At 41.3% G+C, this 56,327-nt stretch overlaps 1 protein-coding gene across 1 annotated transcript; it reads right to left on the bottom strand.

Moving 5' to 3' along the window:
• Window positions 1-10,516: 10,516 nt before the first annotated feature.
• On the bottom strand, window positions 10,517-38,622 carry LIFR (leukemia inhibitory factor receptor alpha). Its single transcript, XM_009894673.1, has 19 exons — window positions 38,541-38,622; window positions 37,709-37,829; window positions 35,584-35,735; window positions 33,723-33,886; window positions 32,710-32,884; window positions 32,163-32,432; window positions 29,965-30,094; window positions 27,010-27,173; window positions 25,419-25,564; window positions 22,515-22,680; window positions 22,283-22,353; window positions 21,641-21,854; window positions 18,626-18,805; window positions 16,918-17,019; window positions 15,144-15,311; window positions 14,336-14,497; window positions 13,196-13,289; window positions 12,560-12,638; window positions 10,517-11,885 (listed from the first exon to the last, which is right to left on the bottom strand). The coding sequence occupies exons 1-19, from the start codon at window positions 38,620-38,622 to the stop codon at window positions 11,247-11,249; spliced, it is 3,279 nt and encodes a 1,092-aa protein (XP_009892975.1). The 3' UTR covers window positions 10,517-11,246.
• Between the last annotated feature and the right edge of the window lie 17,705 nt (window positions 38,623-56,327).

Here is a 56,327-nt window from a genome sequence, read left to right as displayed (position 1 = left end):
AAAAAAAAAAAAAAAAAAAAAAGAAAGCCCTTTCTGCATCCTTTTAAACATAGTCTGAGAAACATCCGAAGGGAGGAGCAGCCTGCATCCACATCTCCATCCTTCCTAGTGAAGCTTGGTCCTGGTGAGAGGCAGGGGTTTCCACTTGAGGGGCTGAGCAGGAAATAGGTGCTGGAAACTCAGGAACATCTGACCAGATGTGGAGGCTCGGCCACCCCGCCACCCCCCTGATGCTGGGCCAGGGAAGGAGAGGGGAAAGGCGGACAGTGCATGGCAGAGTGCTTAGTCATTTTCCCAGGAACTGGCCTGGATGTGCTGCTCGATGTCCCTGAGGCCATTTATTAATCACATTATTTATTGCTCGGGCCGTGTCAGATGCTCAGCATGACCCAGGGGCTGCTGCAGGATGAGCTCTTGCCAGTTTACAGAACTGTGCCCTTTTTGCTGCAGGTACCTGTGCAAACCAGCAGTGAAGACAGCAGTTCCAGGCGCTGCTGACTCTCTTTGCAATTTAATTCCCTTCCTAAAATTGCAGTTCATAGCTTTCTTCCTATTTTTCCACATTAATACCTAAAGCACATCCACTTTCTAGGGCTAAACACCACCCCAGGGTGCCAGCCTTGGATGGGCCAGGGCAGGGTTTGTGCTGGCCACTGGCTGTTGGGCAGATCGGCTCCCTTCCTGCCCCTCGCCCAGCCCAGAGCACGGCGTACCTCGCTGCTCTCCACCGCTCCTCCACTGCCCTGGGAATCCACAGTTAGCTTTACTCAGGTCATCCTAAAGCAAGGTAAGGAAGGGGAGGGAGGGGGAAGAAACAGAAAAAAAAAGGCAAAAAAAAGCAAGTAGAAAGGGACGGCAAGGAGAACTAAAGCCAGACGAGACTTAGCAGTGGTCCTATGGTAGGCAAATTCTTGCTGCACTGGTGTGTCCTGGGTGGTGAAAGGTGAGGGTCTAGGAGCTCTTTTCTATCCCAGTCCTCCCAGGCTGGCCCCAGGGAGAAAAGAGGCAAAGAGAAAGAGGAGCTGCCAGGGTTGGGAAGCTGCCGATGCCTCACCAGTACGTTAGCCTGCCGTAGGTGCCTGTTAAAAGTTACTCTTTTGTGAGCCAGGCTTTGCTTGTGAGAAAATGTTTTCATTCTGTTGATAAAGCAAAATAAGCCAGGTGGGAAGTGCATTGTTCCAGCTCTGCACGTGCAGTTCCCTCCAAGGCTGCACGACCCCGCAAGGGGCAAATCTCCTCACTTTAAAGGGCTAGAGAAAAAGCAGCTGTGGCTTACTTGTGGAGAGCAGCAGCCACATCCTGTTAGCCAGATCTGTCTTTGTATCAGCATTTTATTTCTTGGGGTGGGGTGTGTGAGCACATGGTGGGTTTTTCCCTTCTCCAAAGCAACACCTTGCTCTGATGTCCAAGTCAGGGCACCACCTGCTCCAGCGAGCGCATCCCTCCCTCCCACTCCATTTTTCCGTGGTTTTGAGTGACCGCGGGTACCCCTGGTCGCCTCGTTGGGCGATGATGCGTCTCTGCCCCTGTGCTCAGGCATCTCATACATGAATAACAGCCCAGGGCTGGCACCTGCAGTCGCCACAGCTCTGCGAGGTCCTGGCTTTCTGCCCCCACGGACAGGACCCGACTCATGTGTGAGTGCCCTCTTCCCATCGCCCCGCGACGGAGACTGCCTGGCAGTGCTGTGACTGACTGCCCTTGCTGCTCTCAAATATCCGTTCACTGTCCGAGCATTTTTCTTTGTTTATTGTGCACAGGACAAAGACGATGTTGTTCCTCTCCCCCCACTATTTTTTTTTTAAGCTTCCCTCTGTCTTCCTTACTAGGAAAACAACAGTGCCGGTTCTTTCAACACCCGACCCCACAGACTGTGTTTTCCAGCACCATACGTTACCATGATGTATGGGGACAGCATGGAAGAAATGGGGCTGCTGAGCATGGACAACCCTTGTTCAGGTTCACAAACCAGTGGCTTTCAAACCTTTTTTTTGTTTGTTTTGCAGACCCTTAAATAGTTTCTAGTGGAAATAGCAGCAGCGTATGTGGTGACTTTTTGTGGACGTGGTGGAATTTTCCTGTCTTTTCCTGTCTTTTGAAGATGCCGGAGGGGCAATATTTAGTATTTTCTTTACAACTTCTCTTGCTTCCATTTTTTTTTCCTTGCTAAAGCTTTCTGTGTTGGTGTCAGCAAACCAGAATTAAAAAAACAAAATCACCAATTTATCATCATGTTTAGGCAGTCGTCATTTGAACTGATTGCTTTTACCAAAACACAGATTTTTTTTTTTTAAGAACTAACAAATGCCTTGTACACAGAGACTCACTAACCATTATTTATGTGTTGAGAATAACTTTTTGCAGTTGCAAAGGCGAGGAAGTGCTGGATGCTAATGCTACAGCTGGTGCCATGTTAGGAGCAGCCAGTGTTGACAGCACAGAGGGCCTCAAGCAGAAGGTAAGGATGTGTGCTGGAACAGGGCCAGGAAACACGCATGGTTCCATTCCCTCTCCCCACACTTGTCCTGACGGTGAAAAACGGGGTAGTCCACGTGCTCCATCATTACCCAACCTTTGAACTCAGTTGCTGTGATTTTGTAGCACAACTTGCTTTCTTTGAACAGCCATGACGCTACATGAAACTCAGACTCTGTGGTTTTAATTGCTTTGTAGAAGTGCCTGTAGCTGTAGTTCCCGGGTACCTCATAAATGCACCCAAAATTAACAGCTTCAGCTTACAGCTGGCTTGGGGTACTTCACCTACAGTGTCTCTGCGTTATAAATGCGACACAGCAGGGTAATTTCTGCAACTGATTTCTGTGCTGGCTTTGTGACCAGAATCCCCCACCACCACTGATTTGCCCCGGGGGTAAATCAGCACAAGCGCAGGGCTACTGCTGCAGCCCAGTGTCCTGCACCAGCGCAGGGATGGTGGTGTCCATGGAGGGGGCAGACCCACCTCGCCTCTCTCAGGGACAGAGCTCTCTGCTGCTCTCACACATTTGCTCTGCAGTGACAGAGCTCAGCCCAGGCTAACTGGTCTGTACCTGCTGTGGACGTGGCACAGCTTCGTCCCTGTGAAGAAACACACTATTTCCATGTTCCTCTGGTGCTGCCCTTGCATGCGCAACTCGGTGCTAACACACGGGGAGCCCCAGCTGTCCCTGAGGTGTGTTAAATACCAAACCCAACAGGATTAGTCTGGTTTTGGTTCTGGTTTGAAGGAGCTGTACCTAAACAACTGCTAAACTCTTCAGAAGATAGTGCAAAAACATCATGCTTCCACTCCTTCTAAACCTGAGGCCCAGACAACGGAGTGAGAGCTGTCTTGAGCCTCTCCCGGGTGTTCCTACACTGGCCAAAGCAGTTGCAGGGCTTGAGAGTGCAGCTGTCAAATTTCACTTTTGGAACAATTGAATCCATTCCTCTTTTCCACAGCTCTACCTGTTGCAGTCTTTGTACTGCTTAAAGGACTTGGTCCCTTTGATCCCACACCTCCCCAGAGCTCAGTGGAGCTCACACATCCTGGGTGTCACCCCAGTAAGCTGCACCAACCTGCTATTGTGAGACAAGGAATTGACTCTCCCATGTTCGAGATCACCTCCAAAGATACGAAGAGAGCACAGTGCCACCATGCAATGGTGGCTTTTCATGACATGCTGTGATACGGCACTTGTTTGTCTGCACACTGCTAAGCCCATGGGTCACTCCCTTGGTCAGATGCTGTGGTTAGCTGAGCCACAAAATCCCTTGGCTGTCACTGGGACAAGCACGTGCTGCAACTTAAATGGCCTTAAACATAAGGCCCATGCTACTGCCACCATAGAAGCTGATTGTCTCCATTCCACTAAAACACACTGAGAAAGTGTCCTACGTCTCCCAAACTAACCCCACAGTGCACAGCCTGGGCTCCTTGTTCCTGCCACTATGTCCTTCATCCTGGAATAGGGATGTCCACCACATAGACCTGTCCACCACGGAGACCCTCTGGCTGCTCATCTCTCTGCAAGCCTTCAGCCAAAGCCTGCAGGGAAATAACATCTCAAAACCCCAACTGTCTTTGATCAATAAGTTGGGGAGGACATGGGTAAGTCAACTGGCCTTCTTCTATCATCACATGGCATAGCAGGGACAGGACGGTCTCAGTGAACCATGTATGTACACGCTGTGGCATGCTGTGCTTAGGAGAAGCGGCTCAGAGGATATCTGCGTTACTACCCTCTCTGCCGATCAAGAAGCCAAGGCTGTGCTTGCCAGATCCTGTGGTTATTTACTCTGGCACAAAATTAAAATAACTCTGTTTGTACTGGAGCATGAGCAGAATTTAACTCTGACTTAAAAATAAACATGCAAGCAAGGAATATGAAAACATATAAGAGTGTAAGAAAATATATTTATTAAATTCCATGGCAATACTATGGTAAAATTGTTAAATACATGCGTATTTTCAGACACCCAAGCAATACAACAGGAGTTACAACAGCCAAGCAAACTAGGTTTAAAACGTATGCAAAGTTGGTATCTTAGTGTTAGGTTAGTCTTAAATGTCATCTGCCACACGGGAATATTACTTCCCCAACATGATCCCACGCTTCCTTTTTCAAGCATGCATTTGTTTAATGGCTTAGCTAATAAATTTTCATGTTGATACACTTTGTTGAATCAGTATTTTACTTAGTACGCTACAACTTCATTAAAGTGCCTTGTGATGATTTTGCTTAAATTGTGAAAGAAATACTTTTTCAATAGCTGATTTGGAAGCTGGAAAACTTCAGTATCATTTAGCAACAGAAATATGTTAAATGACTGATTAGATTTAGTGCGTTAGGAAGACTATTTTGTCAGCTTGATTTATTGATTTATTCTCAGAATTAATTTCTAAAGATGACTATTTCAAATTGGCAAACAATATTTTCACTAGTATTAAACAAAAGTCCATTAAAATCTTTGTAAAAACAGAACATAAAAACATCTCTAAACAAATTATTTACGCTGTAAAAAATATGGTATAAAAAGAGCTAAAAAAACATTGAACCTATTCACAGTACATATTTTAAAAGTTACAGCATTATAGTACAACATTTTTTTTTTTTTTCAGGTGGCCTGTATGACTCCACTAGCCAGTTTTGTGCGCCACAACAGGATCAAAGTTCAAATTACTGTGACCTTCGGGTAGTATTTCAGACATGAGTCGATTCACTTATCTTCTTTTTTTGCTATCCCCTGCTTCACATGCTATGAAGCATAAAATGTTGTTCACCCTAAGTCACTCCTGAATTACATTAAGGAAACATTGTCAAAGCGATGTTCAAGGACTCTTTTTTTTTTATTTATTTTATTACTAATAAAAAGTGGGAGCACTTGCCGGTTTCTATTTTACTTTGCCCTGCTTGAGCTATTTCTTTTTGTTCTTTTTTTTTTTTTTTTCACAGCCTGAATAAAATGAAAATGAGAACATTTCATTTTTGCTTTTCCCTGGTTAAGTTTTACTTACTATATTTTGCACAATATGAGGCCAAACGAATTGCAAAGGCAATTGCAAACTTCCACCTTTGTGTGGAAGTTGCGCATACCCTTCCACTGGAGCTTGTTTTCATGTAGCAACAGTCAGAAGGCAGATTTGGCACCATCCAAAAACCTACCTAGAGATTCTGTTGGGTATCACATTATAAAACAAGGATGCCATCTGCTCTGGTGCACCACAAAATCACCTGAGCAGTGCTGGCACAAGGAACAGGGTGAGACTGGACAGGGATTACCCCCATAGTGCCCTGCCACTATACCAGCTCACCTGCATGGGGATGCTGAGCCCCTGGCCTCTGGAACACAAAAGTTCTCTGGAATTTTTTTTGTTGCAGAAGCAGAGGAATTAATAGATGTTTTTGTGGGGAAAAAGTATTGTCATGCACTCTGGGACAACTTGTAAAGTTATAAAAACCCCTGCCAATATCATCTGAGGTTTGTTTGCATAACACACAAAAAAGGAAACAAACACTGGCGATCTTAGAAACACTGGGGAAAATCCAGAGTTATATAAAGGGGGGAGGAGAAGAAAGAAAATTTTTATGGAAGAAACTGTTTTCCAGCTTCTAAGGAGATATTTAAAAATTTAAGACAGGCCTAAGCATGAGGAAATTAGTTTTTAAACGCTCCAACATTTCTGAATCCATGTCTGGCATTTGGGGTCTGGGACTGTGTTTCCAGGCTTGCTAAAGAAAAGGCAAAGAAAAAGCCAACAACAAATCTTGCCAACTGCCTGTCCGAGCATCAGCCACACAGGGCACTGCTTAACGCATAGCAGCACAAACTCCGTGTAGTGTGTCGGGAGGAGCACAGACGGCAGCTGTTTCCTCTAGGTGAAACCGCATCTCAGAAGGCATCTATTCAAGTACAGGGCTCCAAAAAAAACCACTTTGGGAACTGCAGGCCCACTTCCTCTGCAATATGCACCTAGGTACATAATGATGTAAGCACATGAGCGCATAAAGGGTTAGGACTTTTCTTAGTGTTAAAAATATTAATGCCATTTGCACTGAAGTCTTCATCACAGTCTGTGGTGGAACAGAAGATTATATTTACACGGGAAGCGCTTGATAGATTTACGGTACATGGAGCCTTGTTAGCAATCTGATTCTTTAAATGTTACATTTTTCCTATGTGTTTCAAATTCTTTTACTACATTTCTATCTACTTGTAGGTATACAAACATTCTATTTACAAAGCGGTATTTGTCTAAAAATAGAGCACACGATTTCTCATTGCCTTTTCAGAGTGATGTCTGAACACCTTCCCCCTCCAACGCATCCAATTGCCTTCATTTTTGCTACTATTCACGTTCAGCTGAGTGTCCTGGAGGACAAGATCGCAGGAAATGCCACAGCCCTACGCTTCAGCCAGCTGAACGTATCAAAAAAACCAAAAGGCACCTTGAACATGCCTCTTCAGAGCAGCCTAAAACTCGAGGTCAGCAGGAGCTTGCTGCTGCCGTGTTCCCAGCAGAGGAAAGCTTTGGTCCCCCACATAAACCAAAGACGAAGAAACACGGCGCATTTGCCAATTGTGCCGTGACGGACAACACAGCTACTGGTTCCCTTTGGAAATGGTTTACCCATGAAAGCAGCAACTACAAATAATAAAGACAGCTACCACAGCAAATGTCAGTCATTGGGTCCTAAGTCTGCCTATGCAGCCACTGCATAGCAGGGGAGGTAATTCACTGCCTGCCTGTATTGTTAGCTTAATATTTTGTTGATAACTTACTATTTTGTTGATTAACTAGTAGTTCTGTGAGGTATATCACATGCAGATCTACCATCCCAAAATTTAACACACAAAACCAAGATCCCAGATCCCCATGGCATGTCAGAACAACAAAAATAATGAATGTGTCAAAAAGGAGAGTGCACAATGTTACATCAAACGTGATTGATGTTCCACGCATACAGTGAACAGTACAAAAATCCATTCCAAACCCCAAATTGTCACATATGACAGGCATGGCTCAAAAATAAAAAGCAGCAGCACCGATCATCTGCTTCGCAAAGAAATTGCTTGGCATTAACACCCAACATCTCTGAACACCGATCCAAGAGGAGGATTGAAGCACTGGGTTAGGAGTAACAGTGTTTTGGACACAATCTTTTCTGGTCATATCCATTCTGGAAATTGTTTTGGGGTTTTTTGTGTTTTGTTTTTTTCAAAAGCTGAACTTTCTATTCTTCTAGGAAAAAAAGCAAAAAGCCAAAACAACTGAAACAAAATAGATATTCAATAAAGGAATAAGATCTTTCAGAAAATGATGCTTAGGAAATGCAGTACTTTAAGTTTCCTAAGACATTTTTGAGAAACAATTTGACTGAAGAGGCTCACCAGGAAGCCCAAAGGCTGTACAAGGAGTCTGATCTGCTTTGAAGCCCAAAGTTTTAGTCTTACAATTGTTATCAATGCATTTAGAGGCTAAACAGCACCATGCTTTGAAAGTGATTTTGGTATGAACACATTCCTAAAGATGCTTCCCTGGTTTCACATGGCACTTGGGCTTAGAAAGCAAGTCCATTCCCTGACAATCCTCGTCACTCATTCTTACTGTTCCGTGCACCTAGGGGTGTCCTCACATAATCACTAAAGTAGCACACACCTTCCCACTACCCATTTTGTATTTGGATATGCTGCTGAAGTTTTAAGAGAGGCATTTGAAAGGAGTCCTCACAGGCAGCACTGAATGGGCTTAAAGGAAACCACAGAGGTGAAGCTGCTCAGCTTTCAAGTGCGGGAATGAAAACCGCTTATTGGTTCATAACCATTAAGCAACAGTAAATGATGCTACATATACTGCATAAGCCTGTGTCTCCCCCCCATTCGCCCCACTCTTCTGCTTCTGATACAAGATGATGTGCATGGTAAGCCATTGCTATTAACAGGACTCTTCTGCCCTACATCCTGGAAGTCAGAACACCAGTCAAATCAAATATATATAGTCAAAGTTTTTAAAAAAAGAAAAAGTGATGGATAATTAGATGAGATATACAGACCCTGTATTTGTGGACCTTTGCCCTACCTAGTCACTACGAAATGGGGCAATTTAAAATGCTGTTGCCTTTACTGAACAGGAAGAGCAGCACAAAGGAAAACCTGATGCTTGTGTTTAAGTGATTCACCATGGGAGCACTGTGAAGGGTGTGAGGCTGCTCCCTGCGAGCTCGGTGTGTTCTCTGCAGCTGCCCTGCCTTCCTGTCTGCCAAATTAAAAATTGCTAGTACTCTCAAACTTCAGTTTGGCTTTGTTTCTTGCAATACACAGCCATATGAAAGCACAGTTACTCTTCATCAGCAGCTATTCCACTACAGAGGGTTTTTTTTGTTTGGATCACCATACAATACTGATTGCTGCTCTGCACTGAGAAACTGCTCCATAAAAAACACAAACCACTACCCATACACTCTTGTCCGTGACATCTTCTGCTTTCAATTAAAAGCATACAGCTATTAATTCATCTTAGGAGATAAACGCATTAAGCCGAATCTGCACTAGTGAAAACAAATCTGCTCTAAAAGAGATACTGTGAGAAAGGCTTGTTACTATTAGGATTTAGCCACCTCCTAGCTATCAAGCACAAAGGGCAGAATTGCATCCTTTTATGTATTAGTTCAGTGGTCTGAGGCAGTAACAGAATAGGCATGAAACCTTTTCTTGCAATGACGGCTGGTGACAGATGGATATCAGCTCTTTGCACTGCCCATGTGTCTTCCCTCTGGCAGCTCTGCTAATTCCAAGATTCCACCTCAAAAGCAGAATCCTATCTGCACTTTCTGTTCTTTCAGACACACCTTGCACTCTGTCAGGTCTGCAGACAGATATATTTTTACTGTTGTCCCAGTTCACTCTTCCAGGAGGCACACACAGGCAGTTATTACTGATGATGATTTGGATGCTATTTAGTGTTTTGCCTTTTTGCCAGTTTTGAAATCCCTCTGTGTTTTTATTCTATGGAGATGGCAGAGACATACCAACATCTGATACTGCACCACCTGTTGCTGCAATTAGGTTTAACTGAATGCTTGGTTTTATTTTGATGGCCAGATCACGTGGTTTGGAGACCAAATGCCTGCCAAGCTAGCTATCCTCCTGGTCTGCTCTCACACCTTCACAACCAGCAGCTCAGCCAATTCAGCCTCCTTATCTGTTTTGGGATCTTGTTTAGAAAACCACTCCTTCGATTTATTTATTCAAAAACGCACAAAGTAGCTAAGGAAACTGAAATCTATATAAAAAAGATTCAGTTAGGACATTATGGAGACCCTTTTTGATCAAGCCCTTTAACATTTGACCTCTCAACACTGTTTTACAGTAAGGAAGAGGTGAGTTAGAAAGCACTTTCTCCTGTAAGCTAGTGAAGTTCATGTGTGCCACAGTGTGAAGTTTACACAGTGAAGTGTTACAATCACAGCTGCCCAGACATGCATACGTGAAAACAAGCATTTTCAAAGATGATTTTTCTGAACACTCCATTAAGCACACAAACAAGCATCATTTAAGCTTTCTTTGCATCACATGTCAGGTAAAGGAGAGGTAGAATAAGCGGCACTAAAACCTCCTTGGGTTTCTCCCTGGAACTAGAGAAATCCCACCTTGTACTCCCAGGTAGGATTTGTAGAGAAGGTCCTGTTGGGTAGATGCTGGAGAACAGCCAGCCAGCAGCTGGCAAAGCTAATGTAAAGACCATCCAGAAAGCAACTAGTATTACTACCTCTAATTTTGCGTGCCAAACTGCTTGGACAGCTAATGCTAGTAGACAGAGATTTCCCCATGGCTTACATTACTGTATAGTGCAAAGACTGCTGAACACTGGGAGCGAATGGAGTACTGTACCACTTTGAAGCTGGAGATCTGGAGCTGAAGCTCTGAATTACAAAATGCATTAGTGCAATACATTAGGAAAGATTAACTCCTTAACCAAAGAATAGAAAAAATATAGAGCATTCTAAGTTTAAAAAAAAAAAAACAGTTTTACACTTTATGCAGTTCTTGTTGAGGTTTAAATCAGTGTTACACTTTTGTCCCCAAGTTTGTACCCCTGAGTCAAACATTGAATAAACATTGTACAGTAGGTACAGAAACTAGTGTCTAGTTAAAAAGCAACAGATTTGAAAGGCCATTGCTTCAGAAGTGTTAAACAGTGACAATACCCTTCTGTATGGGGGAAGAAAAAAAATAGCACTTTCATTTGTTCTTAGTTTGTAACTAGTTAAAAGATTTCAAGGGTTTCCAACCACATCGTTTCCATGTGTTAGGGTGAGGTTTATGATAAATGAAACCTTCAGTAAGGAAACCGGTTGGGGCTGCATCATTTGAGTATGCACAGTTGAGAACAACTACAACAAAGCAAAGCGATCTTTCCAAGTTACAAGTTGCATGAGACCATATTAACCTTGGAGCACTATGTGAAGGTAGGCAGAGTTCTTTGACTATGAGTATCAGGAGCTCTTAACTCAATACCCCTTATATCCAACATATTTCACTAGAGTAATAACTAAATTACTATATCTTTGGCCTCTTGGCCTCTATTAAAATGGAACATTAACACTTTTGCTAAGTTAAACATGGTAACATTCAGCTCACTAGAACCTCTGCTGACTGTCTCCAAGAATAATTCATGCCTTTTGCACTTTTCTTCTTCCTTTTTTTTTACAACATCAGGAATAAGAGCTTATTTAGAAGGCAGGTTCAGGTGCAAAAAGGACTCACTGTTAATCATTTGGTTTGTTCTGAAAAAAGTGTGTAAAAGACCACCCTATGTTACTGGGTTTGGGAGAGTCTTCATCATCTTTTGGGGGAAGCAGAAACTGTCGGGAATTAATGGAGCATGGGCTCCCAAAAGATGCATTTTCATTGTTGCTTTCAACAGATCCAGGAGAGTCTGGAGTGTCCACGTTCCAGGCATTTGTGTTTGCTTGAGGTCTGTAACCTGCAGTTTTATCCAATTCTTCCTCTGCAGGTGATCGACTCTCTATTTTCAGAGCACTGATAGGCAGCTGCATTTGTGGCTTATAGCCTGCTGTAGTCACTAAGTCTATTTCTGGCTCCTCCTCTGGTTTAATTTGAGGCTGATACATTGACTGGATGTCAATGTAAACCACCTGAGATGACCCCACAGGTTCATCCATAGGGGGATTTGAGATCTCCTCTTCAATGATAGGGGGGCAGTAGGACACCACCACATGGTTCTCCGTTTCTGAGTCAGAGCCATCTTCAGGCACAGTGGTGTCTGCAGCTGGGGACATCATCTCTGTGTCTTCAATCTTGGGAGCTGCAGACCGTGTTTCCACCACTTCAACACTATTGGGGGTGCATGGGTTCATTTCCAGTGTTTTAAGTGTCTTATTCCCCTGAAGGAAGAAAAAGGAGAAGGGGGAGAGATTAAGCCAAATGACCTGGAAATCCTGAAAACAACAACTTGTCCAAATTAAACCAGTATGTTGGCTTGTGGCATGCCTTAACCCCACTGCAATTAGTTCAATATAAAAAAAAGTGGTTTAGTTCTCATTGTCTGGCTCATCACATATTCCTATTACTGTTAAAAGTATTTTAGCCAACTTAAAGAGAGTCCAGAAATCTTAAAGAGACTCCAGTGTTTGAGAACTCTTTCACCATATCACAACAACTTCCACAAGGCTGTTTAAATGTTGTGCTCAGTTCCAGCTACTACATCTACCAGGAGATTGGCGATATGGCACGTACACTTCTTCACACTTTCTACTTCTCCTAATGCTACGACAAAGATGGGTACATTACTCCCACATCGTTTTCATGTACTGACACTTCCATTAGTGCGTGAGGAGAGAAATGCAGCAGTTCTTTCCTAGTTCGAACATTGCAAGTAACTACATTAACAACAAGAAAGCTCTAGATAGCACCTGACAAAAGTTACTCAGTACCTTGTTCTGTTCTTCCCTGCCACAGAGTTTCTTCTACAACTGGAGCAGAAGACTCAAAGTTTAAAAACTCTTTACTCGCCATATCTTTCAGAAGTTTAAAATACTAGATTTAAAATGAGTATTACCTCACAGATGTTCTTCTGAAACTGCAGTGCCTTACTGTTCTCAGGATTCGGGATCTCTGGATAAAATGTTTCTTTAATCCTTTAAAGAGGAAAGAACAAACTTTTAAAAGTCACCAAGCCCTGAAACAGACTGCGAATACACAAAGGAATCAGGACATTTCCCTTTAATTTAGAATACTGAAGACATCTGGCACAAAGATTTAGTGTGTTACACTTTCACTGAGTATTTAATGGAAAAAACAGCAAAGCATTTTGTTGGTTGTTTTTTTTTTTAAACTTGGGAACTCAATATGCCACATTTATGAAAAGTTGAAGATGAGATGTCTACCTGAGTGTTTGTGGATGGCTCACAAATTATAGTATGTCGCCAGCTTATTTCCATTTGGGAACTATTTATAAACAGTGTTCACTGGGAGACAGACTCCTGCAAACACTTCTGCATTCCTCACTCTGACCTCTCTCCAAGTCAGTTTCTCCCTCACCTTCTACAATGTGTTTTTGCCACCCACCTTTAAACAAAGCCCACTGACATCTTTGGGTACTTAGAGAAAACAAAGAGTAACTAAAATCATGGAAAACTCCAGCACTGAAGCAAACACATCCAGGAAAAGATCAGAACTGAATGCAGGCATTTACCATTCCCTCTTTCGGTAGCAAAAGATGCTGGCCACCACTCCATACAGCACAACCACTGCCACGGGGATGAGAATTGCAATGATTAATCCTACAGCTGGGGGATGAAAAAAGAAAGGACAGTAAATATATATCCAAAGTTACCAGCAAGTTTTATGCCTTTTCTAACATTCCCACAGATTAGAGACTGTTTCATTAAACTCATCTAACAGTGGTCTGCAAACAGTGACCTATACCATACACTTCCCCTTTGCTGGAAGGGCAAAAGTCCATCCATAAACAGAGCTGATTCAGTGATAACTACAGGAATCAGCAGATACTTCTCTCTGATTGCTTAATTGCGAAAGGCCTCATGTGCAACACAAGACTGATTGCCACTGTAATTCTGTTCTCAATAAGGACTGGAATTGCACTTTCAGGTTACTTGAGCTTGCCAAATCTCTAGTAACAGCTCTTATAGGCCAACAACTCATTGCACAAACTGTCCTGTCTTTTATATGGTTTACAATGCTTCTGCTCCCCAGGGTTTAGCTCCGATACATTCCCGCTGCCTTCCTCCATTGATGTTAACTGCCTCAAGTTTGATCTTTTGTGTATTTTAGTTTCACCCCAGTGTTTAGTCTTTCATATGAAATACTTTCTTTTTTCTTTTTTTTCTCATTCCCTAAAGTCAATCTTTTTTTTTCTAACTGTCTTTCTAGGTTCGTTTCTGTCAGGGGATTGATAAAACTGAATTCAAAGCAGAGAGGCATCTGTTTATAATTCTGAAACTGGTAAATATTTCCAGTGTGTCTTCCTTCCCACCATGCTTTAACAGATACTCATCATGGGAAACCTGACAAAAACTAGCTGCTTGAGAAGACTAAGTTCAGACTCCACCAAATTTAGTAGTAGTTTAGAAGTTATTTTTCTTGCATACATTACCATGAACTACAAGGCAGCTGTAATAGGAAGGGATCTTTCCCTCACCCTGAACTGTACCAATTTTGTTATTTAAACATAACCAATTAAAAAAGTTAAAAATTAGAATGTGTAGGCCCAAACTGCCTAAAGGGGACCCGGAACAAAAAAAAAGCTCAGCTTTATATAAATTGTACAGCCCCTGTGCTGAAGACTATTAATGAAGAGAGATATTCAACTTACAGTCCTCCTTTGTCACCACATAGAGGCTGTTTGGAGGGCTCAACCCACCAGCAGTGTAGGCTTGTAGGTCCAGTTGGTAACTTGTTTTGCCTTGAAGATCAAGTATTTTCAAAGACTTCTTTGTTAAGTCAGTGATATTCTTAACTTTAAGTTCTGGATTCCCTGTTTGTTTGGAAGCAGTAAGTAAGAAAAGCATAACTTTGTAAGAAAGGATTCACAAAGACAGCCTCAGCTGATAGCAAGACTTTCTTGAAGTCAGCATAGGAAACCTGAAGAACAATCTGTGTAAAAGAAAACTGAAATAAAGCATCCTATCAATGCCGTTTGCTTAAGCAGCACCAAACAGCACAGGAGTGTGTTGTTGCTGCAAACTGCCTTCAGTTTCTCCTGCTTGTCCTCGTATGTTAATGTGAGTCAGGCTTCAGTTCTGTGCAGAGATATCCTTACAAGATGGGCACTGGAAGAATACACCTCATTAAATATAGCCATGTAACCTCCCCCATGTCTCATCTACCCAGGGTAACTGTACACAGGGCACTGTGTCACATTGCCACTTAGTCACTGCATAGCTTTATGGCCTCAGTGGGCCGGGGTTTTCTCCGACTTTTGCCTTATATTAAAAAACAACTGTGCTAACCACACAAGGAGCTGATTATTTCAAATACCTTTGTCACATATCAGGGGCCAATTATGCCAGTGAGCAATGCAACTGAATTATGATCAAAGCATCTTTCTTTTAAGTGAAATTAAATTATTTAAAAAAAAAGCAGCTTCAGCAAGGAAGTTGAAATCTATAGATTTCATTTACCTGATTCTGAAAGCCTAGGCTTTAAAGCATCTTTTTCACCTTTTGCAAAGGAAAGTCGATATCCCTCTAAAAAGCCTTGACAATCTTCAATAGGAATGTCTTCCCATTTTACCAATATAGAATCTGAGGAAGTTTCTTCTACAGTAAAATTTGGTGCACGTTTTGGAGCTGTAGAGAGAATTACAAAGGAAAAAGCTAGTAATAAACCACCTTATCATTAAATGCTGAATCCATGTGTTTCATCAGTTTTATTTCAGGGCTAGCATTTTCAACTTTTTCCTGAATACTTTTCCCTAACTGTCAAGAATATGTGAAAAGACTTAGTAGGTGATACTACAAAAATACAAGTATGTCGGTCTTGTTATTAATTGCTGCAGTATTAGGCTGACAGAGGCTGAAAGAAAAATCTCTACTTGGGCAGCCTTCTTACAGACCCATACATGTAAATACCCTTCTTCCTGCAACAAAAGATTGCATAAACATTCAGAGCACACAAATTACTTAGCTTTTAAAGGTTTTACTCTGTAACTTCATAGCTTGTCTTCAAGTTAAACACACTCCACATTCCTATCATGCAAATCTATCTCAGCTTAGAAGAACTACTCTTAGCAGGCATCACAAGTCATTATTCCAATACCTGTACCCCACTGAAAGTTTTACAGCAGACATCGTGTATGGTCACGTGCATCAGGACTTAGTCTGATATTTGGCATAGATCTACCAGTGCCGAACTCATGTTTAAGAATGCATTTTTGCCTTGATGGTTATCTGTCCAAAGATAAATCTGAAGTTTTAGAATGAATCTATGCTCTTGTGCAAAGTGAATAGGTTTCTCAGTTCCTAACAAGTTTCTTCTGCATATTCAATGCATTTTCAGTCCCCCAAAGTCTTAATCCTTTCGCCTTGAAAGCTTCCAATCTGTTGAGAACACATATGGAAAAACCTTCTGGGAAACTATTAAGGATTTTTGCAGAGATACAAATGGCTGAAAGTTGGGTTTCTGGTAAAATCGCCTTAATCTCACTTTCAACCATAGCAATGAAATAAACAACAGCATTTCCAAGGGCTCAGCTTATGTCAGCAGCTCAGTTTTCCAAGCAGACTATTTTAGCAGAAAACACATTAAACTTCAAAGCGAAATGGATGCTGTAGTTACAATACAATACAGTGTGAAGTTAAAGGGTAAAGCCACGTTCAGATACCTGGGAACAGAAAACATTCAGACACTAACGCATCTCCAGGCAAGCAAAGCTCAGCCCAGGATCAAACCACAGTTACCCAGACGGGGTTGATACCGCAGGCAATACAAGTGCAATTCTCAGAGTGGCTTGTACTCTAGGATCTAGTTCTGGTCTAAGAAGTATTTTTAAAGAGAAATGTTGTGGACACCTTGTATATTTGCTAAGCTGCACCAAATGCACTCAGAAGTTTACTTTGACTTGACAAATCAAAAAGTTGCCTCCTCTCCTGCAGAAGTGACCGCAGCCCTGTGATTCAAATTAAGCCTGTGCTTTCAACTCTGAAGACCACTGCCTTCAAAGCTAACTTCTGTGACAGCCTGTACCACCACACAAGCTGAAGAACATCAGGTTATTCCATGCTGGGAACTGGAAGTGGCTGGAGAAATGTATTACTATTATATACAGAGAACAAGCAGAAGTCAGTAGTACTGCATGAGGATTCTAGTCTCAATCTTCTTCTGCCAACACTGAGCTAAAAATAGACACAGTCGAAATTCACTTTGTAAAAATCCTGAACGATAAAGTGCACTTACGCAGCTCTTTCATATACCCAGCTATGTTTTTCAATAACTGATATCCACTGGATTTGCAGCCATACAGTGAAAAGTTGTATCTCACACCAGGTCTAAACAGAGCTGCAAAAGAAAATTGCTGTTAGAATATTTCAGTTACAAAGAGTGATGCTTTTAGCTTTTCCATGATGCAGACTTACATAAATACGTACTAAAAAATTATGAAGTCTTAGACCACAGTGTTAGGTATAAATACTATCCTTACTTGTACTTCCTATAAAAGGTATGCCATCAGATGCAGGTCAGAAGCAGCAAGCACATATAGCTCCTGGAGAAGATTTTGGTTCTAAACAAATAGGTTTCCAAACAAGCTACTCAAATTGCATAATTTGCTCTTTCCATGGGGAAAGACAAATTGAAGTTACCAGAAACAATCCCCTTCCTTTCCTCCCACAGCAGCCATGTAGGTCCTGCCTCCTCCTCAGAAATACAAATGCATTTTGGAATACCCAGGCTTATTACAGCAACAAGAAATTCAGATAATTCTCAAAAGTGATGGTGAAGCACTTCAGTGATGAACTCCAGGCCTGAACTGACTTTACAAAACACAGACAGTCGTCACATTCCCATTTCACATGTCTGTGGTACAGGCATAGGTGTTTGATACTACGTGTAAATAATTTACCACTTCCTAGTATTTTCTCAAGTCAGAGGTGTACACTATTTTCAAGATTTTTTTTCTAAAGAAGGTGCCACTGTGAAACTCTAGAGAAGTCAAGTGGGTTTTGCAAGAGTTCAGGTCCAGCCTGAGAGATTCTCCTGGCAGGACTACGCGCAGTGGTGGATTTGCCAGCTTGAGCCCAGCCCTAGCAGGCTGATAACCCCCACCACGTGCTGCAACAAGCATCCCAGGAAAGAGCTGAGGACTAGAGCTGTGCATTGTTGGACAGATATAGTACTGCCTGATTAGAAAAAGCAAGCTCTAGTCAGCACAAACAAAAACAGCATGGACACAGTGTTGTAATTATAGACAGCAAAACATTTTGCCCCCCCTCCCAGGTCCCACTCTCCTCCATCTTTCCTCTGTAAAAGCTGTTTTCTCTACCGGAGACTTAATATACTAAACTCTTCTGAAAAGCAAATGTATGTCCTTTTAGACAGCAGAGAAAAATCCTACATCTTTCTTGGGTCCTCTCTTTCCTCTTCTGCTCCTCCTAGTCCCACCACAGCTGAGTTTCATTTCCCCGATCTGCCCACCAGCTTCTAGAGACCTGGAATGTGCCCTGTTCCAGGAAATTTCAATTGCTGACAGCAAGCCAACACATGGAGGTCACACTTAAAAAAATCTGCCTCATGTAAAAACAACGGATTAGTCTTCCCCCATCCTGAGCAGCACTGTTTCTGTTTAGAATCCAAATAAAACCCCAAACCCTAGATTAACCATTATGCATTAGGCTGAGATAGGAAGTTGTTGGGTATAGCTAGAAGAGGTAATTTCAAAACAGTTAATAAACATAGGATGATAACAGTTAAGTCAAGACTGATACTTGTATTTGGCAAGGCTGTGTAAGGAATTAAAATAAACGCAGTACCAAGAAGAGGTCCATTTATATACACAAGCACACAGCAATGCAATAATCTTCAACCTATGGCATTGGCGCTACTCTCATTCCACTCGCTGCTCAGGTTCTCAACCATAAAGACTCACAAAAAATTACTTCTGACTTACCAGACTTTATCACTGCATCTGTTGTATTGGAAGGAAATTTCTGCCAGTCCACACTACAGGGTTCAGACCCAGATGAATGACACCATTTTACTATGTAGCCACAGGTCACGTTGGGGTAAGAATTCCAAGAAATATAAATTCCATTCCCCATTGCCACAGCCCGATCTGTTTTGACATTGTCTGCAACAAAGACGACACAAAAATCCATCAGAGAGCAGACACTTATCTGTAGTCCAAGCTGGAAGAAAGCCTTCCAGCCACAGCACAAAGGTTTTATAAACTGCAGTCATTTCTAAGAACCAGAGGCAGCGCTCCTGGTACTGTGAAATTCGAAGCAGTGCACTCATCTATGCTTTCTCAAGTGCTGGAAATCAGACGTAGCCTGCAGCAAATCCCTCAGCCAGCTTTAAGTATGATGACACGAAGTGCTGCAGCTCAGGACTGGCTTAAAAAGCACTTTTTCAAGGTAAGGATTTACAGCAGATGTCAGGTTCAAATCTGACTTGACACTAATTTGGCAGGAGCCTCCAGCTATAAATTCCTTCTGTCATTTCATCAAACAGTTTGCTTTTTGTTTCTTTCAGTGTCTTGCTGTCACTCGCCCGACCACAGACAACTGTTTTCCACTGGGAATCAACAGCAAAAGTCAAGTCCCTGGTGAACTTTATGGAGGCTCCAGTCTACCAAGGGTAAATTGAAAAAAAAAAAAAAAAGCTAAAAGCTTTGCCTTTGGCCTATTTTTCTTGTTTCTGATTATCAGAGGTTTAGTTTCCCTTGAAGTGATCAGATCTGGGAACGACTTCTGATTCCTGCAGCTTCCCTCCACGGCTGTCCATCAGATGGGACCCTGCTGAGCTAAGGGATGTCTTCCAAAGGCCCCACAAGAGATTTGCAAAAACAATCTCAGGGTTTCAGTTTTTCTTTTTTCAGTGTTCTCATTTATGCCCCCTATTGAGTCTATTATTTCATGTTATTAAAGCCATAAACTATGGAAGGCTGAGGGGCAAGGGCAGTTTTTAAGAACCAGTGCTGTAAAAACTTTACTCTCACAGACGTGCTGTGAATGTTGAAGGACTATTTCTAAATAATCTTAACACACAGCTAAGTGTACAATCCTTTTCTAGCTTGCTCACGGCAACAGAGACAGACATGATTAAAACAAGCAAGTCAACTCCAGAAAGCCCTCAGTACTTTTCCCTAAAAAACTACTACACATCCCGTGAAACTACACTTCTATGATGCTGGAAGACAGCATATTTCTAATTAGACTGCTTTAATTTTCCTATTTACAGGAAAGACTTTTTACTGACAGTGAGCACATACTCTCTAAAAAATGCTTAAATACACCACACTCAATTTTATTTCCTGAGCCAGATGACTAGAAATTCACCCAGGGCAGCACTGCTCATTTTGGTGTATTTTTAGCTGCAGCCTACTAGCACTTCAGTACTACTGTGGTAGGGGAGCCTATAACAGCCAGATTATATGCCCCGACTCCTTTGCAGAGCACTTTTCAGAGACAGTGACAAATTAATTATGGCAGAGTACCCTTTGTTTGTGTTTTCAGTTTTCACAAAACCTCAGCAGATCTCAAGCTTCAGAGCCACTGCTCTCTTACGGCCATTAAAAGCACTTACAGACTGTACACAGGAAGCAGCCAGAAAAGATGTTTGGGCAGAAATGTCATCCAGTTCAGTGAATGAGTCATCTTTCATGACTCCAGTCAGTGACTCAGATAATTCCTATACCAACTTGGGAGCAAATCTTCAACAAGTACAAGTTGGGTAACGCCAAAGGGAACCTCAGACATCCAAGAGAAAGCTATAAATGAACAAAAGCTCCAGCTGCCATCAGCTGTCCCATACCACAAACCTATTACAGAGACCTCCCCGACTCCCAGTCTTATTCCTTCACTACTGAAGGAGAGCTATAACAGCACTTTCATTCATTCAACTGTCCCATACAATTGCTTTTCCCTCCAAGGAGTTGAATAAGAATATACTTTTAGGTATTGCTGTTTCGGAGAAGCACATGAAACATGAAGAGCAATCATTTTCCTTCACATAGAAACAAACTTGTTTTTTTTCCCACTCAAAGCACATTTCTTCCTATGAGAGCTGTCACTGTCTTATCAGAACCCGAGTTGCAGGATGGGAAACTGTGATACCTGTTCTCTGGGTGGGGGAGGAGAAGCAGCACCATATACACTCCTGGCAAACAAGCAGAGAGGGGCCTCGCTGTGTAAATCTGTCCTGCCTGCATGCACTGGCCAGATTTGGAGCTAAAGGCTTGGGCTTTGGGAGATTGCACTCTTCCTGGCACGCAGGGCAGCATGGACTCTCAATAGCCTCATGCAATATTATCTTTTCCCCAGTCTCGCTGTTAGGAGTAGAAAATCATTATCTGGCTCAGCTATTTCCCTTCACAAAAGCCCGCAGCAAGAACGGCAGTGCTTTAATTGGGAAGTTAAAGTCCTACCTCCTTTTCAAACACTGGCTTGTAGCACAAGGATGCCAACACTTTACCAGCCAGCCCAATTAATATTCTCCTGCAGAGCTCACAGGCATTGAACTGACAATTCTCCCCTTAAAAAGCCACAAAACACCCCCAAAACTTTATTCTGATTCTCTTTATCATGTAGCACTTTTCAGCATCTCAACAAGAACACAGAGAAATAAACTGAGCTCCCAAAACATCAGAGATCGACACTAATGCTTTGAAGCCTCATCCTTGTTGTTCCTGAGAGGCCTCCAGAAAAGTGCAAAATAGCTGCAGAGACTGCACACTGTCACCCCCCTTTTATGCAGACAGCACAATTAATTGGCGAGATGCTAACCTAAAAGCAAAGCAGCCATTTTTTTCTTTCCCACCCACATCTACCAGGTGGGGAAATAAACCAGAAACCAAACACAAACAAAAAAAAAGCATGTTATCTTGCTTATTTTACAATAAACAAACTCACGGAGGTATTCCTCAAGCTTTTCAGGTGTTTAGCCCTCTGCTGGGAGCACTCACCGCTTGGAAGTTCCACACTTGTTATCCTTGAAGGAGGAGATGAGCCTGCGTGATTTTTGGCTACAACACTAATGACACAGTCATTTTTTCCAAGTTTTATCTCAGTACTGTTTGAGGGTTCAGTGACTTCTTTATACTCCAGTGGTGTCTCCAGCAGGTAACAGGACACTTCATGAGACACTATTTTTCCATTGGCTTCAGACAGGGACAAAGGCTATGAATGGACAAAGACCACATTAAAACCAAAATGAAATAAACAAAAGAAAACACAGAATAATGTGAATTTAATGTCCTGATCTAGTCTGATGACTGTATAGGACTATGAGGCAGAAAAGAAAGTTACTCAAGTGTGACTTCAAGAATTAACACATGAGTTTGTAAGATTTTAGTTCTCAGCTGGGATGTATTAAAAATTTAATTCTTCTTGTGAAATGTTTCTAAGTGCAATGTTAAAATTATAAAACTTTAATAGTATCCTCATTTGGGGAAAATTATTTGTCTCAATGGACAGTTCTATAAAAAGTTAAGAAAAGCAGTCCAATTTATTGACTATAAACTTCACTCACTTATGAATGTGTAAGGGAATACTTTTTCATAGATTTACATTACATAATATTTTAAAACTTTAAGTGTCCCATCTACCTTCCAGAAGATTTTTAGACTTTTTCCAGAAGGACTTATCTCTCTCCAGATATCTGGTCCTCTTGCAGGAGCTAAAAAAAAAAAAAAAGAAAAAAAGAGGTGGGTTTATTTTTCAAGTTGCACAGTAGACAATGTACCATCTACTAAAAAGTTAGGCTTTTAGATGGCTAATTTTAAAATATATGGCTTCACAAGTTCAACATTTTGTCATCAAAGAATTAAATAAACTCACGGGCTTCCAATGTTGTGTGCTCCTCTACCCTGCTCCACTCACTCCACCTCCAGAAGTGGTCAGCAGCCGAACAGCGCACCCTGAACTGGTATTTGGTATATGGGTGCAATGTGTTCAGCTGAGCTGTGTAAGTTGAGAATTTTCCACCAAGCATGGAGACGTTGTGCTGTTAAAAATTTACAGAAATTGACATGACACATACATATTTTTTGCTCCTAGATTATGCTGAAAGTCAACACCTAAAAAGGTGGTATTTTCCCCCAAGAATATTGACAGCATGAAAAAAAACTGCAGTCAAGCCCTACAAAGAAATTAATGAAAAAGAAAAATATTTTGTATGCAGTCATCCTAAACAGTCTGCCAAAATAAAGTCATATATAGCACAGAAGCGGAAATATGACAGTAGGTAGCGCCTTTGAGATGTAAAGCATGAAGAGGAGAGATAACACTGATGAGCCTTCAACAGGATGAGCTCTGCACACCACAGCAGACTGCTCCTTCCCACCTATCCCATCCAGTCCGCCTCTCTCCCACTGCAGCAAAACTTCTGCTCACATGAGGCAAGCCAGGACTTCACCTCTGGTTTTCAGAACCTGCACTTCCACTGTGCACGTGCACATCAGACTGGGTGGACAGAAGCCTCTTTCCTAAGACACATGCACAGAAGCACACTAACGACAGTCTGTCTGAGCAAGATGCTTATCATGCAGTCTTCATCCTAGGCAGTAATTTTTCCTTCAAAAGGTGGTATCCAATTCTTACCCAGGTGATCCCTGTTCACAGCTCTTATGACAGGACTAGTCTCTCCTATTATTCTTAAAATGGTGCGAGCCTAGGGAGTATTTCAGTTTCATTACTACTTAAAGAAACCCTAAGCCTGAGAATATTTTTTACTGAATCTAATTATAACACATGTGCATCACAGCTGCCAAAAACTGGACTCCAAGTGACTTTAAGATGCAACTAATTGTGCATTTCTAAAGCCAAATGACAACTTGAAAAATATAAAAAGAGCCAACAATCTCTCATACGGATGGAAAAGCTTCTGAAAACATCCTCAAAATGCCATGTAAAACCCCATAACAATTTCACAGCTACTTTTGCTTATTACAGAGAACTCTTGGAGGTTTTTTATTAAGCAACCAGAGACAACATAACAAGGCTGTAAATAGCTTCTACCAAGCTGTCTGCTGTGTTTCAAAGTATCTCTAGCTGCAGGCTCTGGTACAGGCGCAATGAACCAAACTGCAGTGGCAGTGTAAAACCATATCCCACTGCCGCATACGACTGACCTGGTAGCAGAGCTCACGAGCAAGTGTGTGCCCCAGGTTTTGAGCAGCATAACTCCGGCTAGACAGAACTGTGCAAACCTACTTTTTCAGCAGTTTAAACTAACTGAGCTGCGGCTGGCTGATACTCGGGTGCTTGTTCGTCCCACTGACTGCTCCAGAAGCAGTAGCTGTTGGGAGCAGAGAAATGCAGACAACTGTGGGTGATGGTATGTCAGACTACACACCAAAATCCAACACAGCTCATCTATCAGAGCTGTTATGTACATCTAAAAGCCCACTCCTTCTCCTGTTAATTCCAAAGATATTTATGATTTTCTTTGAAGTACCTAATTGATCTCTGGGTACTGCTTAACACATGTCATTACATAGAAAATATAATAGCTTAAGCGTTCCTCATTAAGTGCTTTAAAAGTATTTTAAAAATACTCCTACAGAGCATGCATTAACTACTACCCCATTATTTTAGAGGCAATGTATATAATGGTTATCTTCAGTCTTAGCTGCATCACTTCTGTGGCTGGAGTGGCTTTACTCAAGGCTGTGCCCAACAGGCAACTAAATGCAGCGGGCAAGGGAATACTGCTAAAAATCAAACAAGCATTGTAAAAAGCTCGTTAATGTGTTCAAATTATAAATTCAGGCTCTGTGCACCAAGACCTGGTAATTCAGCATGGGCCTACCCAAGCTGGTCAAACATATCTGCATGCCCAAACACATAATTCGGGGGTAAATCTCAGGCCAACTGAACATGCAGTTCTGCCATGAGGCTTCCTCAGTGACACAGATCACCCCACGCTAAGTTAGGCAATATGGAAGAAGAGGATATATTCCTACCACCTACACTCAGTATCTGATGCTAGTGTCTAAATTAGCATTCTAAGCTCCTCTGGCAGTCAGCAGAGTAAATACTCAGCTTCAGTCAGTGACGCAGAGCACCAAAGCTGTGCAGCAGCTGGAAGCCTGAACGCTGGAAAATCTGAACCCCACTCAGAAATACCACCTTCTCTCCAACTGCAGAAGCCTTCACTGGCGATCACCTACTGATACGCCCAGTGGGAGAATCCGTCTCTATCCTGTCTCTTCATCACTGACATACAAGCAGGTTTAGCAGCTCCCTCTTAGAGACACATGCATGTCAATTGCTGACAGCAAGCAAATGAACTGTTCTCTGAGGGGGAAAAAAAAAAGAAATTCAACTACAGACTGCAAGGGGCAGTGGAACCTCTGTGGAAGTCTGCAGGGCAGCAGCACATTCTGGAACAAGCATGGGTTAATACAATTCACACCAGGAAGGACAAAGCACAAGGAATGTTACCTAAAGAGTCAGCATAAAGCACTATGCACCTTCTCCAAGTACCAAATAACATGGTGTGTAATTTGACTTTCCTCTAAATTGTTTAAAAGCAACCAAAAAAAGAGAAAGCCAGCAACAATGGAAATGAGCAAAACTTTTTCTGATTTTAGTAGATGAACTTCTAGTCATCACTACATTAATCATTCAATAAGATGATCAGAATAAAGCTCTAAGAAAGAAAAGAATTTGAAATGTGATTAATTCAGTGAAAAAGATGAACATATGAGCCAAAAAAAATCCACTAAAAGCAACACTTACCATTTTGCGCTCAGAGTGACCACTGCTAACTTCAATTTGACACAGAAGCCTGATGTCAGCAAAGCTGCCATTTATAAACCAACGCAGACGGACACTTGTAGAGCTGTTCCCAGAAACAGTTAACTTTTCTGGAGTTTTTGGATGAACTTAAAAAACAAAGAAAAAACCCTCACTTCTAAGAAAAAACCCATTCATTTTAGTTCAGAAAAATCTGACTTTAAAAGATGAAAGAAAATCAGAAGGATAAATAAGTGATCCAATCAGCAACTAGGACAGCTGGTGCTGGGAAGGCACCCACAAGCAGTCTCATTCCTGACACTCTTAGCTATCAAACATGGAAACAGATTTACTTAAGGCTGAGCATACTGGCGTGTGTGATAACGAGTTAGAGACACAGAAAAACATTTCCCCTCCTACTGACTTTATCAAAAAAGCACAACATGAGCTATTTCAGAGGACCACAGGGACAGATGAAATTCACTCAACTTTGTTCACCTTCTGGGAACTTTTTAAGTTATAACTTAAAATCTGCAGACTACAACAGGGTAGGGCAGGACTCCTGAATGACCTCTCCCTCCTCAAAACTCCCTTCATGGAATTTTTCAGTAATATTCAGTACTACTATTCATAGCTATCAAAGAAAAAAAATCCTTACTGTTGGAATTGGTCCAGTTACCCTTAAGGAAATATGTACTCTATATTGGGAATTAAGTGGACAGTGAGGGAAAAAAAGGAAAGGAAACAAATAGGAAACAGCAGTCATATCAACTGGGTGCAAAACAGCCCAGTTTATAATTAACAGAAACAAATTATGCTTTTCTAGGACCTGCCAATTTATTCTGTCAGTTCTAATCTCAGGCTAGTTGAACTGGAACATGGGCAAAAAAAACGCACTGTGTTTAAATTAATTTTTTCAGAGAGAACGGCAGAATGCTGTAACCATGAGGAGCCCCGGAATCCTCAGCTGTGGTTGCAAAGGCAGATGGAAAAGGACAGGGAAGACAGCACTAGAAAGGCGTTCACCTCCCTTTCCTTCTTTAAACTGAAGGGCTAATTAAAGAAGTTATTTCTTTCTACAAACCACGACAGCAGATGATCATGGCTACTACCAATAGCAAGTAATACTCCTGCTATTACCTTTTACCTTTTAGTGCTACTTTTTTATGTGCTAAATCCTTCTGTTGTAAAACTGTGTAATATTTTGCCCTATAAGCAGACACTGAAATACAGGGTCATGTACAGTTCATAAAGTTACAACTAAATTTTAACTATTGAGGTGTAACATATAAGTAATATATAAACAGCAGGTGGCTAATTATTAAATCACAAGTAGTGTTTATCCACACAGCAGTGTATCCAATCTATTGGATTGGTGTCAAGAACTGGCATCTCCCTGTACACCTACCTACCTGTCGCCTCAGGACACGTCCTAAGCTATTTTCTTTTCAAGTTCAAATTATCAAACATCTCAAAATACTGGCGACAATAGAGCAAAATAGCGACAAGTATATCAGTTCTTAAAACCCAAACCAAAAAATTGGTTAGCATGCAATAAACATATCTTTTTGCCTTTGTAATTCTTAAATCTTACCTCTTTGAGTTAAATCAACCAAAAGCGATGACCCTGTTTGCCCAATAGGATTAGAGACACCTAATATGAAATCATAGGTTTTTTGATCAGCCAGTACTGGAAAGCCACAGACACGCTCTCTGTTCATTTCATTGACTTCGCATGAAACATTTTTACCAGATATTCTACAAAGTAAAAAAGGGGGGAACAACTTATTTTTTGAATGAGAAAATTTCTAGCAACAGTCAGAAGTCTAGACTGAAAACACAGCAAAAACGATGGGTTCACTGATACGTGGCTTACAGAATGATTTGATTGCAGAGGCATATCTAACACCACCATGCAGGTTAAAGTGGCATCAGTCATGACTTGCCCTGTTCTCCCGTGAAACTCTCCTCTTCCACTAGCATAACATTTCCATCCTCTCACTTCTCAAAAGCCTGGAAAACAGGTAGGTCCTGTAAAACCACCTCACAAGTCACAACTAGGATTCTGATTTAAAGTATCTTTGTTCAGATCAGCATACATTTGCATTTAAAGAATGTTCCTAATTGCTTTCTGAATTAGGGAGATGCACACACATTACGTCTTTCTATCAGCCCTGCCAAATCTAAAAGAAGGTTTGTTACCTGGGATACATCCACCACTCCTAGCTGTTTTTAAATCAAAAGTAGGAAAGGCAGTCTGGTAACAGCCAAGACCAGAGCTACATCTTCAGAGGTAAAATCTAAAGTGAGTATGTATGTACGTATATAGAAGTTCCTTTAATTACAATCTGCGTAAACCTCTCATTCAGTAGCACAAGTTTAATTTCTTCCTTCCAGAATTTTTATTGTGTTCTAGCTGAGCCCTGAACTCTCACCACGCTGTACTCTCTATTTCAATAGCTCAGTGTGGGCTGAGAACAAGGATAAGAATATTTACCCTGAAATGTATCACCTTAATCTCCTCACAGCTTTGGGCTGAGCGAAACAAGTCTGAACTACATCCTCGTTTATGAGCTACATATGGGCAGCCAGTGATTGGAGGTCCTTTATTTTGAATACCTGCTCTGTTTTGTCCACCTCTTTACACCCTACCCAATGACTTTTTTAGCACTAGCATCCTGGATGACAGCTGTGACTGTAGCTCAATCCTCATTGCCTCTGACTTGCTTTAAAGCCACCATGAGACTCCATTTCCCATCAGTTTGTGTGAATCAGGCCTCCTCTGGCTCCTTTCCCTGACTGCTCCTTTGGGATTATGGGGAGTCTCCTCACCACAGGGATTTTGTTAACTCCTCACTAACTTCTAATCACAACCACCACAGAATCCCATTTGCAAGTGCTATTTCAAAACAACAGTTCTTCATGTTTAAGGCTTTGTATAGCCTAAGATGTAAGACAAACTAGTAGGACACCAGTCTTCACTTTTCAGTCTTCACTTTTGACATTGTCCCCCATAACATCCTCACAGCTAAGCTTAGGAGGTGTATCTTCACACAAGTTTGCTGAAGACACAAAACTGGGAGGAGCGGCTGACACACCAGAAGGCTGTGCTGTCATCCAGTGAGACCTGGACAGGCTGGAGGGTTGGGCAGAGAGAAACCTAATGAAATTCAACCAGGGCAAGTGTAGGGCCCTGCATCTAGTGAGGAATAATCCCATGAACCAGTACAGGTTAGGGGTTGACCTGCTGGAAAGCATCTCTGCAGAGAAAGACCCAAGAGTCCTGGTGGCCAACAAGTTGACCATGAGCCAGCCATGTGCCCTTGTGGCCAAGAGGGCCAGTGGTATCCTGGGGTGCATTAAAAAGAGCATGGCCAGCAGATTCAGGGAGATTATCCTCCCCTTCTACTCTGCCCTGGGGAGGCCACATCTGGAATAATGTGTCCAGTTCTGGGCTCCCCAGTTGAAGAAAGACAAGGAATTATTGGAGACAGTCCATCGGAAGGCTATGATCAAGGGACTGGAGCATCTCTCTTATAAGGCAAGGCTCAGAGACCTGGGTCTGTTTAGCCTGGAGAAGAAAAGACTGAGAGGGGATCTAATCAATGGTTATCAATATCTAAAGAGCGGGCATCAAGAGGGTGGGGCCAGACTTCAGTGATGCCCAGTGACAGGAGAAGGGGCAACAGGCACAAACTGGAACACAGGAAATTCCATCTGAACATAAGGAAAAACTTTACTTTGAGGGTGGCAGAGCACTGGCACAGGCTGCCCAGAGAGGCTGTGGAGTCTCCTTCTCTGGAGATACTCAAAACCCGCCTGGATGCGTTCCTGTCCATCCGGCTCTAGGTGAACCTGCTTTGGCAGGGGGGTTGGACTAGATGATATCCAAAGGTCTCTTCCAACCCCATTCCAACCATTCTGTGGTTCTGCAATTCACTTCTTTCTATGGATGATGCCAGTGTTATTTGCCCCTTTCAATGTTTTCCAGTTAACATGCACTTTGCCTGCTCTACACTATCTAGTTCTCAATGCTGGAAGGAGAACCGGTTTAGGCTTATTGCTATATTACCTAGCAGCATTTGGGTGATGCCCCATGGCCTGACTTACAATTGTTCCCCAGTGAGTTTCTGTCATCCTGCATAGCAGAAGCTCAATAAATGTCTGACAGATGATCTGACACAGGTTGCATATTAAAAAAAAATTAAAATTAGTGAATGACTCTTACTATCTCCCTGTGTTTTTATATTGGTCTTATTCACATGTTTGCAGCAGCCTATTATACTAAGTGCTTTATTTTCTCATGAGTTCATAAATGCTTAAGTCTTTGGAGAAAGCCATCCTTAATTCCTATTGCAATTTTGCAGTGCTAGACAAGGGTTCTCCAAGTTTATTTTAGTTTCAACTTCCACAAAGTCTCGAAAAGTATTTTAGACTCTAAACAATGGAGATCATTTCATTTAAATAGGCATGGCGCAGTAAGTCACAGACAGCAATGGATATATTCCACTTCTACCTTTTTACTCCTTTTAGTGCTGATTTGTTTTACCTTTCAAATAGACTGTAATTTGTTCTTCGTTTTCCGTATAGTCCACTGGGTCTGCCTGGTTTCCAGGTGCATTTTATTATCAGGAAGTTAGACGTTTCACAGCTGAGGTTTTGGGGAATATCAGGGGCATCTGTAGCATGAAAGAAAACCAAAACAGTTAGCCAATGTTTTGCCATCCTAGTGTGGCAGTTGGGATGCTAGCTAGCTGAAAACATCACCATTCATTTTTGCTGGGTCTAGATTGCGTGCCTCACAAATACATGGTAATAGTTATGCTGCAACCATATAAATAATATGTTTAAAAAAACCCCAATAAAACAGATGGGTAATTATTATCAGCCCCATCTGACTAACACTTGACTCTAGGCTTCTAAGTGGGTGGGTAATCTGGTAAATCACATGCAAATATGTTCACAAGCTCCAGGCTCTGACCTGGAAGCATTTCACTGAAACTCTGCCAAGACTTTTCCAAAATTCTGAGCATAAGTTTAGTCGCTGAGCAATCTGTTGTCTGTGTGTCACATTTTCTTATATGCCAGCCCCACCACTGCTTTGAATTCTCCAAGCAAGTCATGTCAAGGAGATGTTCCCATTAGCATGAATTCCGCATTGAATTTGAAAGTTAAAGCAAGACCTGAATGGCTTGTCCTCTTCACCGTTGCTTTGGAAGCACCCATCTTTTTCTTTTAAACATTATTCTTTGTTCCCATACTAAAACAGTGTTGAATGCCTTCCTGGAGAAGATGGACAGTGCTCCCAACAGAGAGCTAATGTGAGATGAAGTAGAGCACTTATTTCAAGTCTCACGCACTTTTCTCCAAAAGGTAGCACTATAACATCCACATAGCTGCCCTAGAGAAGAGGCGCTAACACAAGAGGCAACAGTGGCAGGCTTAGTTCAGATTATCAGCAGTGGGCCAAAAAGAACCCTTATTTTGCCAGACCTAGGCTTAACCAAGGTGGTGTGCGTACACATTTACTTCCTCTACCTTTTATTCCCCAAATGTCTCTCATCAGCGAGAGCATCATGACAAGCCCTCTCCATTCCCACTAAGTAGGTACCACAAGAAGAAACCCTGGCAGGAAACAGACTTCGCCACATCCCAGCTCTTCAAAAACCACAGTATGGGAAAAATGTGTGGAGTTATCACAGCCTTCATTCACAAACCACTGACTTACTTACCTGGAAGATTCTCCCACAAAAGCAAATACTGCATAAAAACCCCAAAAATGGCAGCTCACTGGGAAGTCGTAGAAGGTTGGATTCTGTTTTGCATTTGCTATCACACACTTAATACACAGCATCAATGACAAGAGGCACAGGCTGGAGCTGGGAACACACTTTCAAAATGAGTCGTCTCACCTCTCCTTTCCCTCAACGCCAAGGACCATAAGTTCAAAGGCAGGCACTTCTAATGAGGAACAGCATTCTAATGGGCAGCTATCACAAGATGACAACTCTCATTACCCTTGTGGGGAAAACACACAGAGTTCTGAAGTGACCAATTATGGGAAAGAAGAAGCAGGTACGTTCAGTAGTTTGTTTTAAGAGGTATCTGTATCTGGAAGAGATTTGTGAGGCTGGCATGGTTACACAGAGAAGATAGACAGTGATTCAGTATCTTTAAAGAAAATACTAAAAGAATGTTTAGATTTTCCAGGAAAGAGAAACTGTCAGCTGGGTTGTTTTGCTGTAATTAGCTCCCAGGGAGCAACTGCCCTGGATGAGCATCTGTTGTTTTTGCAAGTCTGTTTTATTGTCTTCATTTGACCGGTTAGTAAATCAATGTTATCAGTTACAGTTCTTTCTCTTACTCTCGCCTTATCATGGACCACACTAGAACAGATGTAAACCTAAAGTGATAGAGACTGAGGATGAATCTTCATATAAGATAAACTGCTAAATGTTCCAGATCATGAAGAAGTGCCTTAGAAAAAGAGATCATGGAGAGAAGCAGTGGGCCAGGTTCTAAGAGAAGAGGGCTTACATGGTTACTTCCTCATTCTCCCAGCCTTGGTGTCTTCTCCATGGGCTGGAGTTTCCACAGTGAAATCAAACAAGCACAATCCCAGTTCATCCTCAGAAACCAAAGGCCAGGAGGAAAAAAAGACAGAATAGCATTTGTTTCCTAGCAGAACCCCAAGAGCGTGAAAACGAGTTTGATGTTCCTAAGGTTAGTAAACATAATGATACGTACATCCTACAAACAAGACAGTTCCATCCATCTCATCTTTGGACAGAATGCACACTACATTTGTCCCACTGGTATCTGAAGCACTGGCATTTAGCACTCTGATTGCACTGCTCTGACTGCTTAGATATATCATTGGGTATATTTCTGGTCCATAAGTAATCCATTGTATCTGCTGTCCTTCATCATGGACACAACAAATTGTCACATCTGAGCCTACTGCCACCACAGTGTCCTGAGGAAATACTCCACTCCCATTGGGCTCGGTATCTTTTCCTAGCAGAGAAGGAAGAATAGAAAACACAAACAAACAAAAATATGTCACATGAAAAATTTGCTATGAGCATGGTGCTGATCAGCTAAAATGTGGCTTAGGAGCACCCCAATGCAGACAAATCGATGTCTACTATGTTTCATTAACTAATGATTGCATTATTTCATTCATCAAAACACCCCCAAAAGCAGCAGCCTATCACTGCCTAACACTTTTCCTCTGATTCTGGCTTACTTTTCATAAAGCAAAGTCCATGTGGTGGCAAAAGAACAAACATACCAGGGACCTCTTCTACTGGGCTCCAGTCACTCCAATCCTTGGGGCCAACAAACTGTGTTACATTAATATAGCAACGAATCTTCACATAATGCGATGTACACTCCAAAGGCATATCTGATGTCCAGTTCCAAGAAAGAATGATGTCTTCATGAGTCATTTTTGAATAGTAAGTAACCTACAAATTTTTCCCCCCAAAAAAACAACCAAGAGAGAGTTTATGAACACCTGTTAGCAATGACCTCTAATCTCGCAGGAGTTGATAGAACTGCAAATTAAGTGAAATAAAACACAAAACCCTGATAGATGGTTGGAGTGTCCCACCTAACTTTCAGTTGTGCTGTGAATTTACTTGGACAAAAGCCTAAGATGCTAAACAGCCCACCAGCCAGGTAGACTGCCAGCCAGACATACCAGAGGGCAGACATTTGAGGGAGAGCGGGAAGCTCGCCAAGCATTTCAAAAGGTATCTATTGCATCCCAGTATCCTGGGCCTCTCCCAGGCGGGGAAATGTTCCAACTTTTCCAAAATGAAACTCTTCTAATATTAGTCCTAGGCTGCACATTTTATCTTTTCTCCATTCCTAAAAATTAGAGAACGAAGGTATAAATTGGCCTGGAATAACTGTGGTTGCCAAAAAAAAAAAAAAAAAAGGCAAACTGAACATTCAAAGACTACCAAGACTTGAGATAATTCTGGAGAAATGAAACAGAGGTAATGGTGTAAAATATCTTCCAAATTCCTAAGCAAGTTCTAATAAAAAAAAAACCCAAAACAAAACTATACTAGATTTAAAAAAAAAGAAAGGTGGGACTAAGTACCGACAGTATAGTAGCCAGTGCTTTCATAACTTTGAAACTTAACAAGAAATTACCTACCAGAAGCATTACTACACTCAGGTTCTGCAAAGATCTACAACCTTCATTATTCTCATCTTTCTTCAAACAACCTCCCAGAATATTACTGAGGCCAAAAATTGTATATATATTTTTCATAAAGGAAGTGAAGGACTTACTTGTGCAACTTGTTCCACTGCTTCTTTACGGAGTATCTGAATCTGCCAAAAGGCATCCAGTCCATATGGGAAGACTGATCCATTATCACTCCACTTCAGATTTAATGTGGAAGTTGAAAAGTCAGGTGTTAAACTAAGAATGCGTGGAGTGAGAGGAACAAATGCTTGAAAAAGAGAGAGGGAAAAAAGCCATATTCAAGTCATTACTCAGCAACACCAGCCCTACAGGTGTTTAACAGCCACATCTCTCTGCTCTCAACTGGCTAGTAGCCACACAAACATGTAACTACCTCTGTAATTAGAACAAGATGGGCTCTGTCATTACTTGAGCATGAAAGTTCCCGGGAAAGCACAGGTGCTGATGAATCACCAGGTAGCATTTTATTCTAATATCTCAACATGCAGCAGTATGAGTAACTGATCATGAATATGACTCTTCATAACGCATAGTAAGGAAGACATCGTGTCTTTCACAACCTTCACTCAATGCCGCAGAGATAAAGGAAATATGGCAACAGCCTTTGAAGTGTGCAAGAGAACACATCTAGGGAGAATGATGGAAAATCTCCTAAAGGAAGGAGTGGGTTTTGGAAACCAGCAAGGAAGAGGGGACTTGCAACAAAAGCTAGGGCAGGGAGAAAGGAAAGCAGAAGTACAGGGCGGAAGAAGCTCACATGGGGCTCTGAAGAGGATCATGGAGAATGCGGTTTTAAGCTACAAGAAACATTAAAGGTGTGACATGGTGATGGGGACAGGACAGGGAGATTAAACAGAAGCATCTCTTCTATGAATGGGTGGTGGTGAAGCAAGAAGCTGAGAAACAGGCAAGGGTTATGGCAGTTCATTGGGCCTGGTGCAAGATGAATCATGTTTTTAAAATGTGTGATTTATCCAACTTTGGTCCCGGCCAAGGCTCTGAGACACTGCAGTGTTCAGCACAGTAAACGCGCTACCCAGGATAACCGGTGACGAACCTGACAGACCCATCCTGCCTGGAGTCAGCAAAATGCTGGAGAACCCAGTGTGTTGCCCACACACTTTTGAGTTGTGTTTTGTTAAAGTTCTTGGCCGCTCTCAGCTGAAGAGAAAACTGAGCCATGGATAAGAAGCGCTACTGACTTTAGATTTTGACCACACTACAGGAATAAGCAGGCAAACCAAACCCAAAGACTAAATTATGAGCAAGTGTAGCAGATGGTGTCAATGCTACCTTCCACTTAAAACTTCCTCCTTTGGGAGGAATGAATTGGGAAAAAGTCTAATTTATCCATGACTCCAATATGATGCAGCCTACTTCCCAAGCATACAGGTATTGCTCAGTTTCATATATATTTGAACAGAATGGGTAAATTTGGCATATATTAAGAAAATATGATCCTGTCAGGAGTGACACATAACTGTCCTTAAAATGGTATGAAATTGCAGGAAGAAACTACTTAATTCCGCAGCAGTTCAGCATTTAAAATGGGAGAACAAGCACTAGGAAGTTTATTCTTCCTTTCCCAAGTCCAGTCTGAGCAAATGCACTTTATGCCCCATGCAGATACTTCAGTATGTAGGTTAGAAACTTGTTTACAAATCCTTCCTAATTTGCAATCAGGGAAAAAAAAAAAAAAGGCGGAGCATGATGAGAGGGATGTAACAGAGTTGTACTTCATTTTCCTCCTCACATTCTGTCCTTGATTTCTCTGCTATGATCTATTGATAACAGGGGTTTTCTTTCCCCTGAAGATAGATTCATATGGACTCAGCACGTCATCATTTTACATACGAAAACAGTGCCAAAGAAAATTGCAAGCATATACACTTCTGGAGCATTGTTATAAAGGCCTTATGTACACACATAAAACCCAATACTTACAGATGTCTTTCTTGTGAATTTCAAATGCTTTGGTAGCAAGCGCAGTTCCAGAAATGCTGTTTGTGGTTATTGTCACCGCGGTGGAGCTCTCTGGGACTGGAATCTCTACCCTTTTCTCCTTAGTTTTAAAACACACTGGAGAGGGGAGGTCACTGAAAAGACAGAGAGGATTAAGCAAGTATTTCAGCTGATAACACAAATTCTCTGTAATGTAACAGAAAGCTCTGTATCAAGTCTGTGAAGGAGTAAGACTTGCATGGGCTTTGGTTAGTATCAGATTAACAGGCATTCCCTGTTGTGTAATGCAGCTACCTAGCTGTTAAGAGAACACCTCCACGTGAAAAATTGGCTTTTTAACCAAGAAACATTTCTGAAACTTACAGGCACCATGAATCAGCATCTCAAAATAACAAAAATAAAATGCCCCCCAACCCAACAGTACCTCCCCCTCCTTTATGTTTCCTGACTCCCTCTGCCTCCATTTCTTCTCAAAGTGATGGCATATGGGTGCAAAGAGCAGGTTCACCCATCTGTGTCCCCATCTCAGAACAAATATTTTAGCTCCCTTCTGCTGCTCACCTTGTAAGGAAAGACCAGACGGCAGGGGAGAGAATGGATAAAATACCAGATAGAAAAACAGTCTGCACATAATGTTTGTGCAGTGCTCAGCACAATGTGATCTGGCCTTTGTCTGGAGGGCATAGATACATACAGGAAACAATAATGGATGGGTCAAGTCCCTTTGCTCATTATCATGGATATGCAACTATAAAGGCAACAAGTTTGGAAAAATCCAGACCTTCCTCTTGGGGGAATGATGGGAGGAAGGAAAGCAAAGAGAACAATGCCAGACTTCCTGCTGTTTTTTTCTCACTCATGAATTGGAACAGGACCCTGGAGCTCCCACTGGCTGGAGTCAAGAGCTTGGACTGAACTTTTAAGATTCGTACAAAAGACTGGGTTAGTGAAGGCCAGCTGAGACTTAAGTGCTCAGAAAGGCTATTCCTCTCCTATACTGCGATATTATTAGAGGATGTTTGGGCAAATGAAAAACAGAACCTCTTGCCCTCAGGGAGGTCTACTCAGCCCTCAGCCTCTCTGCTTCGGGGACCCAAGCCTGTTCTGCTTTGCTGAGAAGAAAGAGCAGCAGCTACATGACTGTTCTTGTTTAGAGGGCAGTACCTCATGAACTCTATGCTCCTGAACTCTGGCCGCAATGTCACATATATGTGTTGGGTTTTTTTTAATATAGAAATGATAGCTGGCAATGCAGGAGGAATAATTAGACACAGAAAATCAAACATGTAGGTGGAAGAAGTGCAGCCAAGCCCTGGGACCCCAAGGACAAGTCTGGGCTGCCTGCAGAATTTACAGGAAAAAAAGACAGTACAAATATCTGGATTGGGGGCAGGATCAAGATGCAAAAAGGATTTGAACTCATCCCTAGCACATGATAAATATTTGGCAGACCCACAGCATGGGGAATTGCACATGTAGTTCTCATTACTGAAAAACACACTGAAGATTTAAGTTTTTTTAAGGTTTCGAAAAATTTTCAACTCTCATTCACTTCAGAAAAGCTATTGTAATTGTGGAATAATTTTTACTTTTCCTCTAATGCAATGCTCTCCAGACACTTTAAAATTTATAAAAGTTATAAGAGAGCCACCAAGAGATTTTTCATTTTTTTCCACATGTGAATCTCAACACTTATGTCATATATTCTACCGCTTTGGCCCATAACATTAGGATTCGCTTCTTCCAACTATCATTTCCTTTTGGATTGAACCTGGTATGAAGATGTCCCTCATGAAAACTCTGAGCAAGGGCTAGGCAGACACACAGAGAAGTCTGAGCAAACAAGAGCATCTTCCAGTCCTTTGAAGAGAGTAAGCAGGAGATTTTGGCAGGAGAATTGTTAGCATGAAACATGACATTGCCAGAAACCCGGCCATTGCCTGAGTTAACAGTGCCTGGAGGGAGCACCACCCAAGGAAAACTGATGGGGAGATGCTGGGAAACAACAGCATCAGAAATTCCATGGGCAGTGACTGAGGAATAACTATACTTTCATCACAATTTGGTAGTTTTCAACCAGGTATACAGGAGACTTAAGGGGACTTACTTGTTAGTGTAGCAAAAGTCAGTTTGTCCATGTCTTCTTTTAGAAGAGACATCCCAAGTACAGGCCATTTTACGTAAATTGTGCGTTACACATTTCAAATTCTGGGGGTGCCCCAGAGAACCTGAAATCATATAAGAAGTACAGTCACAAACTGCAGGTCAAAAATGACCAACTGTAAAACGACTGCTATTGTTCACATCTATAGCCTTTCTTTTTAAATTTTTATTGCATGGATGTCTGGCCAGTATTTTCAAACTGTTGAATGATTTGTGTGCCTGATTACAGACAGCCACAGACTGCCAGATTTCTAGAACTACCTAAAATCTGAGTTTATACTTGTGTGCAATGACACAGGCAGCTGTTTCTTTCTACAATAGCCATTCCTAGCCTAGCCTAATAAGCAGGCTTTGGTCCAATGGTGAAACCGCAAGCTTTGATGATAAATTTAATGAGTATTTTGCTCTCCTCCATTGTCCCACATGGAGGGCAATTAATGACAGAAGGGCAATTAATGATGATGTGGGAAATTGTCGCAGACAGCCAACATATACTGAAAGAAGGTCTCAATGTGGACATTTACACTAATTGCATATGTAGCCTATCACACTTGCATTATAAAGATTTTAACACCCAATCTTGCACTGGTTTACAAGATGCCAGGGGTTGCTGGACAGCAGAGACCAGGCCTGGTGGTACATCCACCCCTAGCATGGTGAGGGACCACAGAGGAGATGGTTTCTGAATATAGGTGTAGTAGGAAAGCAATGTAATGAAAAGGTGTCAGTAACAGAAGCTACAAAGTAATTAGTGAATTACATTGCAATAAACTCACCTATCTCTTGGCTACATATTAAGCTTCTTATACATAAAATAGCTATTGCTAAAAGGCAGCGGAGGCTTGAATTTTTCCACATTCTTCTACTGTTTGTTTTCAGAACAGCAGCTTCAAGCAGAACGTCATCTTCCAACAAGTTGGTCAGTTCTAAAATTAAAACAAAACAAAACAAACAAACAAAAAACCCCTTTGAAATTCCAGAGCTGGTACTCCACAAATGCCACTTTTTGTTCCATCTACTTTTCTTCTTCAGTGCTGCTCCCAGGCCTAGCAACTCCATTCTCTTCATTGTCTGGCAAACAAACCTTTTCACTGTCCCAACCACCCCTTAATGCGTATGTTTTCAGCCTGAAGAATCACAGACAGTTTACACCCAACTGTCCACAGGCCTCTTTCAGGACTGTCTGAGGCCAGAACAGAAGAGATATGGCAGAGTATTCCCCTAGAAGAAGTCTCTTCAACTTAGATGAAATGTCACTTTCACAAAAGGTCTTGTATATCATGAATAGAAACGTGCCCTGCTTCGGCTATGGGTTTAGGGGGACAGGAGGACCCATTTGTTTTCCTCACCCCTCTGCTCACTTTTCATATTGCTGCTATTCAAAGTTATGGGATGCCCAAGACATCGCAGAAACAGATCTGATCACCCAGGATCACTGGTTCAATCCAGTGCTAATAATGTCTGGAGGAAAAAAAATGAGAGCCATTTCCCTACCAAAAGATACTTGTTGCTGTAAAAACTGACCTTCAGGCAAAAATTATCTAGAATATTACGTTTAATGTATTCTTTGAAGATTACTGGGCTGCATGTTTTCCAAAGAGAATTTCAACTGTTCAGCATTTTTTCAGGATCTGGGGAACACATTCAATTCCACCCACACATTCACCACTATCAGTTTTTGTTCTCAGAAAGAAAACTGCAGAAAAGCTTATCCTAAACCCACCCAGTCCCAGATGCATTGTTTCCCTGCCACCTGAAAGGTCTGAAGACTTGAGCACCCTCCCAGAGACCGTAACTCCCAGGCAGCAAGGGGCCTTCTCTCAGTGACCAACAGCAGGAACTGGGACATTTTCACATAAGAACATAGCTGAGCCAGCCTCTCCTACAGAGCAGTTTTCTAAAACTCGCATTTTGTCCAGGCTACTTCTTTTAAAAGTCTGAAGTGGAAAGGCTCCTGACATTGTCTTAGAAGTCTCTTCCAAATCTAGAGGTACACATCATTGTCAGAACGACAGACTTTGCCTAAAAGCCTCTGTAATTTTAAAAGAAACCTCTCTTCACTGAAGTCCGCTGTGCCAGCAGGAGTATGCTCCTTCATCTCTGAATACAACCATATATTTTTTAATACCTTTTTTTTAAAGAGTTCTCACTCAGGGGACAGCTGTGAATGCCTGAAATGCTCTTCTGTCCCTCACCAATCTGCACTGTGTGAGGAGAGACATATCAGCACTATGTCAAATAATCCAGAGCTGTTCACAAGGGGCCACTTCTCTTCTTCCTCTTGGTCTGCAATAATCAGACTGAGGGAAAGGCCCAGGCAGCACAGGAGCTGACAGAGATGCTGTGTTGAAGGCCCGTGTTACATCTGGAGGGAAGAAACACCCTTAAAACTTCACAAATAATTTATTTTCACCATGATCTCAAGCAACCTGAAGACCTTCTAAAAACATACTAATTTAAGTGATACTACCCCCAGACACATTCAGTTCTTCTTTTTATATATTCCTAAACTGTAATATCCACACCATGCAGCTTGTTAAAGGCCAAATCAAGAGTAAAGTTTGACAAATCCATGTTCAGGTAAAGATGAATCAAGAACCTGCCAGCACATAAAATACAATAATGTCTGTGCCAGAAGTCCCTCACTGCATTTTGGTGTCTCTTAGGGTCTTCATATTGTAGTTGCCCATGTTACTAATGAAAATATGGGATGCTACCTCCAGGTTTAAAGTTTGCTCACAAACCTCTCACTCCATCAAAAACAGACAGACCTGGGAGTTACATGAATGAAATGACTGATTTTTATTTGTGATGTACATGTAAATTATATCTGTTTGTTTATAAGTACTCCTTCAAAGGCTATTTCTGTTTTGCACAAAAGCCCCAAATCATAATTTCAAGTTTTGCATCAAAAGGAGTTGACAGTCCCCTATCAGCTAGCAGAAGTCAAGGGAAGAATGAAAAAAAAAAAAAGGGAAAGCACTGATGCAACTTGAAAGATAGTGTCCTGGTTTCAGCTGGGATAGAGTTAATTTTCTTCCTAGTAACTGGTATAGTGCTGTGTTTTGGATTTAGAATGAGAATAATGTTGATAACACACTGATGATTTAGTTGTTGCTGAGCAGTGCTTACACTAAGTCAAGGACTTGTCAGCTTCTCACACTGACCTGCCAGTGAGGAGGCTGGGGGTGCACAAGAAGCTGTGAGGGGACACAGCCTGGACAGCTGATCCAAACTGGCCAAAGGGATATTCCATACCATATGGCGCCATGCTGAACAATAAAACTGGGGAGAGTTGGCTGGGGATGGCAGCTGCTGCTCAGGCACTGGCTGGGCATTGGTTAGCAGGTGGTGAGCAATTGCATTGTGCATCACTTGTTTTGTATATTCTTTTATCATCAATATTATTTTACCTTCCTTTTCTGTCCTATTAAACTGTCTTCATCTCAATCCATGAGTTTTACCTTTTTCCCAGTTGTCTCCCCCATCCCACTAGGGGAGGGTGAGCAAATGGCTGTGTGGCGTTTAGCTGCCTGCCCGGTTAAACTAAAACAGAGAAAACTGCACTGTGAAATTAATTAAACTGCAAGTCTCTCACTTTCTAAACATATTAGCTGTACAGGATTGTGCAAAACCTGTTTGGTCATGCCAGGTTTACGAAGCAGATTCAGCAACTACATTTGTGTGTGTGGTTGAAGAAAATCCTGATCTTCTGCACTCTCTTTCAATACATAGCTTACTGAGTAGTCCCTCTACTGCAGAAGTTTTAAGAGTAACATCATAGCAGTGAATTACAAGAAATTTGAGTCATACCAAATTCTCCTAACTCAACCACAGTTCTAATTTCTGTTTCAGAGTCAGGCACCGAAGGGAACCTATGTACTTTCATGCAAAGCATGGTGAGTGTCTTGTAAACCACAGGCTTTCGTAAGAAGCGTAGACTCCCTGGCTCTTGTCTTCTCATACGCATTTTATAGCTTGCTGAAAAGTTGGCAATCCAAAGCCTCATGTCGCATAATTAAATGCCATTAGTCAGGAGAAAAGATCCCCATTTATAGGCTTGTTTTAATTATAAAGTTACAAAATAATTGAAGTAATTTACAAATAGGAAATTCACTTTCTTTGGATAAAGGCTGCCTTCCATCAGTTCAAGACTAATTCAAACAAGGCATGGAAGTTTTCCCTTACTCTGAAGAGATATGAAAAGCACGTTATCCTCTAGGCAGATGTACTCTTAAGATAGATAGGCCAATATAAGAGCCAGAGATATTTATTTAGGACACGATAACTCAGCTTTGTTAGAGGAAGGCAAAACCTTGACCAGGGCTGGCTGGATTGCAACAGGAGCAGTTGCTACTAAGTGTAAATGTCTTTACATTGTAAATCTTTATTTTTAAAAAACGAGGTGAAGGTGGTCAGCCCATTTTCTCCACCAGAAAGAGCATCTGCAACTAAAACGTTTTTAACAGACATCCATCTTAGAAAACATTACATCCCATAACAATCTCATTTCCTTGAGCAGACTATACATGTCACTTCACTGGCACTATCATTAGTGCTCCCAATGTGCTACACAACTATCTCTTCTCCATTTTAAGCACATTACTATGCCCTATCTCCAGCAGACAAAGAACAGTTTATCCTCTGCCTTGCAGCAACCTTTTACATAGAAGATGACTGATACCAGGTCTCTACTAGTTCCTCCCTTAAAAACTCCATATTTTTTTTCACCGTTTTCCAGTCTCAGTTTCTAGATTTTTGATTATTCCTGGAACAAATATTTCTCTGTGGACCAAATCTGTTGTATCCTCAGCTTTGAAATATTTCTGCCTCCTGAGGCCTGAGCATTATCAAGCACAATGAAGGAACTTTTCTAAGGCAAACCTATGCGTCGTATGTGTTTACACAGCCCATGCCATATTTGCTTTTCTCTCAACATTCAGACCTTGTTGACTCAATTTCAGCATGTGATCCAGCCCCGGATACTACTGTATAAAGCTGCCACGTAGCTGTTTATCTAGTACTTCAGACTCCAATCTCATCCTCAAATGGACTGCAAACCTCCTGACTTAGCGTGAGTATATTTGCACAGCAAATTCATCTCAAAGGCCTTGCCTGGAAAGGTCTTTCACTTTTGAAATTTTAAAATAAAGAAAAAGCCTCCCATAAACCTATGCTAAGGAGAACGTCATGTGCATATCCAAAAAGTATTCACATGGAAATTCATGCCATACCAACAGCAGAGGCATGGCAGGCTTCAGTATATAATTGCCCATCTTTAAGAGCAGCTGCTACAACCACGACTCCACAGTAATTGTTGGAAGCTACAGTACATGGAGATGTCGTGACTTCTGCGCACGGCTTTATGTTGTGCAGACGAACTGCCCCTTGCGCCTGTGGTCAGAAAGAAGTAATTTTAAATTGCTTTTTATGCAGATAAGCTCACAAATTTAAAATTAGATTCAGATTCTTAATCACTGAAGCCAACAGATGGTGGCCCTTACTTAAAACAGCTCGATACGAACTGTGGACTTTTAGATGACTTTTAAAGATGTTTTGATGCATACAGTGCACCTACTGGCGATCTCATAGATAAGAGAGGAAAAGTACTCCAAGTCAATAGTGTGCATCTGGGAAAATATCTATGGACAGCTTTTCTTCAAAACCTCGTCAGCTGTAAAGAAGGTGAAGGTTCTGTGACAAGCTGAGAAACAAGGGCAGCACCAGCTGTTTGACACTGACATGCTAAGACATTACCAGCCTCTTTAGACTTAACCTCTCAAAGGGAAAAACAGAAGATAATTGATATCTCTCCTAATGTCTGTGTTTTGTATTATGTATTTCTTGGCTTAACTAGTTCCGTGTATCTTTTTTAAAGCATAGCTGACCAAATGCTCAATTCTCTTTACGGAAAAAAAAAAAAAAAAAGTATTTTCTTAGTCACTTGAAACAGTTCAGTTCTCTAAGCATATAAGTTCTCCAAAGCTGTGTTCTACTTTTGAGTTTTCTGGTCTCCGAATGTATTTCATTGTCAAGTGCTTGGAAACCACTTTGAAAACAAACAAACAAAACCGATAAAAAAATCAAAAATCTTTCTGGCCTGCTTTCTGCTTGCAGTCCGATCTGCCAGTCACAACCCTCCAGATTTGGTTTAAAAAATAAATAAATCTATGAATTAAGGATCAGTGGCCAGACTTTTTACGATTATTTTTGTGCTCCACAAGCAGATACCTAAAAAGACATGGTTAAAAAGTCAGTTTATACAAAAGGTTTAGGGAAACTGTAAGCGGAGAATACCAGATGAAACCATGAAACCAGTAAAAAGATTATGTTTAACAGGTTTAAACATAATAAAAGAAGTCTGTTTCTCAATAAATTTTCTCAAGTTACAATTTGTTTGTTTTTTCTCCACAGTTAAAGTTACCATAATAATAATTTATCACCAACTGAAACATTAAAAGCTCTCACGGAAAATTATTATATAGCACACCACCAAAAAATTGTAGAGACTGACAGCAGGCTGCATTTTTGGCAATACTGAACAGCCAGCATCCCAAATACAGCCAGGCAGAAATGCAGGTGCTAAGTATGGACCTAGATCAAAACCTTATTGCTAGAAGAAAAATTAGTCCGCTTAGCAGGTGGAGAACACTCATTTTACTTGTCTGTGCCCAAATACACTAATTTAACTTTCAAAGTGAAAGAAAACACGCCTATATCCAGATAAAAAAATGCATATATCAAATTACACATCCTACTATTGCCAACAGAAAGCTTCCAAAAAAATTCCCCTATCTGAAAGACCATGCCAGAAGTACACATTTCTGGGAAACCAAGCAAATTGCCAATACAGCTGACAGTAAAGACAATGAACACAGAAACAGAAGATGAACTGGCTTTCTTTAGAACAGCTTTGCTGATCGCACAGCCTTCAGTCTTTGAATTTAAAGCTAGCTGAGTAATAAAAAAAATGCAAGTAGAATTAATAAGATTTATTTGAGGGGGTTTCACTGTTTTTCAATAGAGTACATTCTTCCACCTCCTTAAAAAAATTCCCTAAGTTGAGACAAAAATCTCTCTTTAGTAATCTAAATGCAGGCTTTCCCTCTCTGTTTTATAACATGGCAGCATTCCACGTTATAAAAGATTTGTGGGACATGAATCACTAAAACTCGTTTATAAATGAAGGCTGAATCCCATTTGGGAATCTGGCTTCCCCCAGTTCTGAGGAATTAATTTAAGAATCTGCTATTTCTCTTTCTGAAAGCTGATAAAATAATTCAAATTGCCTATCTGCACCAAATGAACTCTCCTAATCTGCAGCAGCGGAAAAGGAAACAAAAGACAGAGTGTTAAGATATTATACAGTAAATGTGCAGGAGTGCACAAGGCCAAATTTTCAGTCCTTTGAGACAAACTTTGTTTTGTTGTTTTTTTTCCTGTCAAGCACGAGGAGAAAAATTCCCTCCTTACTGCTTCCTCTAGCTCCCAAGCAGCAGCATCACTTCTGAGATGCTGGGACCACCACAGTTACCTTGCAGCCACCCCAGGCTGCTTCTGCTCTGAAAGTTGAAGTGAGATGTCAGGACACAACACACAAGCTCAACACAAGGATCAACGCTTTCACAAATTCATTTTCAAAGCTTCTGGTCATGAGCACCATCTACAAAGGCAAGCATTTTGGCAAGAAATGTTACCAACAAGACTATAGGTGCACCCCAGCTGGAGTAAATATTTCACCCTGCTCAGAGTCTAAGCCCAATGTGCAGCTGCACCTGCTTTCCAGCATTTTCAGTTCATTCTTTCTTCTAATCCCAGGACTGGTAAACACTATGGAAATACAAATAATCAAGCTGCAGACTGGGAGAGCTGGTGGCTACTTCCAGGTAGTGATTAGCATGAGAATCACCCTCACCTGACAAGGAGATGAGAGAAAACTCATGGGATTTCCTGACTTGGGGAGGGTGATGCATGAAGACTACATACAGGACAGGGATAAGAAATGTTTGAAGTCATTTGCTTAAGAAATCCATGAACAAGCACCACAATTCAAGGCTGATTTTATGAAAGCATTTAGTACCTGTTGGGCACCACAACACACATACACACACAGAAACTAAGACCCTTAGGACTTGCCTTTAGAAAGAGAGGAAAGTATACAGAAGGCGGCGATGTCAAATGATTTAATCACAGCAGTGGATACAATCTTGAGGATTTGGAAAGGACAATGGAATACTACTTCAGGTTACTCATGTCAACCAAAAAAACCCACCAAACAAGAACAAGCCAGGTGGCTTACAGAGAGAATTGGGAAGAATATCCCTGCTAGTACAGCTGGGCTGGAGAGAAAAAAGCAGCGCAGTGGTACTGAAGAGGCAGAGCTGTGGACTGAAAGGGCAGAACAAAGCAAAGAGACACTGTAGGAATCAACGATTTATTTTTACCACAATTAAAACTTAACTTATTAGATGAAATTTTTTTGTTTTTCAAGCCAAATATACATTTTGCATACTTTGCTTTTTGTTCTCACTGAATTATGCCTGTTTTCAATTAATCCGTACGCTAATTTGGAAACTGTTAGTCCTACTGGAGCCATTTGCCACGCATTGTCCAGCATACACCATGCAAGAGTGGTTCCCAAGCCAGATGTTGGATTTGATGTTCCTAGCGTGAGATTTTTAGAAGAACAAAGACACTTTCAAAAGAAAATTGGGTGTCTAATTCCTCAGTTTGGAAGTCCTTGCCCATATCAATCAGCCACCAAGCACATGGTTAAATATAAGCACATCCATCACTACTAGGAACACAGCACTGCTCTCCAGATGGTAACAACAGAAAACAAACTCTTCTGAGAAACACAGTGAATCCTAATACTACCAAAAATAGACTAAATATGTTTTGGGATATCTGGAAGCCTGTTCACAATTTATTGTTGTTACATATTAGGCAAATGTTATTATAGATTACACCCTAAGCCTTATTAGACATCAGAGAAGGCACACTAGAGAGGTCTGGACTGCAGTCCAGTGAAGGTTGACTTCACTCTGCAGCTATTTCCTCAGTAGGGTCTCTCCATCCAGCTGCAGAATTTCATCAAGCTTGTAAGGACACAGTAGGCTGAGACCTCACCTCCTAGTTCTGAGTGAACTGAACCTGGGCAGCTTGTTCAAAGGTTATTGCAGGGCTAAGAGGACAGACAAAGCATTATCAGATAAGCCTGACTTCCTTAGGAAGTCAGCTCAAATTAACAAGCACAGCTTCTTCTCCCATAGAGGTGCAGATGGAAAACACCTAATCATCTGAACAAAGAACAAAGCAAAGGGGTGAAGGTTAAGGGACACTACTGGCCAAAAGAGAAATTTTGATCTTCTAGGCTATTGTGCTGTGCAGGAGAAGGAAACGCCTCCGAGTCATTTACACACTTGTATTTTAACCCATTCAAAAATTTTCTTGATACTTACTACAACTGGAAAATTAATACGGCACTAAGGTGAAGGGCTCAACTAACGTATTTGCCTAAATCTGATACTGCTACACACGTTTCCTGATATGCTTGAATTTGATGACCTCATGGTCAACACACTTCCTTGAATTCTTGTGCTTCGCAGTGCAGCATGGAACAAGTACACTGAGCAAAGGCACACAAGTCAGATTACTTTGCATATACAAAAACCATCACGAATGCTATAGCTACCCGCTATGCCTTTTCAATACTCATTACAGGTACAAACCATAGAAATGAATGTACCCACATTTTCTGCAGTGAGAGAGAGCGGCTTTCCCACTTCTCCAGTGCTTGCTGCATTTTGCTCATACATAACTGAAATAAAATACAAACCAAATATTCCAAAGCACATTTCATTTTTTGGGGGTACTGTCAGTCTCTATGTAGTTCTCAAGACAGCATACCTTCAGAGGAAAACGTCATTTGCCCGCATTGTCAATTGTGCTTTACTCAATGTAAGGTTCAAGGGCCAGACCACCTCACTTAGATTTTACAAAGAGGGCTGCAGAAAAAATTGTTGTGCCTCAGAAGAGTCATGTTACCTACATAATTCTCTCCCTGACGGTTCTCTTCAGCTCGTACATCCTTATGAACTAATAAACATTAAAGAAGTTGACCTTATTAATGAAAGAGTTTATTTTCCTTAATCTGGCAACGTCCAAAAACTTATTTTGAACTATATGACCTTTAATCTTCTTTCCATCACAGGAAAAGCTTATTTAGTTTTATAAGAGAACACTGATAATTACTGAAGCGATTCCAAGTGTGTTTTTTTTTAAACCGGCAATGACCTGAAGGTTGGAATCCTTCATTGTTTACAATGAAACCCGTGGTATTTGAATTATTTTTGAGGTACAATGAACTGAATCCAAAGAAAGTCTGTCTTCATGTGTACAAACAGCATATAAATAGATCAAATGCTGAAATGCGGCTTTCACATTAAATAATATATTGAGAATAATGAGCAACAGTTACGCAATATCCTTTTAGAGTGAATGTAAGGAATGAGAGTCACTTACGAGAAATTAATTGATTTTTTAGTAATCGAGGGAATGGGCAATTCCTGAAACTACAGGTCTATATTTTCTGATAAATTCCCATTGTATTAATCTTTCTTGAGACTTTAAAAGCTCTCATGCACTGCTGCATTTCCACTCTTACCAAGTACCAGACGTGTCACATGAAGATGTACTGCAGCGTGTTACCATGCGTAGGCTATGCTTCCACTGGGGTGAGCAAATGCTTTCCTCTCTGCCCCACTCCCAAGTGGGCGCTCAAGTGCTGTCATTCCCCTTACAACCTCTCCAAAGAAGGAAGGTCTACAATATAGCAAGACATTATCAGAATAAGTCTGTCCATACATAACTACATAGCAGTTGGCTTCTATTTCTTTCACATACCGCTTTAGTTGTAACTTATTCCCCTCCAGCTTCTCTTTTATGCACATACATGCATATCCTCCTTTTAAGGCAGTAAAGTGTAGGAATTAATCTTAAGTACTCAGAAATACAAATATTGACTTCTACAGCTGATATGTATCAGAGCTGGTCTCTTTCCTAATTAACTTTCATAGACCCAAGAGAGAGAGCACTGCCAGGATATAAAGAATAAATATTAAAAGGAATAAATATTAACTCTTGCACTTGTGTGTGCATCTATATGGACTCAGCTACTGGAAACTGCGACTTTCTCTCTCTCCCACATGCACACCTGCTCATGGTACTAGTATCCTCTCATTCTCTTGCTGTTCACAGCCTTCATTGGAGCCATGGACCCAAAAGACACACGGGCACACCTCATCCTGCTGTCTGGACCGCTCTGCTCCTCTCACAAAGGTCTCCAGGTCCCTTAAAGGGACTTATAATTCACTAGTGGATCAGTTCTCATAGCAGCACAGCTAGCAAACCAATGCCTCAACATAAACTGATTCATTCATGTTATCCTTTCTACTCCTCTAATAGACTTTGACACCTCTGAAATACAGACAGCCTCAGCTCAGTTTTAGTGTACTCCTGCATGTTATCCCCAGCTCTACAAGTATGCGGCACTTCCTTAACTGTATTGCACTAACTGAAATAAATCACTCACTGCAATGCCGAAAGCACAAGATCTAGTTGTTTTACAATTAAATTAACACCTCGTTTTCCATTTCAAATAATTTAGACTAAATATTCAGTTTAGGCAGAACTTTAAGACAAAACATATAAAAAAGTTCAAATTTTGTTTTCAATTTCTGCTAAATGACTTAAAATCCAATTCAAACATAGACTGAGCTCTCTCAATCCACAAGAGTGATAAAGATGCTAAAAAAATCCTATGTTTATTCAGAATACTCCAAATGAGAGGTTTACATCTTGCCTGTTGGTAGGATTTATCTGTCTTAGCAAGTTTCTTGATTTGGCTTGATGTAAATAAACTCGTGGGTCTCAGAATGGAAAATACTGCTATAAAGTACTTTGCAGGGGATAAAACACTTGAGCAAACTGCCACCATTAAAATAATGCTCAGCAAAAGGAACAAAGCAATGAACAGCTGAACATTTTAAAATAATACGCTAGATGGCCAGATGGCTAGCTTGTTATGTATCATATGTATCATTTTTATTGCTGTAAAATAAAGCAATGCTTTTCTGTCATTCCTTTTAGAACTTAGCAAAAGCAGTGAATTGAGTTCTTGTACGTGACCCACCAGCAAGTGCTGAGACAGCAGTGTCTGTAGGGCTAATGATGCCACACTTCATTTAAAACTGAAAGCACCTCATAGAAAATTGAGACTGCTACTAATAGAACGTAGACAGAGTCAGTTCCACAAGTCTCCTGAGCTGATTCACACTTAGAATAAGAATACAAAACAAAAATTTTCAAAGCCACAACTGCACTTCATCTCACATCTTCACATCATTTTCACATGACCATCACTACATCATCTGTAACTTGCATCTGCCTCTCCTCCATCAATCCTCCCTTGAAAGCAAGATTCTTCTCCTGAGGATCTCTTTTTTTTCTTTTTTTCTTTTTTTTTTTTTCTTTTTGCTTTCTCCTCTCAAGGGTGACTATAAAAAAGGGCTGTGGAGAGAGAAAAACAACCTTGGATTTTACATACGCAAGTCATTCCAACTTTGCTATCTCTGTTTAACAGGGTTCTTCCTTCCTGCTATTATTAGTAAATCTCATGGTTTACTTCTCTCAGTATTGAGCTGGCAGATGATGTACAAAAGAAGAAGGATTTCTTACTTACTAGCTTCTGTCACCAATAAATCCTGCATACCTACACACTGGCATGGAAAAATCTCTTCCTGTGGAAGCCTGTTCATCACATTTTTCATGCACTGTTGCTGATATGTTTAACTTTTTTGTTTCGCGACTCAGCAATAAAGCAGCTATTGTTTCCAAACTGCTGAGCAAGTCCGACTGTGGGAACGAGAGACGTGCGACAATTCTCAATGGTCTCTCTGGTGGTTGCAGACTGAGGTGCCCAGGCATGGGGAGAGAAGGCGGGGGGAGAGGGGAAACCTAACTGCAGAGAAGAGAGAGTTAATTGGACGACTAACCTTTCGTGTAGTTATATGAATGACGTGTTCTGCTTCAGTTTATTTGTAGCTTCTATTCCAGCATTTTATTCCTTAGGAAAATTTCTGCTCTTTATGCATCTAATAAGGTCCATCCAGAGATGCAGAACATGACTCGCATGGCCAAGCACGTTCTTATAAGCTTACCTGTCTAAATCCAGAGACCTCTAATGCAAATTTCATGGTATGAAACACCAAGGTTTCACTTTTTCTTCCTTTTGTGAAATCCTCTTCTAGAAAAGCTTGTGCCAATCGCACCATGCAGCAAGTCATGAGAACCCACATAGCACTTAAAAATAGCACTATCTCAAACATCTTTGGAGAGTAACCCATTTTTCCCACTTCTGCAATTTTCCATAACAAAGAGCTATACAATGGATCTGTACAAGGATCATATTTGCATAACATATTCAAATGACAGTGCATTTGCCTCAGGGACATAAATATTTGACTTTGGAATAATATATACAGAAAGTCTTTATGAGCTATGGCAGGAAAGATTAAAATAATCAGAGGTACATATGTGTATTAAGAATGCAAGTGACAAGTATCTTTTTTTCCAACACAAAAATTTAAAAAAAAACCCAAACAATCAACTATTACTAAAGATGGTAAAAATTAATGCACACTACTTCAAAAGATGACATCTACTGGAGGCAATTATTGCCAATACTTATTAAATTCTTATTAAAGTGATCAGTTAATCAAATATCTGGGTTTAGACTTGCAGCACCTTATTCATCTTAATTCTCAAGTCCTATGAAACAAGCAGCTAAATACTATCAGAGATCACCTGTGCCCTCTGACTAGAAAGTATTTCAAAGCGCTGCTCGTGACTAACTGCTGATTATGCAAGATAATAAGCCTCAGTAACCACATATATACACATATTGCTCCTGAATTTGCAAACACGTAAGTGTATGACTAATTCTATCTTATAAATAAAGGTATGCATAAACTTACATGTGCACTGTAGGCAGGAGCCCACCTGCAGGAGCCTATGACAGGCTCAGTCCTTAGTCTTCCGTATGGGAAAGCCAAATGCTGAGGTGGGCAGTCACATTAGGTACCTGAAGTTAAAAGATTCATATTTAATCCATTGGGAAGAAAGCTGCACTAGAGGATCACTCAGAAAAGATGTGGAATTATGAGTATACCTTCTGTGTTTAAGTGTGTAGAGAGGAAAATTAACGCTATTTTGCTGAAAGCCTGTTAGTGACCTAATTCTAATGGGCAGCTATTGTAACGCTGAGTGCTTGCTCCCATTTCTGTCTGCAGTAATCACTGCCCAAACTCCAACACAGTTACCTACTGATTAGCAAGTATGCATACGGCAGGGCAAAAGGATAATAGACAAGAATCTAATGTTTTCAAGGATACATTCTTTGCATATTAACACCAGCTGCACCACTCATTAGTTGAAATATGGGGAAGAAACCGGAAAACATTAAATTTTCAAAGTATCAGTTACCACAGCTCAAGCAAATAAAGACATAAAAATCACTGACAATAAAAGTCCTCACATCTTATGCTTGTACAGATGAGGCTACCTTACAAAAGCACTCAGTCCAACAGCACAAGAGAAAAACTAGCCATTCATTAGCAGTGGAAACGGTTTAATCCTGAACAAAGTTGATTTATACACAAGATCAAATGATTACTTAGAGCAGTTCAGGTCTGACAGATTGTCTGTTGTTGCAAAGCTTAAAACAATGCAACTATTTAGTTCAACGATATTACTTGATCAGTTTTCAATTACCTACACAGAGAAAGGATTTAAATATAAACCACAATATATCAGATACGAGAGTCAATGCCAGTAGTAGACCTCCACTGAAAAGTGCACACTGTGAAAAGTAAAGCTAATTAAGTATTTGCAAAGCTCTTCTAGGATGGGGTGAACTTACCGAAATAAAAAATAAGACTGGATGCATTCCTAAAAAAAAATTCTAAATCTGGGCTCAATACAAGTCTTCCCAGATTAAAGTCTTCGGTTCACATTACACCATCATCAAACTAGATTAGCATAGATCTTGCACAGATCTTGCACTAATTAGGGTTTTAATGGTGGAGGAAGACAATATACAGGGGCAAAACTACAGATTTTGATGCAAGATTTAAAATAAGGGTCACATGACAGGTCCCTGGATTTACATTCAGACTGATCCTGTCATTTGAAACGAGGCAACATTTGGTTAAAAATATCTTCTTTCAAAAATTTCCTAGCATTTTGAAAAAGAAACAGGCAAATCGCATTTGATTTGGAGGAGAAGGCTGTTCTATAATGGGAATCATGACAATGCTGTTCTAGCAGATGAATTATGAGTTACGTGCCTGGAGACCTGTCCACTAAAGACTTCTCATAGCCATGACCTTTGGAAGAGTATGGAGCAGGGGGAAGGAGGGGAAAAGGAAGAGGAACAGGTAGACTCTAGGGAACAGATATTATTATCCTCAGAATCAGCAGAAACCCTAGCAGAAGTAAAAGAGTTGGATGCTTATGTCCACCTCACACACAGTACTTCAGTGCTTGTTGCACATCACTCAAAACAACACTGAAGTCTACAATATAAATAAATCACATTTTTGTTTTGCTTTTTCTCCGTCTCCTCCTCTCTCTCTTTGCCTAGGATTAAACACTAAAAGCTTATCTCGTTGGTTTTAGCTCCAGAGTAGCTGTAAAACCTCAGAGGTCAAACATCTCTTTTGCTGCTTTTAGCTCCACAGTAGCTGTAAAAGCTCAGAGGTCAAACATCTCTTTTGCTGCAAGTGCAGAACTTGATCCAAAACATGACATATTGTGAAAATTAGTTGGAGTTCGAACACTCATAACTTACATTCACCTTTGGGCTTCAGAGTCTGCAGAAGCCCCACCTATAATACTGACCACCATAATTTTCTTTTGAAATTCATTTGATTTAAGCAGCATTTATGCCCTGCAGTAATATTAAGACCAATTATTTGAGAAAGATATTCTGAAGCTCTGTCCTCACTGATTTTATAGTGAAGAAAGGCCAATAGATCACCCAGTTCAAGAAGGGCAAATCCGTGGTCAGCCATACAAACAGGGTTACATCACATGATGAGCAGCATCTTGGCACAAGAGCTTCTGGGTGACCACGTAAAGTCAGATACCACATAAGGCAGATACCACCAGACAGCCCCAAAAGGCAGCTGCCTACCCAGGCCAGCTCCGTGCTGAGCAGAGCCATGCCTCGTCTCCCACTTGTCCAAATCTCCCTCTCCTCTGGTCTCTCCACAATATCTGAGATGTGCTATGCAACTCTCAAACATGCGAGTAATTTGAAATTCAGCTTGCAAAGTTACAGAAAGCATGAATATCAGAGATGCTTAAACCACCCTGGCGTATGGCAATGTGGAGGTATCTTCACCCTCAGCCTAAATGCTGCAGATGGGCTCGCTGTCGCACTGTTTGGGACCAGTGTGTCCAAGTCTGGACTAGACCACTTTACAGCAAGTGCTCCAAACCACCTTGTTCTGTGTTTCCATGTTCAAAGTGCTTGAAATGAAGATAAAGTAGTTTTTCAAGCTTTAGGCTGAAATGCGTGGCATGCCCAAGGGCACAACATGGAGGGCATTCAAGGGCCAGCTGGGATAGAGCTGGCTTGCTCTGCTCACCATGCTACCCAAGCTTGCCACAGTCCATATCCACACCATCCAGAATAAATGTTTAACCATGCTATCTAGTCAACTGACCTTGTGTTTCCTCTTGGAGGGAAGTAATTGATTTATTCAGGGAGAAAAAGTAGTTTAGATGGATGGCTGAGGCCCAGAAGTGTAACATGGACTATTTCTGAGCCAAACTGACAGTGTAAACCACCTTCAGCCACCCCTGTTACTTGTACTTTTATTATACCTTTAAGCAACTTGTGCAATAATGACAAAATTATGCAAGCATAAGAAGCATTCCAGCATACTTTTTATTGTTTATCACCTGAAGAAATCATACAAATACATTGCTTTATTTAAATTTCATGATTATGCATTACAAACTATCAGGCTACCTTGACATGCAGCTATCCAGTTTCAGTAAATACTACAATGCTATTACCAGTGCAGCTATAGCTACACAGCAAGCACAATTATATACTTCTATTTTAAGAATATATGTATATTCCAAAAGAAAGAAACAGCTTTTGACTGATGATCAAAATGCAGTAAGCTATACAGGCAGAGAGCACTGGTATAATGTTGCCCATCAATATAGAAGCATCCCCAAAAAAAACCTTGAAACCCCACAGCAATCCTCTAACCAGTGTTACTGTATCAGTGAAACTATTTGACTGGTGAGGAAAAAGCTGCAGCATAAAAGCAACCCAGAGAAAGCACTACGTTATCTACTTAAGGAAAATTCAGGAGGCGAAGGCTGGCTGAAAGGCTGCACTCGGGTTTCCCAGGAAGCTGCCCCTACATTGCTGGGTTTATAGGCAGGAGAGGAGACTCTGCCCCCAGACAACAGACAGCCCAAGAGAGGGGGTAGCTGCCCTGCCCCCGGGTGCTCCCCTAACACCAAGCTGGCAGCACAGGCTGCCCATCCGCTGCTGTGGAGCCTGCTATGGGTCTGATTTTTGGCAGGGTAGGAAGTGAGGCAGAAGGAGCAGGGAATTGATACAGTGCTGTCCTTGTTTCCATGACACGTGCTTTTATAACTTGTGCTCCCTGAGGTAAAAGGCATAATTTGGACTCAACAGCTGACAACTCAGCAGTTCTCTGCCTGTGGGATAAGGGAAAGCTGCTTCTGTTGTAGCAACAGTCTGTGACCTCACTCCAATGCCAGCTCTAGACAGTGCAGGGAAAGGAGGGGAGACATGCCCTTCAAAACCTTACACACTGACCAACATTCATACCGATGGGTTAAGAGTTATTTTTAGTTTAAGCGCTTTCTGCTTGCAGTGAAACCTGCTACTAGGAGTGATTCCAAGAGACGGCAGCAGGGAAAGGCAGACAGCAGCGAAGTGGCAAAAGCCCCTGCTCAGGGTTTCCAGTGCTTGCAGGAATTGCAAGGACCTTACAGACACACAGCAGGAGGGCTCCCACAGTCTGCAAAGTCAGGGATTGTAAATTTTCCAGGGGCGGGAGTACAGCAATATCAGAAAAAATCTGCTGGTGCATATGAAACCTAGTCCCTGGGTATTCTTCTCAAGGTCAGATGAGACCCTGCCGATAATTCTAATGACCATCTGCTGGTTTATAAGTCAGTAAGGCAGAGAACCTCCGTGTTGATCGGTATCCTAGCTGCCCCTCAACCCCCCAAAGGCAGGTAAGAAAACAGCTCTGGCCATCTAGGAATTTATATGGCTCCCATCATTGCCGTGCTAATGACTCTGGAAGAGATCCACAAGATTCTGAAAGATGATCCCTGGAGACATTTAAGCACCTACCAAACCCGAAGTTTTGATGCTTAAACGTAAATGAAACATGTTCCAAAATCCCATTTAGCTGCAGCTACGTATTAGAGGGAGGAGAGGA

The sequence above is a fragment of the Charadrius vociferus genome, unplaced genomic scaffold (assembly GCF_000708025.1).
Source record: "Charadrius vociferus isolate BGI_N301 unplaced genomic scaffold, ASM70802v2 scaffold450, whole genome shotgun sequence".
In the NCBI taxonomy this organism is placed as follows: Eukaryota; Metazoa; Chordata; class Aves; order Charadriiformes; family Charadriidae; genus Charadrius; species Charadrius vociferus.
Note: the sequence above shows the minus strand (reverse complement) of the source record. Positions and strands in the feature narration are given on the sequence as shown.

Bases quoted from the DNA above. Each gene is read 5' to 3' on its own strand.
- LIFR (XM_009894673.1), bottom strand. From the start codon at position 38,622: ATGTGGAAAAATTCAAGCCTCCGCTGCCTTTTAGCAATAGCTATTTTA. The intron at 33,887-35,583 runs GTAAGTATTGGG...CTCTTTTTCAAG, and splicing joins AATTCACAAGAAAGACATCT to CATTTGTTCCTCTCACTCCA. The intron at 32,433-32,709 runs GTATGTTTGTTC...CTTCTCTGCTAG, and splicing joins CCCAGTAGAAGAGGTCCCTG to GAAAAGATACCGAGCCCAAT.